A 54,338-nucleotide genomic window follows, 5' to 3' on the forward strand; every position below is an offset into this window, starting at 1 on the left:
AGAGTGTGTACACCGCACAGGAAGACAACCAATCAATGCGTGAGGGGCTCACGGGCCCTCTTAAAGCAGTTGCTCACCAGAAACATACCAAAAGCACAACTGCCGTCGTGAGAGCACCCACGTGCTTCTTCCCCTACTAACACTACTTCGGTTTTGGAAGAGCATCTACATACTCAGAAACTGTTGTCACTTGCGTCTCTCCACTGGACTTACGTCTTGGACTAAAACCGACTTACGTTCACCAAAGATTAAATATCAGTTGGATATAGTAAACTGGTGTTGTGTCCAAGAACTGAAATTTGGATTTCAATTTTGCTGGAAAGATGAGGTGTGCTGGGGTTGTGGAGTTCTCTAACAGGACACTGTGGACTCTGATTGTCATGTTCATATGTTACTGCACTGTTGATGCCAAACGTGCCGAGTACCCCTGTCCAGGAACGGATGCCATACGCTGGGTAAGAGATCCTAACGATTGCTCTATCTACTACATTTGTCACTACGGGCAGCCATTAGGCATGCCTAGATGTCCTATTGGTCAAATTTGGGGTAATACTGCCAAAAACTGCGTTCCGGAGGGTTCTCGATGGGACGACTGCAATGGTCCGAAATACCAACCAGCGCCAAAGAAATCTGATACAATAGTGATACGTACTCGGCCAACTGATGTGACAACCAAGGTATCGAAATCCGTTACAATGCGTGCTAAAACCACAGAAACTTATGTAACTCAGTATAACATTCCTGACATGCCCAAGAAGACCAAGAAACACGTGACACCCGGTTATACCGTGACAGGAGCCGTACAATTTACTGTTACCATGCCGACGATCATTAAGAAACCCGAAAGGGCTACTAAACGCCCCAGAAAAACATCCCCATTTACCCCAAGTCCTATTAGAAGACGCTTCAGACCAACATCAACGCCAAAGCTGTTTACAACGAAATCAAACACAAGAAGACCAAATAAACCAAGAAGCAGAGGATCACCATTCACACCCAGACCAACAACCCCCAGAATGATTCTATATACCACTAACGCTCCATTACCAACAAGGAAAATCGTTCGCCCCAGGGGAAGAACAATGAAACCGCAGCGACCCCGATCGACCCGACGATGGTACAGACCAACGACTGCCCGTTCACTGAGACCCACAACTCCACCTACAACACCAAGGATGACAACGACGAAGAGAACCACCATCACCCACCCTCCTACTAAACGTACCCCATTTACTCCATGGCCGACCAGGAAATCCCCACGTAGACGGTACACTACAATAGCCAGAACTCCAACAACACTACCAACCGTGAAAAACACACGTGCATGGCTCAGAACCACCCAAAAACAAGGAGACAAACACAAAGCAAGCAAACTGGAGAAGCTGTTAAAAGGTAAGAATCATTTTCAAATACTAAATAGATCTATTGACTTCACTGACTCTTACCTGGGATATTCATACGCAAGAGGTGCTTTCTATTAACAACTTTCCTTTGCTATGAGAAGTAAAATATGCTTTTAAATGTTATGCTTATTCAGTGTACCCGCAGGACCTACCTGGTCCCCAATAACCTATCCATGTCATAAATGTCGCTTACAATTGATCGGTGGTTACACTCGCTCACTTGACTGATTGTGTGTATTCAACTGAGTGAGACGTTGCACATAATATCAACCAATTGTTTGTCTTTCCCAGACTATGTACGATTATGTACAGGCTGTCGTGATATACAAAAACAACCAAAAACAAAAAATATAAAACATAAAAAAGTTCATGATATAGATGTTGTCACCAATACCCTTTTCAAAATAGAATCAAGCATATCTTCGAGTTGGGAAATATAACTCCTCCCGTCTTGCAAGTCATCTCCAGTATTGGAAACGTTCTGATTGGCGATCACCTTGAATATACTAGCTGTACGTTAGAAAGAGACTTTATCTGCATTAAACGAGTTCATTCTTAAAACGAAAACTACAAAGACAAACAGACAATCATCGATTAATATTTCCTTGCGATAGATTAATAACAAATAGTACGTTAGTTAAATAATAATGTATAAGTGACAGAGAATCTCTAATGTTAGCACATTTTCGAGGGGCGCATCTGTTTATCTTTTAAATACCGTTGGGGTCGAATTTACAAACTCCGCTGTAAAAAAATGTCAGGTCAGTATGCTGGCGAAATTGACTAAATCTGAGTGAAAAACATTTTAACGTTCAGTATTAGTTTCATAATGTGCGATAAGGTATATATTATGTCAAAGATGAGAGTCAGAGTATCTCTGATATGATGCAATCTACTATTTGTATCCCATTGTTTCACAAAACTTCTCTATATTGATACTGTAAAAAAAAGTTGAAACCTGTAAACTTCGATACATTTATAACTTTCGAACTTAAGTACGCATATTTTTCGAAAGAACTGGCATTTGAAAAGCGGATATATCCGAGACTGCCATGCTCCTACTCCTTAGGGAAACACACATTATGATAGTATGGTAGTTATGTCTATGCCAGTTTTAGGTCAAGTTCTCATTCTTCCCCTTGTTTGCTATTTATTCTTTCTGATTTTAATATTTTGGTTTTGTTTGTTTGCTGTTTAACGCGGCAGTCAGCAATATTAAAGCTATGTTACATCAGTCTGTTAATAATCAAATCTGGAACAGGCAAACCAGAGACTGTCCTCATGAGTTTGGGTAGGACGACATGCAATTCGAAAGGTCACCGAGGTTGACCACCCGATCAAATAGCCGCCTGGTATGACAAGTATGGTTTGCTGGGAACATATTCGAACCTGAATTTCAAACAGTTGACTTGCAGTGTGTCACCTGAACAATATGTTTTCACTGTGTTCACTGTGCCAGTAAAGCTATAGCAGAAACATTACAAGCAGTACTTTTGCTTTTGGCATCAGGATATATAATAGTTTGTGTGCGTTTCTTATTTTACGCCACAGTAAATGTAATCCCTGCTATAACACAGTTGCCTATAAATAATTGAGTCTGGACAAGATAAACCAATGATATTACGAACAACGCCCCACGCCGTAAGGCCAGGAAGATGCACATATTTATTCTGATCACTCGGTCCATTTAGTCGTCTCATACAACAAACATAACCTAATGGGCTCTTATTCTCTTCTGGAATCCCCACGCTTTGAATAGCGAATATGTATTCCGATTGATGGAACGAATTAAGTCATAATACTTAAATATCAGTTGAAGTTAAAATAACTTACAACACAAGAAATCGTACATGTGTACTCATTCGGTGCATGTTTTTAACTTAAATTATGAGCTCTGCATTTCTGAAAATATCATGTTGTTTTTTATCTGAGTAAACCAAAGCACGTCTACTCTGGATTAATGTACCTAACGAGCCATATAGAAAGTTCAACAATGTCAAATTGATGATTCATTTGATAAACATTAATGTGTCTTTCTAAAATATGCATGTTTGTAATTAATTGACATATGTTTATCAACCAAACATAGTAGCTGGCATTATACAAAATCAAACAGAGTTTGCAATCAAAAGGAACCCTCTTTGTTTGCAGACGCAATGCCTGTCAGAGTGTTCATAACGTCAACATGTGTACATTTGAGCAAATGATATGGTCCCTTCTTGTACGTTTATTTCTTATAAACACACGTGATATGATATTTTAGTCACATGGCCTAACGTGTGTGATCGGGACCGAATGCCTGTGTCAATACTTACAGTAAGGTATACTGCAAATGTTGTCGCTCTAATATGTTTACCGTGCGTGACATACGGCGACGAAGAAGAGCAGAAGGAACAAGAATCACTTTTGGGTCTTATTAAGAATGTGAAATTCGGAAAGTAAAATGTTCACAGGAACAGTTGTAGGGACTTAGTAAGAATGTGGAATTCTGACAGTAAAATATAAAATTAAAGAAATTTTTTTCAAAACTTGCAGATGGTAACACAGTCCATTAATGTTTTACTAATGATGATTGTGAGATCAACGTAATGCGTTTACTAGTTATTCATTTACACAAAATCTCCAAAATGTGAAGTAGATAAAGATGAGATTTGCTGATCTGCGAAGCTGAATTATGTGTAAAGTCTGTGGGATTTGTCTAAAAGCGGAGTCTCACAAGGCAGATGTTTTTTTGAAGAACTTGAATCAATACCTAACCACTACCTTCCTTGAAAATCTGCCAAGTGTGAGGGATTTTGTTTCAAGGTCGCATATTCCCTCCAGCCAATGTGGATCCCCCTCGGCAGAGTGGATTAACCCGACAACTTTAACATGAGCAGAGCATCGATATGGCTGATACAGGGCGCCTTTTTATGATCCTTCTTTTCTAGCACAATTTAAAAGCTGTTTGTCTTGTTAAAGTCACCACATCACCCCATATGATTCACGATTAATGTGTCCTTTATATGAGTTCATACATTCTGTTTGGTGCACAAATAAAAATAAACACAAAAATGAATATCATGTCATATTCAATGAAACCTTTTGAAATACTGCTGCAAAACCGCATTTTCCATTGAGTGACATTGAGTTTAACCTTCGTAAGATACGTGACCGACAGTTATGGTTCCACGCAAATGAAATGACCATGTCATTTGTAACTCATTACAGACGTAATTGTACGGTGATTGCTATTATCAACATGATTAAATTATAAGTATACACAGATGAACGGACAAACATGTGTAAATTGTACACACACAGACTGAGAGTGAAATGTCGATAATTTGGAGTATATCACTCTGACTTAAGTTTTCACTCGGAAACATTTCCTTCATACGAAATATAAGAAACGACGTAAACATTGGAGTTTCATTGTAATGGAATACCCAGTTCCTTTTAGCCGTGCATTTACAAACAGCGTTACGAAATTAAGTGGCAACAACCTATTTCGGAAACCAAAGAATATCTTTAAAACTGTAAACCATGTAAGTTTAATGGCAAAAGTTATAATGTAGAATGTTTAAGGTTATTCTTGTTAGTGATTATTTTGTTATAGAATGTCGATTACAGATATCAGGATATCAGGAACGATAGCAATGTTTTTACATATTAAAAGTCTTAACGACACAAAAGTGATACTGTCTTTAAACAAAATAAAAGGAACCAGAATAGATGAAGCAAAAATATATTTAGTAAAACCGAAACCAGAAATTTGTTGTTTTACAGTATATGTGACATGATAATCAATGCACCAAATATACTAAATGAAATGTTAAGTGCTATTTTCACCAATTTAATGTATTTTCCAATGTCTATATTTGAAACGTAGTTGAGTTGGCGATAGAAATGCCATATAAAGTGACACCTGTTTCATAATAAACTACAGGACGCCTAAACAATTTCACCTGTTATTTTCAAGGCCAAAGGATTGAAATTATTGTACAGATCGAGGCATTATGAAAATGTTTATGTTTTCTAATAGCGAGTACTTAATCCAGAATGAATCTATAAAGAATGTATCACGTTACTAGAAATAGTGCTCATGTACGTGCCAACACGCTATCGGGGGCCAGAGTCAACAGCTACTGCTTCAGCTGGGAGCTTCTTTGAAGAGAGAGAAGGTGCCAGCAGTCGCTAAGAAGCAAACAATAAGATACCATCATAGGATGAGGAACTTTGTATCTGATCTTGAAACTTTTCTGATTTTTATAATTTGAATGTTATCATTTCTGCTGAAATATCCGCTGGGCTCAAGCACCAATTGTTTCACATAGGGGTGATGTTCTTGCCAAAACTGTATTTTTGCATCCTAGTAGTGGCTGAATCAAATCTTGTTTTCTTTATGATGAATATTTGTCATCCATGTTTTAATCTCCATATCCGGTAATATAAAAGTGTTTTCATGTGAAATAGTTGTGTAAATACAATATTTATTTTTAGAAGCCGAATTGCATGCGTATGTGTTGAAGGAAACATCATGCAATCGTAGTGATTGTAAACACTTGCAAAAAGGAAGAAAGAAGTTGAGAGATGCATGAAATTTGCAATGTTTATTTGTCTTTACAGGTTAGCGAGAACACCTTTGTAAACGTGTAAAAAAATCCACAATAGTCATCAGTACATAATGATGTAAATGACGATAGTTACACTTCGAAGTTCGGAAAGAAAGACTCCAACCAACCTCGAATTTTCATGTTTATATTGACTACACAGAGAACGTATAACATTTATTATTATACTATTCCTTTCAAGAACGAATACATGACACTATTTTCATCCCTAAATCATGCTTATTAAAAACTCCCCAATACTTACTCAAATAAACAACTAACCTATTCAGTCCATACACAATCGACCCCTTCGATATCGAAAACAACAACATGGATCAATTAATTAATTTTTATATACGTTTCCATCTATCCTTTAAGAGTGTCAGAATCGTTGGTCCGTGTTCCAGATTTGCCCTGACAATGTTTCATTGTATCGGTACCATAGCCGTACACGTTGGTTTCACCAAAGTGGTAAGTGTCTAAGACGTATGTCAATGTGGACGTTTCTCCCACACTGAGCTGACGCAACCGCGATACGACGGAAATATTGTCCAAAGCGGCGTTAAATCCACACACCTATTATTATATCATGAGTTTTATCTGCATTGCCTCGGGCTCCCCTACCCCCCCCCCCCCCCCCCCCCCCCCACACACACACACACACTCACACAAAAACACACAACAAAACTGACACGACTGTTGAAAGCGGCGTTACACCAAACTCACCAGCTAAGAAAACCTTAGACATGTACATTGACGAATATCATGTTCTGATGTTCTGGTTGTAATTGCATTATTGTTTACGGCATACAACACAATCATGAGTAGGTTTGTAAAATCAGTAATGAAGAAAACCTAGTCCCAATGGATGAATGTTTAATGTTTATTAACCATATTTATTATGACACGTCATAATGAATTGCCTAAATATTTAACTGTGGGGTCAACTAGTTTGATTGATTAATGAAAACATCAAATATTTGGATGAGATTTGAACTTCCTGTGCAGCAATGAGATTGATTAAGTTGAACCCGTCTTTCTCTCATTGTCAACATCACCCATTGACCAATCAATCTAGTTGTTGTTGGACTTTACACAACATCTTGGCTCAGTCATTTAGCAGTTTCAGTCCACACATCGCGGGTTAAACACTGACCACGGCTAATGTTTGGGTGCTCGTATTATCATTTACCCCGTGTGATCAATGCCAAACTCACGTGTCTATCTTCAAGCCTGATTCGTTCAGTTTCCCGAGAGTGGGGAATTTCACGACAAACAGCTCATCGCACAGATTTAAGGTATTCCTATGGATTAGGATTTAAGTGAGCAACTAAGAAGATATCAATCTCGTCCTGCTTGTTTGAATAACTTTGATCAAGGTCAAGGGGCATACCTTCGCTCCTAAGCTAGCAGTTTCCTCATGAAAAGATAAATATTCTCAGTATTTGGACGATATCAATACATTGCTTGCGTAGTTTTGTTGCAAAAATAAACCAAACGTTTCAAAGGAGACTTTTAAAAATGGCCAGGCGCTAGATGACGGCTGGTGTCAAATTCTTGAAGAATGTTGAATTTTCCACAATCATATTTGGGGATTGAAAGTTTGATTTAGACGGAGAGACACAAATAGAGAAAGAATCCAACATTTTCTGCTATCAATTCCATTATTAAGCATCACATACATGCATATAACGAAGTGTTATAGAGAGTTATGATATTAGTTATCATATTAATAGAGAGTAGATTATCACGGTTAAAAATACTTCAAGTCTTAATTTAGCACTTGACGATTTCAGTTTCTGGGGCGATTGGGTAGCCTAGTGGTTAAAGCGTTCGATCGTCACGCCGAAGACCCGGGTTCGATTCCCGACATGGGTAAAATAGGTGAAGCCCATTTCTGGTGTCCCCCCTCCGTGATATTGCTGGAATATTGCTTAAACCGGTGTAAAACCATACTCCGTTCCGTTCGTTCGTTTGTTGTTTAACGCCGCACTCAGCAGTATTCGAGTCTGGACCAGACAATCCAGTGATTAATATCATGAGCATCTATCCACGCAATTGGGATCCATGACATGCATCAGCCAAGTCAGCGAGCCTGACCACCCGATCCCGTTAGTCGCCTTTTACGACAAGCAGTCACCTTTTTACGGCAAGCATGGCTTGCTGAAGAGCTATTCTACCCCGGAATCTAAAACCATACTCACTTACTCACTCAATTGTTTCTCCTAAACCATACGTACCTAAGGCACATTTATGATGATTTTAGCCTGCGTTCAACCTCATGTACATAGAAGATAGTTAGCTTTCTTGTCAAATAACATGTTTATCTCATCGAGTCACCTGACAAAATTGATATTTGTGTGAGTGCCCCAGCCACTTGGCAAAAAAATCAGGTTACGAAATGAGAGAAACGTGGTATTTGACAAAAAAGCACAAACGTTATATTCATTATGTATTTTCTGACTGATCTTCACGCTATTAATCAGAAAACCATTGTGTCATAGAAAACAGAATGAAAATAGTTCAAGGATAATATTTTTTTATTTCACTCAACTGTGATATCAATTATATATATTTCCATATAAATACAGTATTATATTACAAAATACATAATAAAAGGTTAATTGGAATATGATAGCTATATTTGAATAATTAAAACATGAAGAAATTGTACGAAGACATAGTGTAGCCATTTGCTTTCTTTGTGAAGCATTTAGTCAAACCAAACACTCTTTATAAGAATATTGTTTAATCCCACAATACCTACCATGATAATACATGTACGTGATTTAATACCTTTCGTGTAAATCATCGTATATCTATCGTAAACTATTTAGTTATGTTTTAAATATACTGATGGAAACGAATAATGGAACAATGAAAAATATAGGGAATTGAGTTCAGTACATTTGAAATAGCGCGCATAGAAATTCAACACGTTGGAATCAAATATTTGTGTGTGCATTGTTTCCAGCGCATTTTTGGTAGACAAGGCTGGGAACCCGTGATAGCATATCATTTTACGAAGTTCCCCGTGTTCATTTCAGTATAGATTCCAGTTATATTTTTGCCACACACGAGTATGCATGTATGTCAAACATGCTATGTACATCCAGTGTATATTATTTAAACATCGTTTACCAGCACGGTAAATACAGGTATATAATTTCTTCATGGCATTCCAATCTGTCTGAGTACCGGATTACACGCCTTCCATGGACGTACATGCTTTAGGCACTGTTGAGCTTGCACGTAACTACCTGATCTAAGCATGGTACATTTGCTGTGCAAGTTGCGGCTTAAGCATGGCATACTTTCCTTGTAAGTTCATGAATTAAGAGTTGCAAGCATTCAACCTGGCATTTTTGGTATAATGGGTAAACAGCGTGGCGTACGGCTTTGTGTCGTACGCCGATGTTGTGGATCATTCCTCGTGAAACAGTTCACTGAATTGTCTGATCCAGACTCGACTGTTTACTGGTAGCCGTCATCAGGAGTATTGCTATTGCGGCGTTTGGGAACAAACCACTTACTTTTCTGGGGAAGTTGTGTGAGTGGCGGATGCTACCGGTAGAGCAGAACATCACTAGGCAGCATCACCAATTTTCAATGATCAATTCTTATAGTTTTTCATCACTATATTGCCTTTTACGCCCAACGTAATCAGTTTCCGACGATGTAAGACTAGCGTGATCTCCTACAGTATACGTTTGCGAAACCAAAGTTAAAATTGTTTGATCTTCGATAAAAAAATGCACTATAACACATGTACAGAACTCAGAAACATTGTTTGGATTTGATAAATATGAAAAAACAAGACCTTTTCATTTGGATTCTATTTGAGACTGACGTGAAGAAATGACATCTGTTCTTGGATGTGACGAGTTACTCAAACATACTAGGATGTGTGTCACAAACAGCAATGGAACGGTTGAAGACAGTCATTGTGCCCATATATGAATTGCGTGTGTGTGCGTGTGTGTGTGTGTGTGTGTGAGAGAGAGAGAGAGAGAGGTGTAGGTGTGTGTGTGTGTGTGTGTGTGTGTGTGCTCTGTTTACGAGGGCTGGTCCAATATTTCTAACACTGACTTTCAATTATGGGCCATAACACAGTGGACTAGGCAACGTAGTACATTGTTTGAGTAGTAAATTGTATTTGTTTTTGAGTAGTGTATTTGGTCTGTTGAGGCCGTTTGGGTTTTAGTGACAAAATTGAAAGGGGTCCAAATGGACACAGAAATGGAAAAGTATGAGTACCGGGCAATCATCAAGTTTTTGACTTTAGAGAAAAGTTACTGCACAAGAAATTCATGACCGCATGTCACAAGTGTATGGGGATAAGTGCCTTAGCTATTCCACTGTTAAACGTTGGGCAGCCTTGATGATGACCTTAAGTCTTGACGTCCCTCAACTGCCACCAATGAAGATTCAAATCAAGGGGATAGAAAGAATTATACTGTCAGATAGACGTTGTACCATTGCCGAACTTGAGGAAAACACAGGTCTAAACCATGAATCCAAGAAATTATTATTCATGAACATTTATAGATGAATACTCTTTGGGTGCCAAAGTTGCTAAATTCTGAACTTGAGATTAAAAAGAACTGACATTTCCAGAGAAAATTTCGAGAATTGAGGAGGATTTCGTCAAATGAAAATAGAGATTAATAACGGATGATGAAACATAGCTCTACCATAATGATCGCGAGTAAAAACCTCTATCCATGGAATGGCACCATTCCACTTCTCCGAACCAAAGAATTTCAAGTCTTCAAGATCATTATGACGACAACGATGACCTCAAAGCTACCGTGAATGGGCTTTTCAGGGTGGCTTCAGAAAACTTGTTCCTGCTTGGAATTGAAAAGCTTCACTATCAATATGAGAAATGTATTGAAAAGCAGAGAAATTATGTTGAACAATAAAATTGAAAACTCTGTTACATTTGCTGGGTTTGCTGTTAGGCTTAGAACCTATTGACCAGCCTTCGTATCTATATTATGAGCCATGTGTCAGTAGATTTGACTTTTAATTCTGATTCATTTGGTAATTTCAGCTTCTTGTAGGTTTCAACTAGCGACACATCCGTTATTAGCAAATGTCAAACAGTGGACTTACTTTAGTATCCACAGTTTGTAAAAAACAGTACACTCCCATTATCAAAGCTACCCAGTTTACAAAAATAAAATTCCATGTGTAACTTACATGGGCGTAGTAATGTTCCGTGGGAGAAAATGCATTGTTCTGATACAGTAAGTGATCCTTAAATTCTATGTTCAACAATGGTCATTGACTCTTTGACTTCAGCCATTAGAACTATATGCGGTTAAGCCTCTAACTGGACTTGTCCAGTGATCACTTGAAACCAGTTTGTTGACCATCCATCAAGGGCTTTACAAAGCGTCACACCTATATTTCCTTAAAGTATTCGGGCCATACAAGATTACACCATTCCACAAAATCCTCAGCGTTATTAGTTATGTACATGAACCATTGTTACAGATATGAATGTAAATAGTTAATCACGAATCATAAGGCGCTATTTCAATACTGGTCTTGCTGTTTACTTACACTACAACAATGTGTTATTATTATATCGTCGCGCTCTCTTAACCCCAATCGAGATGTCAAACCAGAGAAATATTTACACAAACTAGGGCAATGTATTTGACAACCTAATTATATTGTATTTACTGTGATTGAACAATCATGCATTTATTTGAACTTGTATTATTGGTGGAAAGGTAATAATTAAACGCATACGGACCTATTGATTAAGAGATCCCAGTTCCCCACATATCAGCCTGTTATGAATTACTATTTCAACTTTAGAATAGTCTATTTTGAGTATATTTTGCTGTTGTTTCTGATGTGTGGCTCGAAAACAGAATGTGAGCAAGTACTTTAACATTCGAACTAGAATAACCATTAGCATGCACTAAGGTAACGACGTATTATGCAATACCGAACTGAAACAGAATAAGTTTTGAGATAAAACATAGCATAAGTCATGTGGTTGTTTGATAGCTCTAGCCAGGCCTGTTTAACATTAACTGATAATCCTGAAAGCCTTATGTGATCCTATACGGTAACAATCTTCGACAGTAAAGAACGTGTAACCAATTAACATTTCGACAATGTAAATACCTCGGAATCTAAGTTGATCCCTTTGATCCTAATATGTTTACATGCTAATCAGCGTCGTTAAGCACTGAGGATAAACGATGACATTCAAACCTTTGAAGAACAAGTCAGAGAAACTACCTTTGTTTACCATCCAAGTTTATTTGTCACACCAGAAAACTTTGAACCACTTATTAAAATTCGATGATAAAGAATGTTGTATCCCAAGCAGCCATATTGAACCCAGAATACATGTACAGACATGTAGATGGGTCGATTCGTTATTATTAATAACCTCTCAACAATCTACGCCTGTGTACTTGTTTTTACGTTTGCAGTACCACCTTTTATTCGATGACTATCAGTTGGGCTTTGTGCAATTATCTGAGTTGTTACATTAAAATTTAGATTGCCCTGAATCATGTTTGATTGTAAGACACGTTAGGGTTGTCTCCTGAATCAGGAAAAAACGCTATCGTCACACGGTAGTTCAGCTGAAGAACAAACACTTTTTTCGAAACCCGCTCATGACAAAAAGTAATGCAAACACGTCATCGCGGTTATACAAATTCCAGGGCCCATGTCTATGTGTAGACGAAACAACGTGGCACATTTCCTTTACGTCCCACGTGGTGATGAACAACCAGGATTTACGAGCTTTAGCTTTTATGTACGTGATAAATCCTTCGTGAAAATCGTACCATCGATACACCAGCAGGATAAGATTTTCGGTACTTGAAGGTTCGGTAAAACATTTTGATAATTGAGGCAGACTATCTCTATAAAAGCAAGTGATATCACGTATAAAATCACAGGTAGATATTTGGTGGCCTCAATCAGTTTGTATTTGTCACGAAAAATAGCATCACGTAGAGTGTACTATAAAAATTGATTCAATATATATCGTCAACGCAAGAGATTATCCGACTATACTGATTTCAAACTAGCGGAGAAAGTGATATGAGTGGATCACTGAATATCAGTGATGACGTCAGATGTTGGCCCCACCGGTAGCACCCGTTACTCACATAATGAATTTATCTTTGGGACATGGGAATTCGACCAAAGTAATTTGCTTCTCACGTTGTTGTATGAGTTTGTCTCACTGGAAACAAGTATACATTTTAGCTTTTCTGTGATCTTAATTTTGGTGAATTACAACATTACAATATTATATAAGATAAGAGAAATATATCAGAAAAGTAATTTCAACCACAATCGCGACACTATGATTCTAAATCAGCACATTGTTGATACATGAGTAATGGAAAATGTAGTCATTATACTGACAAATGAACTATTTAACAAGTATTTATAGATTATTTCAGTCAGACATTTAATTTATACTGACAGGTTAGTTATTTTAACTGCTATTGGCAGATGATTAGAGTAAAACAAGTCAACTATTAACACCTATTGACAGGTGATTGGTGCAAGACATAAATTATACAGACAAGTGAACTATTTAACAACTATTGGCAGATGATTAGAGTAAGCACTCATATGATGTAATAATGATATTATCACTTCCAACAATTTAAAAAAAATAATATAATTTTTTTCAATCATTAATGTTTTCAACCAAAGTTTTAACCCGAGAGAGGGTCGTGTGTATGCCTTTACACCAAAAACAAATGATTTCTGCAAATTTGTTTGGCAAAAAAGAAGTTATTATTACGTATGTTTAAACATATTCGTAGCTAAATTGTGCTTTTTCCTTTCCTTTATCTACGATAAATCACATATTCATAAGACATTTCTAATCCAGACTGTATCATATATATAACTACATCATAACCACGTGTTTATGAAATACTATCAAACAGTGATGATACCAGGTGTTTGTGAGGTTATGGGCCGGGAACGCCAAATCTGAATTTCAGATAGTCCCGATAGTGCCAAACTCATAAATTGGAGGATTCTGCTGTTGGTACCGGAAGTACCGAATCGACGGATTACCCGTGAGTGCAGTGAACCGCGAAAGCGTACCGTTTAATTATATAAACGAGGCATACCGAAATACATTAGAAGAAATACAGTTTATTATATAAACGAGTTATTGACTGTGTTTTTGCAGTTGTAGCTGGTGAGTCTACTCACGATGTTGTTGTGTTTACATATAAAGCTAAAGAAGATAAAATCTTTTAAAGAGTTTTTGAGTGTTAACAGTTTGCAGTTGCAGATAAAGGGCTTGTTTTAGAAGATCAATGTTAGTGTATCCACTCCTACCAAATAAAACAGAAGCTACATATGTGCGGGAATTCGAATATTTGCGTGAGAAGGCACATGACCTGAACTTTGACTTCACTCCAAAGGTTGTTGAACTTGATTTCGAGTTGTCTGCCCACAATGTCGTCCGGAGAGTGTTTCCACTAACCACAGTAGTCAGAGGGTGTATCTTTCACTCCATCATAATTCGAAAGACCATTTGATCGAACATTGATTGATTATTATGTATATGTACATTTGTAACCCTTTATACATTTTAACTTAAAATGCATTAATTAAACAATTATCAAGACTGAACATTAATATGAACATGTACATTTTAAACAGTCATTGATTTAAATGCATTAATACGGTGATAAAATTGATGAGCGGTACTCCTTTGTTTTCTATTTATTTGCCTAGTACCGTGAGTGCCAAATCCCGTGTCAATGAACCATGTTCGAGTCCTTTCTGGTCCCGGGAACGCAAAGAGAATTTTCCTCCTAAATATCACATTTGCAACTACCGGAACGAAGCATATGTCATGAAATGAGATCCCCTTTGATTCAGCTGACGGGAGAGTATACACCATGGTCTGGTCTAGTCAGTTTAGATGTTACAATTTGTATTTTGCAATTGTATAATCGATGACTGCCAGATTGATATACATGGTTTAAGTACAGTTAACAAACATACACAACATGACAGAAATCAAACTTGCTAGCACTGTGACATTACCCAGGTGTTGTCCACTAATGACATGGTTGTGTCCCCAATGAGCAATATGCCATTCCTCTACTGTAGAGAGTGAGTGAGTGAGTGAGTTGGGTCTTAACGCCGCTTTTAATAGTTTTCCTGTCATATTACGGCGTGTCAGCTTAATGTGGGAGGAAAGCCCCAAGTGATGCAGGTCTTAGACGTTTACCACTTTGGTGAAACCCACGAGCACAGTTATGGTGCTGACAAACCTAGAAACATAATCGGGGCGAACCCACCCACAATCATAGGTTTCTGGCGTGCCCGAGGGACGCGACTCTGCACAGCGAATCACGGCGCCTTAGACGACTGGGCCACCCGTGCCCCCTACTGTAGAGAGACACTGCGACAGGTATCCCTCCACCAGAAGGGGATACGTCACCAACATAATAATCTGTGTTATCTTTCATGTATATACCGATTAAGATAAGAATATATTCAAACAACCATGGTTATGTAATTTTCAAGGAAAGCTAAATTAAATAACACATTATTGGTAAAACATAACACTTACGGAATAATATAACTCAAAATCTATATTTTGATTACATTACCTAATAACTATCTAAACTGTATACATATATATACTGTAGAGTGTGTGTCATAGATGTTCTATTTTGTGAATTTACAGAGTGATTATATTAATTGGAATTGAAACATTATTTGTTATATATTGCCTTAACATTTGACGTGAAAGTTGAATATTGACTTTATTACAGGACTTTGATATCAACTGTTTGAGTGATGCATGTATGCATGTATATTGCAGTCTACGTCACCTTGGATCTATAAATATAAGCAAATATCCATCACCATAGTCCATTTTACGATTACGAATACATATCATAAGCATGTGTTTATGAAGCATTATCAATTCAATTCAATTCAATTTCTTTATTAGCTCAAACCACCAGCCGGTGGTATACGAGCATCATAATAACATACATATATACAATGTGAACAAATGGCAACAGTGGTTTACGTCAGTACAGAGAGTATTATTTTTATAAATTAAGATATTCTTTTAAGATTGTAAGTTCTCATATTTGACATCAAAAGCTTAAAGGAAATAATGTTTGACCTGTTTAAATATCTATTATCAATTAATGTTTTTCTGTGCTGGTAAAAATAATCACATCTAAAGAGGTAATGAAACTCGTCGGCTATGGCTCGGGAGGTACTAAGCTTACATGTGTGATATTCGCGTGAGATGCCCTCCCACCGGCCAGTCTCAATCGGCAAATTGTTATTTAGGGTTCTGAATTTTAAAATTGGAGTAAAGGTTTCTCGTGATAAGAGAAGATATTGTTCAAGTTTGAAATTAGTTTTGTAAATTCTATAGTTGCAAGTATTTGAGCTTGTAGTTAAATCAATATTCCATTTTTGAATAAATTGATCTTTTAAAATGTTTTCAATTTTTGAGGCTAACCAGCCGTGACTTACAGAATCCGGTTGATTAAAAACTACAGAAATACCACCCCTGTTTAATAAGCTCTTAATGGACTGCATCCAGTTGTTTCTATTGTTATTAGTATTATGTATAGAATTTATGTATATCAGTATTAGGGTAGAACAAATTATAACAGGTCGATTATTACTTATATGTTTGTGCCAAAACGAAATCATTCTCTTATATATGATTATGCTTATTTGAAATCTTCCAAATTCACCATACAACATACAATCTGGTGTTCAGTTTCTAGGATTGAAGGCAATGATGATGAAACCAGGTTTTTGAGAAAGGGGGAACGTATCCATCCCCACCGGTGGCACCCGTCAAAAACAAACTAAAGGCATGCTATAACATCATGGTTATATGGGGCGGTTGGGTAGCCTGGTGGTTAAAGCGTTCGCTCGTCATGCCAAAGACCCGGGTTCGATTCCCGACATGGGTACAATGTGTGAAGCCCAATTCTGGTGCCCCCCGCCGTGATATTGCTGGAATATTGCTAAAAGCGGCGTAAAACCATACTCACTCACTCATGGTTATAAAGTTAGGACGTATTGTGTGAGACTTGGGTTAAAGAGCAATTCGAACAATTTTTCAGCGTGTATGCCTTGTAAGTAAGCTACTTCACTTTTTAAATACGAATAACACATCTACATGTATAATATAATTAAAACAATCAATCGAAAACGCCTAACAGGTGCTTCATGAATAAACAGCGTATGCACGTCATGTACATTCAGCAACAGACTATATGCTGAACTTGACGTTCTTCCCCTTCAACATATGAAGGTATTTGATCAAAACAAGCATTAAAATGAATGATATATTCAATCTGAACTTCAGTTAAAAGTATACGTGGCTATTCTAATTTGCTGAACTAATCATACATGTACGTGAACAACACATATCATTCTAATTTTCCTATTATTATAATCGAAAACCTTTCAGAATTTATAGGGGGGTACGGGTGGCCAAGTCGTCTAAGGCGCCGCGATTCGCTGTGCAGAGTCGCGTCCCTCGGGCACGCCAGAAACCTATGTGGGTTCGAATCCCGGTTCGCCCCGATTATGTTTCTAGGTTTGTCAGCACCATACCCGTGGTCGTGGGTTTCACCGAAGTGGTAAACGTCTGAAATCTGCATCACTTCGGGCTTTCCTCCCACATTAAACTGACACGCCGTGATATAACTGGAATACTGTTAAAAGCGGCGTTAAACCCAACTCACTCACTCACTCACTCAGAATTTATAGTGGGTTTGTCATATGTGTGAAATATAATATGTCATTCCTTGAACCTTGTGGTTGGTAATAACTAGTTTCATCCTCAGTCACTGCAATTAAACCAAACGGAGTCAGATAGATAGATAGATAGATAGATAGATAGATAGATGGATAGATTTAGGTTTATTGTATTAATTTGTGTCTGCATATATTTGAAAAGCTATTAAAGGCATTGTTGACAAATGATAAAAAAATGACATATTGCTGACGAGCCATTTCGTTAGCCATTATATGTCTAGGTACGGATAGGTACGGATAGGTAGCCTCAACAGCCAATCCCAAAAGTCCGCTGATTCCGCTATTACTGTTGGGGACGTCAGTGTATACTGTGTTCTAAATATAAAACGACAACGGTGAATATTGGTGAAACTTACTTGAAATCAGTGATGACAACGGGTGTTTGCGAAAAGAATAAGCATATAATAAAACCATTATCCATAGTCATGGTTCGTTTGTCCGTCCACGTCGGCGGTTGACACCTCCTCTATAGATGATGTCACGAAATTAAGAAAAGCACTAATCTACGCTTACCATGTAAGCATCGCACAAAACAATCACGAATAAAATGACAGGGAAGACTTACATAAGAGCATCCACGAGTGTCTGTGTTAATGCCATGTAGTGTGATAGTTATTTGTTTGTTTGTTTTCTTTTTCTCCCATTTGTACACATAAAATATATTGTATATATCCCATATGTACATTTGTTGATCTGGTATATACCCCTTATGTACACCTGTATATATCCAATGTGTGCATCTGTACATCTTGTACATCTGCGGGTGTCGTAGAATCAGTCATACTGATGTTACAACAAATGGATCACTATTGTGAAAGGATTAATTTAAGAATAAATATACAGTTCCTTACATCTTCCGAAATAAGGCAAATTCCGTTCCCATTTTCAGGATGATGAATCCATTTAAGAATGCAGAGACTTTCACGTTCACAAAGGCATTATTATCTTCCAGGACACCCCTGCAGAACAAACCACGGCAAGCTGATTCCCCACCCCAAGAACTGCCACTGGTACTTCAACTGCACGGAGACAGCTCTCATCCCTAAATGGAGGCATGGTGAACCCTTTGTTGCCGAATGTCGTTACCCACAACTCTTTGACGTCAATATCAACAGATGTAGAGAATTCATCAATGTCGAGTGCGGATACAAGTTCGAGCCTGTCGATCCATGTGAGTATCGGTTAAAACGTTTGCCGTCAAAAAATGATACAGCTTTCCCAGCATTGTCCTTAACGAAAAACTGGTGTTATATAAATGCATGTATAACTCCTTTAACTCTAAAATATGTTATGATTTACTCACCAGTTTGTCAATCAGACGTTTGTGTTAAATTTTCCTAAAATAAAACAATCTGTAAATCATAAAACACAACTGAAATTGTAGGAATTTGTTTCTTCTTGTAGAATGATTGATATGTGACTTCATGCATATTTCCTTGCAATAAAGCACAAGGATAGAAAAAACCCAGGGAAACGTTTCACAATTTCTTCTTTTTGGCACATCAAAATCAATCAGCCTGTTTATGTTTTGAGTGTAAACATCCGGTGTGCAAGCCAGCACTCGAGCATTACATCATGCAGAATAAGCGCGTTTCTCGTTTGTGCTAATCACACATTCAATAAGTCTTCGATGCCACTCTGAAGCTCCAGCCTTTTGAAAATACTTTAAAAACACAGAATTTACAGTCGGTCATTTCTATGGTAAACGTATTTGTAAACCTTAGTTCAATATTTACCACCTTCACAATTGAATCCCGGCGGAGATATAATGCAAACTAAATGTAGGTGGTGTGCTGCAATGTTTGGCAACAGAGAAACGTATCGGTGTCTAATTTTCTGAAGGGTTTAAGTAAACGACTATGTTAGTCAGTTTTATAATGATACTTAAAATCACGGCGAAACGGATATTTCTAATCGAGTACATGATTACATACTTATTTGACTTTTCTACATCACTGGAAACGCACTGCAACGCCCCGTGTATATATATATAGATAGGTGGAGGTGGGGCAGCTTGGTGGTTAAAGACCCGGGCTAGATGTCGTGATATTGCTGAAATATTGCTAAAAGCGACGAAAAAAACAACTCACCCACATTTTGTCTCTGTTTGTAATATTCTCAAATGTTATTCGAGATGAATACTAGTAGGTGGTAGTAGCAATGAATGTCAAACTGATAGGAACTGTTGGATGGACCGCTGATGGGAATAGTTAAAGTGAGAAATCGTACAAAGATAATATAAACATTTACTTCATATGAACTAATGAACTCATTACATGTAGAATGCAGTGTACAAAATAATACAACTATATCATGACAAAAATATAAGTTTGATAGCGCAAAACATATATTGGGAAATATATTTTTGGTTCAGATTAAAAACTTTACACTAAACATAAATGACCTATAGTTTATGGTAGGCATTATATTCGGAAAGTGATAGGCAATGTGACGACCAGGTTTTTGTATACTAAGAAATGGTTCTCAGTCAATGGGTTCATTGTTTACAAAACACACTGACATTTCCGAAACTCAATAAGGTTTACTGTATGTGATATGGATATAGATTGAAACCTTCACAAAAGAATACAAATATAACAGTTGGATGTTAATGAAACAGTTTAACATTTAAGTAATAAATATTATGCTACAAACTTTCATTGAAGTCTTTCCAAATATGAACTAATCTTTCGAGGCTTGATACCTAGACGCTCTTTCAACGTAAGTCTACCATTACAGTGAAGATCAGATTAAAGTCAGATATCTAATTCCATTCGATACGTCAACATTATCATGCCCTTTCACACAAAAGCCTTGCGTAGAAAAACATTGATCTATTGTTATCCTAGCCATCGCTGCATATAATAATAATTGTATACGTTCGATATCAGAACAACTTGTTATCAAACAGGATGACGTCTGTTTCAGAACAGACACAAAAGTGAAAGGAACACTGACCACCTCTGTGTGAGGGTCAAACAATAATCGGTTCGACAAATAAGCCGTCTCTCAGTCTCTCTCTACTGCTAGTGGGGTATTATTTCAAGCCAACTGGTACACAAATACAAGTTCAAAATAACTAAAATACTATGATTTAATAGGTTTAACAGCGTTTTTTTCATTAATACAACACGAAAGATGTCGTATTGACTTAAAAACTTTGTTGGGCCCAAGCAATGCAAATATGCATCAAGTTGTGATGAAATTAAATATATATCTATGAAGGTTTATTTCATCAACTCTTCTGAAAAACTTTGTATAGTGTAACCATCATTTTGAACTGGTCAAGCATATAAACAATTAATTTTGATCTTGAGTAATATATTTTTTTATTTGTCACTATATGTCACTACATGCCCATGTGTAAGCGCTCTTGTCGTCGTGGTAGAACGGGGATTAAACCTACTCTTTGAAAAAATTAAAACTTCCTATTTATAATTATGATACATTCCGAATTAAGATATGATGTCTCTAATCTACAGTTAGACACCTCAAATTTGAAAACATGTTAGGCTTATCTCCAAAGTTTATACCAGATCATTTATCAAAATGTGTTCTTTACCAAACATGGAAACAGTTTCCAAGATTAAAAGATTTATTTATATATCTATTTAGGACCTATATACAAGTATCTGCATTCCACTTTCGTTATTAAACCTAGTAAGGGGGGCACCAAATAATTGTATACTGTTACTTTATTGTTTGAATTTGAAACCTTGTACTCACAACTATTCATTAACAATTCACAAAGCATCTGTGACATAATTATTAATAAACCTCTTGACGTGGATGACATGAAACGGGCAAATTTACACGAATGATTCACATTTTAACCCAATTGTGTGAACCAAAATGAACTCTACCACTGGTCAAAATAAGCCAATAAGTCTTCCCGGACTAGAACCTTTCAATCTCAGAAAACAACAATGTCGCAATTTTGAACGGTGTTCTAAGTCAGTGAGGGAAACGGAACTAATCCATATAATGTGCCTTAAAAATAAACTAAATTCGGTCCAAAGTAATGTACATTATGAATTATTAAATGCAAAACCATACAATTGATTGTATAATGCTGATGGTGCTCTCATACCTTAACTATAGTCAGGGAAAATATTACCTGCTACAACTACATACAAGAATACACTTCTGAAAAGTAATATGTCAAAATTGCGGACATTTTAGGCCTATTTTTTCTGCAGATATAGATTAGCATAAAACCCGTTACCTCTTATTGACAATTATGAAACAATTTCTATTTATTGAGACATGTTCAAGAACTGGGGATAAATATCAACTACTTAAGCTAATTTAATCTGTTTATAGTTGTACATGTATTTTCCCAACAAAACTTCCTATTCTTACTGCCACTCATAATGATTTACCCTGCATTATAAGGCATTGACATTTGCTGAGGTGTGAACATGGCATGTAATATCTATTTTGAAATAAAATCAATTGACGTCCAATAAAGTGATTTGGATATCATATCAATCGTTTTATTCATAGCGATAAGATATCTTTAAAGTCGTTATTTATCGGTATGTCAAAAGTGAGTGAGTTTGTTCTACTTTAAGCCTCGTTGAACGTTTTTTCAGTTTTATCACTGTGTGATAGTTTGATGTGGGAAGAGATCTGTGATACAAGTTACACAGGACGAAAACATTAACACTTTGTAAACCAGTGAGCCTGGGTATAGTGTGGACAGACCAGAGGTCATAATCAGTGCGAATCTACGATTTGAACCCACGATCACAGAATCCTGTCAAATTGCGAACAACTCTGTCTCTCATATCCCCTTATGCCAAAACACAGTTTGTCATGATAATGAACTTTCAAACGTAAGTGATTCCTTGATGTAGTTCTAAAGGAAATAAAAGTCCATTGTACGAGTACGATCATATCATGTGTGTTTATGAATTCCTATCATTTAATGATAAGTTCACGAAAAGGTGTGCGTATCCTTCACTATCGATGACATACGCCCCAAACACATGCAAAGGCATGTATAGTACAACATACATGTATAACACAGCACAATACTATGTAAGATTGTGAAATGTAAACTCGTAAACCAATAAACATCCAATACGGGACATATTTGTATAACTTGTCTTGAAGATTATTATATCATATCCGATTTTGAAATAAAGAAGTGATGTTTTTCAAGCACAGCATGGTGTCTATTTTAAATACTGTAACCGCATGTAACCAGATTCTTGCAGATTGGTAAAATGATTCCGACATTCCTTGGTGGAAATGTGTGATGTGATGATGACATCAGTTGAAGGTTAATCCGGGCGCACATATAGCTGCACATACTGCATGTGTCGTGAGGGAGGGGGGGACTTTGGTAAAGGGCCGCTTTGAACAGTATTTCAGTTACAATATGCGTGTCAGCTTGGTGAGTGTGGAAAGACCAAAGTGATGTAAGTCTTAGAATTGGGCCCTAACCATGCACAGCGACCTGTGGTGCCTGAAACGACAGGACCGCACGTGCCCTCTGTCATTACATAACGTCAGAAGACTAACGTCAGTTCCCGGAAAGTGCATAGTTTATATCAATAGTTAAAAAGAGTGACGGGAAGATTGCGTACAAAGAAATCTATAACCTATAACATACACGTACATCTGTAAATATATAAATCACGGAGCTCATGCTAAAAAAGGATCGAAATCCGCATGGATTGCCTAAATAAAAAATAAGCAAGCATCTATACAAACCTACAGGGAAATTATAATTGTTCTTTATTCAAAAACATGTTATTCGAAAATACATACACGTATCATTTGACCGAAAATGATGTCACAATAAACAGTACTTACCATTGAGTAGATACTGCATGGTTGATAGGTGATGGGGTGACAAAGATGGTTTTATAAATGATTGAATCAAAATTACTTTTACAGGTTAACATGTGTCGACATGTACAAGTTACAGGCAACTTTTTCACATACGTTTTTTCAGAACGTTTGTAATATTATGAAATATGTAGAATGTATAATTATTACATATTCATCTTGTTTGAAGCACTCCATATGTCTGATGCTTAATTGTTGACCTCAGCGTTTTTATAGTCCATATGTGATCTCAGGCTGCAATGTTGATGTAATATGAACTCAACTCATCTGAATCAGATATAATCTACATCTGACATAATCTTAGAAAATCCCTTTTTGATTATCACTACACGTACATGATTGCAGTTTCGTTTTCTTATGTATACAATATGCAGGTCAATCACTAGGCCTACAGTTGCCGTGCCACAACTAAGAATGATATTTATTTCTAAAATTTAAGTCATCAATGCTGAAGTATTACATGATCAACAAAAAGGAGCAGTTCAAAAAGCTTCAAACAAATGTTTTATTTAAGTTGTGCATACATTATGTGCATCAGTAAACGTCATCTTTTATAGATTTCGAGTGAGTACAATTTGTATACCACTGTATTGTTTACTTTTATAGATCCATGGAACTTTTTGGTTGGGATTGAGGGTTGCCGGGGTCGGGCAAGTGAAAACCGAGGAGGGATTATTTAATTACCTCAGACAAATAACAATAAAATAAAAAGAGACAGCACGTCAAATTTATCTAGCAAAATGAAATATTGGACCTAGTCAATTTTGCATGTTTCTCGGTCTTTCAAAATATGAAAGACAATTTACTTTTTATGACATCATCTTGATGCGAACAGGCGTTTTAGTTTGTAGTCAACTTACAAGAACAAAAACCAAACATATTGTTTTGTATACTCCAAATAATACTTTCTAACATTTACAAAGCCTGACTTCGAAACGTTTCCTCCATGCCCCAGCGGCCGAACCGTGAGCGAGTTCGGATTTGAAAACGAAATGCCCTGCCATTTCAGCGAATATCAGGTCATTGTGACCTCTGTAAAGACCTACTTCAGCGGAGGTATCGCTTATTATTAAGTTTGTGAAATACCCATGAGAGGCGACGAGCATTGTTGAACTCCAAATCAGTATAATTATACGTCATAAGGTAACCGTTGTAAGCAATATACGACCCCGCAGGTTCTGTACTAGTATCAGTGTCATAATGTACACTTGTATACTATTGCAGCATTAACCATAGTTGAATGACATCGTTGTATACTGCTACATATCTTAAATGGCTTTACAAGTTCAATTCTGTCAAAACATGTGGTTTTACGTTTTAAACATTTTTTTAGGTGTATTTAGCCTGTTAGAATGAGTCGTTTCTCTGGTGTACGGGACGACATTTTACAGGCGCCGAATCAACTTCGCAAGTGTAATACAACTTTCATACAATGCCAAAACTTATCTTAATAACAGTCTCTAAATAATCAAATCTGGACCAGACAGTTCAGTCATTGACATTATGAGGATCGATCTTTACAACTGGGATACGGTGACATACATAAAAATAATCAGCGAGCTTGACCATTCGATTCCGTTAGATGCCTCTTATAACAGGCAAGGGATGCTGCAAACCAATTCTAACTCGGCTGTTTAATGTTTATATATTGATTGCTTTCGCAGAGGAAAGCACATTATTTATTCAAATATCCTGTTTAGACAGGTGTTGTTGTTTCAAATTTAGGACCTTAGAGAACTGGACCTTTTGGAACTAATTGGAACTTTCATTTATAGACTTTCTTTGAGAAGGTTGAACAAAGGACTTACAGAATGTCGTTCGATATAGTACACAGGGAGATAATGTTCTCTAAGACCTCTAATACAGGACAAATCATAAGAAACTGAAGCTGATCCTTCAGCAAATGTAAATGACATACGATACAAGTGCTGCGTCCTTGTTCCACAGCTAACTTGGACATACCTGTACGTAATCTTGTCAACTCGTGACGATACAAAACAAAACACCAATACAAGTCGACAGAGGTTTTAAATTTTCAATATATTTGATATCAAAAGACAGTGTGAGATTTTATTGACCATCCAAAATCATTCTTCCAACTTTTTGAGCTTGGAAACAGTAAGAACCAGTGTCTTGGGTGTACAAAGTGACAAAGAAATGAATAATGGCATTTGATTGTGATGTCATGGTAACCTATGAAGTCACGTTTGTCTGTACAGGAATGTGATGAAGGAGATATCGCTTGATCTCAACCAAGCCAGTTTGAAAGGTAAATTTACCATTTTTCTAGCAATTGATGTTTCTCTTTTGTACATTCCCTTGAGGCATTAAAATGCATTTAAAGTGGCCATTCTAAATTAACATATAGTATTCTATTTAAATGGGTAGTTGGCAATAATTATCGTTAGTGCGTTAGTTAAATCAGGTATATCAAGGCGTGTCAAACCGTTGAGTTTAGTGCTGTTGAACCTAGAAGTGTTTCCTGCCAAAACCAGCAACAGTGAACACTGTATATATTGAAAGTGATATTACAGAATTCAAATATTTTGATTGATGTTTAAAAAAACGATATTAGAAATATAAAAGAAAGCATAAAGTTGGAGTATAATAACTAGATTATTCATTGTTAAGGAAAATCTAATCTTTGAATTAAGAATTAAACACAGACACGTGAAGCAGCCGAAGGAACGAGAAAGGAGGTGGTAATACAAGAGGAAGACAAATACGACGACAGAATCGGAATAAACAATTATATCGTTTTGTCAGTAGCTCATAGAGTGGCAATCAGGAAGCCCCTAAACCCATTTAACATATGGTAACACATTTATTACTATTTGATCTTGAAGCAGAACACAAAGAACGAAAAGCACGGCTCTGAGTTGATAAGCAAACTATACAAAGGAAGCACTGTACAGTGTAATCTAAATAGCCATCTAATCTAGCAGCCAAAAGAGTTCGTATTAATCGACTGCATATTGTCACACCCTTAGGTAACTCGAGAAATATAGTCGACAATCGTCCTATTTATGATTATAGAAATCTTTCATAAACTGTAGGTTTAATCTATAAAACTAACATGCAGAAAAAACCATTATCGTTGCAAATTGAAGTTACATTTCATGATAATTTTTAATATTTGAAATGGTTGCTGCGGTTCATGGTCACAGTGTCATAGTAACATTTACTATTATAACATTTTACTCATCTTATATTTATCTCCCAGGTGACAAGACCCGGTGAGGTGTGTATTTCGTCATCCATTTGATCCATATTACTTCAATTGGTAACATGTGTTGACGAAACACGTCGTGGAAATCTCGTTTAACAATGGCATTTTTCAAACTTTAAAATATATTCAAAGACATAAATGACTGTACGGACCATACATTAAGCATATTTATACATTTACGTAAACAATTATGAGATCTCATTGTGTTCACTTACCCCAATACACAAACACGTTTTATTATGAAGTTGTGAAGAGTAAACACTACTACGTCTCTCAAATAACATGTATAAGATGCAAAGTTACCCTAGGAGATCACCTAGACAAGGTCAATACAAGATGCACTGGGCATAAACCGCCTCCGTGGTCTAGTGGTAGAGCGTCCACCTGGTGAGCGGAAGGTCCGGAGTCCGATCCCCTGCTGCGTCATACCAAAAGACGTTAAAAGATGGTACTTGTTGTTACTCGGAATCAAGGGGCTAAATGAAGGACAGGTCGGCTCGGAGTCAGTATACTGGGGTATTCATGTTAAACTGCGGCATGGTATCTCAGTAGGCTTCAGTCCGGACTAGGACAAGCAAGCACGCGCACACACACACACACACACACACACACACACACACACACACACACACACACACACACACACACACACACACACACACACACACACACACACACACACACACAATAAATATACACACACACACAGAATATAGGCGTCAAATACATTAGAATTTCAGGTGATGACACTGGACAAATAGTTAAATAGTTAAACTGCGGCATGGTATCTCAGTAGGCTTGCACTATAAATAGGCTTCAGTCCGGACTAGTACAAGCAAGCACGCACACACACACACACACACACACACACACACACACACACACACACACACACACACACATTATTCTCTGGCGCTGACGTCTGTTTATTTTACAAACAAGAAACTCTGATATTTAAAATTTAAGGAAAGCGAGATTCTATTAAGTCATGGAGAATAGCTTTGCATTTGCAAAATATTTAATTTTCTTCCCCCCAAACGGTACATATCTTTGTTCTTTCGAACATCTTATCAATATTTTCCAGTTTGGAAGATGGAACAATACGGTCTCAGCGGAAAGGGAATGCATTTTATGTAATAGTCGGGACATCTAAATGTACATAATTTAATTCCATTAGATACATACCCTTATGTTTATCAATGTATAAACTTATCCAGCTATAAAATCATACCTTGATGACGAAACTTGCAAAATATTGTAAAAAAGTAATTATTTATTAACTAAGTTGCCATTATACCTCTGATCTATAACCCCTCAGCATAGTTTGCCCATGGGGGTAATATAGTTTTGTTCAGACGATCAATTGTGATGGACTATGCCCAATAATAATTATGCCATCTGAGATGAACTTCGAGTTAATTTTTGCATCCTATTGAAAAGGGAGTGATCGCCTCATGTTGGTATTTGTTTGACTGATATGTGTGTTTATGTGCTGACAAACCGAAGATAATGAATGGGTGTGGGGGAGGGGAGGAGAGGGGAATCAAATAATCGACCATCGAAACGAGGCAGCTAAGGGACACAACGCTACACAATGAATCATAGTAACTTTGGGCGCAAATAGGCCTAATAGTGGTCCAAGCTCGCTTTCAAATCTAACGCTACTACGTGTAGGTACGCATACCAGTGTAAACAATAATGACCTTTAAATTAAAATTTTAATACAAATATCTAACAGAAGTTTGTACAAATATCTTCTTTTTTAACATGTTTTGGGGACATTGCTTTTGATCAGTGCATGTTAAGTTGTACTTAGCGAGTATAACATTTTGAATATGTTGTATAAATGCAATGATAAACAGCATAATATACCATAGTTTGATTCCGGATGTAAAACATTGCCAATTCAAGCCCCCCAAATACGGTATAAATCGAGTCATGAAATGCATATTATAACTAGCGAATCCAGGTTGCGAAGGGATACAAATCTTCAGAAGGAGTTAAAGCACCATATATTCTAAAGCCACCAAAGTCGAGGATTTTAGAACTTAACAAAACGTCTTTAAAGGCCTATTTTGAAATATAAGTTAATAAGCGTCGTTCCCCCAAACATAGACCTAAGTAAGGAGCAAGATCTTGCAATTATATACAAAATGGTACGAAGGTTCTTTAAAACCGACATTGCTCACTCGCTGAAGTATTTCCTTGTTAATTGGTTTCCTTGAACTAGCATCGAAATGTGTAGAAAGAATTCAGTCCGTGACATGCGAAGTCCCCCATTAACTACCAATTTCTAATGCCTTTCTGAGACCTGCATTTTAAACTCACAACAGAAAAACATCGTTGAATGTCTATCTGCACTCGTATATCAGGTATATCAATAGCGGCTGGCTCTGAAAAACACCAACAACCAATGCGCGTGAAAGATATTATGAACATGACATGAGCCACATTGATGTGACCAAATATTAACATGGATATCCATGTATATCTCGCATACTGATTAAGTCTAAGATGAACAATAAATATATTCATGTATTCCTGTCTCAGGAAAAACACACTTTATACACAGAATAGATGCGTCAAATGCATTAGAATTTCAGGTGATGACACTGGACAAATAGTTAAATAGTTAATCAAGCACCTCTGAGAAAAGAACAAGTTCAATTCTGTCAAAACATGCGATTTTCTCAACTCTGCAGATCACTATCCCACACGACTAACAAGAAAATTTTCTTTCCTTGATTAAGAGGGAACTTGTCACTAAACGTGGTGACCATAGTTATAGTTACATCTCCATCTTCAAAGTTTCAGGACAATGTTTCAAAGATGAAAGCTAATGTCATCTGAAGTTTGCTGAGAGAAAACATGTTTGACTTCCTTATAGATAACATTCATGTGGAATTAGGGGACAGGACATTGAGGCTAGAAGAAGGCATCCCCATGAGCATCAATTGTACTCCCCTTCTTGCTCATCTGTTCATTATACAAATAAATAGGGCACTATGCTAGGGTCGGCAAATCACGGGGATGTTTAATTCAAGCTTCAGCTGTATTGATAATATGACACCGTTTAATAATGACCAAATAGCAAATTCCCTTCCACTGATGTACCCACGGTTACAAAACATGTAAGACCAGTGAACCCCCTCACCTGTTTTATATTCAGATCTATCTAAAATATTCAGACTGACAGAGAAGTATCCACAAGACCAAAACTTTCCAATGGTCAACTTCCCCTTTGTGTCGTATAATATTTCAGCAGGTTCAGCATTTGGTGTCCACATTTCACAACTTTGAAGGATCCAATGCCTTATATAAGGAAAGGCTTATAAAGGTACACACGTACGTATGTGGCATTTCAACATTGGAAGCATCAACAACCAGTGTCCGATGCAATTTCCTGTTTTGGTTTGTATCATATATACCCGTGTTTGTTCGGGTGTAAACTTGTGTTAGTGACGGGTGCCACCGATGGGACAGGGTACGCAAACTTTTTCGCGAACACTTTTCGATAGTTATTCATAAAAAACAAAACACATGCGTATGATATAGTCGGAATCCTACAATGGACGTTCTTATGATAATGCAAACGGCATTGTCACTTTTATTTACCGATATCAACCAGGCAATGATGACAAAGTGACTACTGTTGAGTTTGCCCTACCAAGTCAAGAGAATAATAATAGTATTCTTTTGCGGAATAGGTCATTTATGACAAGCTGTTCTCAAACTCAGACTTGTATTCAGAAATATACGGGCTCTTAGAATATTCGTAATCAGAAACGTAGTGCCAGACGCAATTAGTCAAAAGAATTCCCCCAAAGGGATAAGTCCAACACTTACACACTTCCAAATGGTATTGCACATATTGTGGTATTTTGTTAATGACATTTCAGAAGTTGTGGTGTTAATGCCAATGGACGTTTGGATTCAACATTCATTCTTTCAATGAGACGTTTCAATATGCCCGTACATTATATGCAGGTAGGCTTGTTTGGTAAAGGTTCTAGCACATGTACTAGTTTGTTTCTCATGGTACTAGAAACAGTTCCGAAACATCACTTTGAAAGAATATAGACGTTGACATCCATTAGGACTGACATTACATGACCATCTCAGTTCTTAATCCTCTTCAATAAGTCATCTAATATGCTTTTGCGATACCAAGTTACGCAACAACAACGACATATAGCAAAACACGTTTGGTCATGGTCATTGGACCTGGTTGACGAAAGAGAGTATGACATACTACTCAAAAGAATTAGTAACAGATAACTCGACTTTTTCATTTGACTCTAGTTAATCTGTCAAGTCAAGACAAGTCTGTCAAGTCAAGTGTTGTTTAGCTTCATTTGAGTAGTATATGTAAATCTAAGGAGGGAATTCATCGCACGATGGGCTGTAGTTCAGGGCAAGCCGTCTTGTCTGATAAGTACCTCTATATTGTATTATATCGTGGACTGGTACACGGTGTTGGCGAATTAGACCGCGCTTGAACTTTTAGAAGCATGAGAATAGACGATATAGAAACTGTCGTCACCATTCGCGATCCCGTGCACAACCGTGTATTAAATAAATAACCCCTGATTTGGTAGTGAGTCTGACTTTATGCAATACTCCAGGCACAACAATGATATTTGAAGTATATGACTCATGTTTTATGACGTTTTATGCGTTTGTTACTTCTCCTTTTGGAATCACTTAAGACCGGATAATCTTTGTGAAGATATCACAGCAAAAATATCTCTACATGTATAACAAATAACCGTCAGTATCTGTTGATAAGATGCCAATATGATTTACTTTCGAGTACGGAGTTGTGTCCCTTAGGCGAGCCAGAATCCCCCAATAGAGGCTTCGAAAAAGAGATCCGCCCTCATTCTGAGCCTTGGTTTGTCAGGACCATTCCTTTGTTCGTGGGTTTCACCAAATCCGTTAACGTTAACGACCGGAATAACTTTTTTCCCCGACATAAAAATTCACACGAAGTAAACTGAAATAATGTTCAAAGCGGAGCAAATCCAAAGCACTCATTATGAAAATTGGAAATCCCATATGACCGTATTGCTTAAATTCATGGTCTATGGAAATGATAATATTCATAATAATATAATGATTTGTTATAGATAGCGCCAGATTGCACACAGTATTGTTCAAGGAGGGGTTAAATGCTCTGAGAACGTATCATGCGAATTAAGACCATATGAAAGAACAGTATTTTGGTTGCAGTTAAAGCTTCTTGTCTCTGTGTGTTTTGATTTACATGTTACCATTATACATACAAATACATTTATAACCACATTTGCATGTATAGAAGGTTTTAAAGCAGTTTATAATATATTTTCAATAGAAATGATAGTGACAGCTTTGCCTTGATACACATGACATGAAAACCGGTGGTAATGAAACCATTTCTCCAGATATATCACTACGGCCAGTAAAGAATTGTCAAAACTATGCAAACAAGTGGTTGATAGCCTAAGCAACGATCCACGCCATTGGGGTACGATGACATACAATCTGGTACACACTTGGTAACCAGCGATCCTCACATCAGTCGGCTCTTACAACCAGTAACTATTCTGACCCAGAAGTCACACGGGGTATCTTATTTATTACAACCAGTAACTATTCTGACCCAGACATCACACGGGGTATTTTATTTATTACAATCAGGCACGATTTTGACCCGGAAATCGCACGGGGTATTTTGATAATTACAACCAGTACCTGTTTTGAACAGGAAATCGTAAGGGGTAATTTGGTTATGACGAGTGTATGCGAGGTTTATACGTATAACGTTTTACCTATTTTCCATATTAACCCATCATCTGTGTGAGATATTTTGTTTACTCGACTAAAGACATACTTTGTATGAAGAGTACAGGTTTAGCAAAAACTGTAAAATATGTAAGTCTGAAAATGTAACCAGGAAAATGAAGTCAATGGATACGACACATTGATTGCTTGTCGCGAGTGTTTGCCAAATATACATGTGATGGGAACATCACGAAAGGATATTTATTATTTGACACCCCATATCATGGGTTTTCGCCATCCTAACCTGCCAGAGGTCTCACGGATATCTCACAGTGGCTCACAGAGGCCTATCAACTATTACTTATTACAATGATGTGGAACTAAATCTGGTCATTACGAGGTCAACATGAGGTCTTCAAAATAGACCTCACATATTTCGTTTGATAACCACGTGTAACGTTTTGTCATTATATGTTGTTGTGCTTGTATACGCTGTAAGTAATCCTTCTAAGTATTAATAAGTTCAATTGTGATCCGATAATCTGAGCTATAAATGACGCAAATCTTTCTGACTTTGTATTGACATATATCAGACTTTGCATATAATGTCTGTAAGATTGTACTTATCTGTGTACATGTTTTTGTGACCGCCTCCGTGGTCTAGTAGTAGAGTGTCCGCCCGAAGAGCGGAAGGTCCGGCGTTACCAAAATATTTTAAAAGATGGTACTTGTTGTTACTGTCTGAGTGAGGTATTCATGTTAAACTGCGGCATGGTATCTCAGTGGGTTAGAACTACAAATCGGTATCATTTCGGACTAGTACAAGCAGCCACACACACAAGACTCACACGTGCATGCACGTTGCTATATAAGCGCAATAATCTTGGCCGTTAAACCCCATTTCACCTCACCTCACATGTTTTTCGAAAACCTGTTTTAAGGTTAACTGACCCGAGTGCTTAGAGCTGATCGATAATCACATTACAATTGCAACAGGGGTGTTTAAAAGTTTAAAAGTTGCTAATCAATTGATGATTGGCCAAACAAGCCTTCTTATTCCATTTTTCGAAGAAATGGTTGATATATATGAATCAAATGTTAAAGGACACACTCAGCAGTAAGTGTATCAAAAGTTTTTCGGAACTCTTGGAGATATATTTTGTTACCTCAAGCCCTGTCACTCTTCAGTAAAAGGAAATGCAGAATATAGTGGAATTCGCATTGTTATATTCACAGATACTATCGTCCTGAAATTAACTGAATATTTTCAGATGTGTATGTGCTTGTGCACTTGTCTAATATACATATAATCCATTTCTATTGTCGAAACAAGTACTTTGCAGAAGTTGTTGCAAACTCGCATCATACTAATAAATGTTTAAAATTGTGGTTGACATGTCAGGTTTCAAATATGAGATATAGAATATAGCATGGTCTTAATGACCTGATGATGTTATTTTCCTTCACAATCAATGTATCAAATGTCGAATGATCTTGGAAAGAGATCATTCCACATAGTTCAAACATTACTTGAAAACTACTGTTAACCGTACATTGATAAATTAACCTTATCCAGTAAACCTGTTATGTCCAAGTAGGTGCAACTCTTATAACGATGAAGAACTTTCACGTACTGGAAAGAAATTTTTTTCTCAGCCTGAAATGAAGAATGAAATTGATTATTTGTTAACAGCACCATGTCGTTCTTAACCCGCATCATGTCGTCTTGGGTATTCCATTGGTGTTATACGGCGTATTTGTGAAACAACATGAATCAGCAGCATAACGTCATGTTTACAGATTATTGGGGCATTACGAAGAGAAATCAGTGCTAATCTACATAGACATTTTACTTTTCTTGTGTGAACTCTTGCAAAATTTGATCGATCATTGCAAGGAGATTTATGCAAGGAGATTCTATGAAAGAAATACACACAAAGTTGATGAGCAGCCTATGGTGTAAACATTTTCATATATTGAAACCTAGACTTGATGTCGTCAGTACAATAAAAATAAATTACCATTGCATTAGAGGCAATTTAGACAAACACTACATTACAAATGAAATTTTGGTAACGAAGCAATACGAAGAAAGCATATGGTTCAAAAGGATTTGGGCTGAATAAAATTGTGTTTGGTATGGCCCCTCACAAATGTAATATTGGGTGAATAATTAAATGGTATTTCTCGTTAGGATGTTTAAATATAGTATGCTACTATTTTATTAGATAATAGATTTATGTTGAAATCAGAAATATATTCACTTGAGAAGATTTAACGTCTATGGTTACTCAAATAAGAAAAAAAAATCGATTTTAGTTGTTTTTAAACTTAAAAAAACAAGAAAGTATTCTTGTTTAGCTTCGAAATCTCCGATAAATGATTTTTAAAATTAATTTAAGAGAAACTTTTTATGGGAATATGCATGAATGAAATTGTTTGCTCAGGGCACCAAAATCAAAATGCGAAGTTAGTGGTATGGAAATGACATTATAATTTTCATTAAAATACTTGATACATTTATATCTCTGAGTTAACTGTAATCAATATAAAGAACATTTATATCAATTTAACTCACTGGTAGGGGTTCTTCGAACAACTGAAATACTTTTAAAAGCTGTAGTAAATTCAAACTCATTCCAGTTCAGCTAGAGAACTTCTTGTTCTTTTTTCAAAATTTGAAGCTGTCGTGCATTCCTTTATAACGACCCTTCATTAACTGCAATACTGCTGGTCGGGATATTTGAACTGAAATGATCAGTTTAAATAAATGAATACATAAATAAATACTGCTTTGGTATTTTAACACATTCATTAACCTCGGAGTTTTTTTTTATCGACTTTTTTTATTCTATTAAGACTTCATTTTGAACTATTGATTGCAGAAGACACTTGGTGATATTCGCTATTTATGGCGATCACAGTACACTGAAGAAAACGTCAGCGCAGAAATACGTCTGTTTTTATACATATATGGAATGAAAAACTCGATTTCCAATTTTATAAAATAGAAAATAGATTGACTGACACAAACAAGGCCCATGTTCAATTAAATTTCTGGAAATATTTTCTCACACTCACCTGTTAAACATATTAATAATTTTTCATTATGCTAATAACTTTACTTAATGTTAACATATCTTACCATTTTCGGATCTGGGTTTACAATAGTTTCTTAGCAACACATGCTTGTCCTACGAGGCGACAACATGAGATCTGGTGGTCAGGCTTGGAGAATTGTGTAATTGCTTGCCATTTTACCCCACCGATGTGGGACGTACCTCATAATATCAACCAGTCTGGCCTAGACTCGATTATTTACAGGCCGCCGTAAAATAACTGAAATATTGAGAGCTGTGGCAAACAAGCAAACAAGTCAAACAACCATAGAAAACATTTCACTTATAAAATACAAAATTACATTCTTTAACATGTTTGTCAGCCTTTGCATTTAAACAATATGAGACAGCGACCACTTAATTTTGAAAATCATTATTCCGAAATATGGCGTCTTCAAAAGTGATGAGGTTAGTATTGTATGATCTGTTTTAAATAGGTGCATAAACTTTGTCACTTTGTGTAACCTCCGGGTAAAAAAAATCCCTAGGTTACGTTTGTTGTAAAAGCTGAATAGAGTGATGATCGGGTGGCCATGTTGTGTGCGATCGTACCCCGACAACCTGTTTCCTTGCTCATGCTTTCAGCCATTGTGTGTATTCCGTACTTGATTATATACAGACTGATGTGTACTCGAATAGTCCTGATTGTGACGTTAAACAACATTGACTACCTCACTCACATAGAATAAGCCAATAAAATTAATATTCCTTTTAAATTAGATCTGAAATAACTGACCATTCAGTTTGTATATATTGTGTTCCCCTCAAAAACATAATCCCATTTTTGAGTATGCTGTATGACTTGAAACACAAAGTACCGAATGAGACTCTTTATGAGTACTTACAGTTGGATATACATATGACAAGAAATAATATGGATAGCTTTATTAAACATACACATCGTTTCAGGGCTACGTTTTGCTCCTTCACCTGATGGAGGTGAAAGGAGTAGCCATGAAACTTTGTGCATGTATGATAAAGAAGTTGTTAACCATAATGTTCCTTGTCATACGCTGTTCTGAATGTTTGTCGTTCACAACATTACAAAATATTTGCAATTATCGAGTGAAAGAGTTGAATGTTGTTTCCGTATTTCGGCGCCCCTTTTCTATTTGGTCTCTGTTGGACGTATTGCCTTTAGTTGTAGACAGTACGTGTAAACTAGCTTTGAAATTGTTTCTCTGTCGACGGCTCTATCTTGTTCTCGGTGGCACTTAATCAAGAACGACAGGTATTGTCCTGCAAGCCACTGTCTTCACGTATATTTGGACGCCTTCTTTGTTGCTTATTGTACTCGTGTGTGTCTGTGTCGTACCTTGGTAGGTAGCTCGTTTCAGCAAACATGACTCGCGAGAGTCTTTCCGTGCCACATCGTCTACAGACAGTGCTTTAAACTTCTTTAACCGGATTGACTCCTGCCATCACAAAGGATGTGAGATAATGTACTCCTCTATACAGTTCACGCTATCATTGAAGTGTTACTGTCAAGGTGCATTGATTGGATATATATGTTAACAAAAGAAATAAAAGTTCTGAATTGTTGAGAAGACCCTATATTTGGACTAACTCATTTGACCTACAACACGCACGAGGGTACAGTATCTGGTTAGACAGATATCAACATATTCTCCTGACATCCGGTTGTAAGATGTTGTGGAGCAGAAATGCACCACTGTGCAATAATGCTTCACAAAAGAGGTTCTCATATTAACCTGTAGTTAGGACGTTTCATTTGCCACGAAGGAATGAATTCTTTTGTCGAATCAAGATGAATTTTCACACTGTGACAGAGGGCTTCGTTTAGGAGAAGAAATAGAATATTCATACCATGCATGGCATCCAGTAGATGTATGTACACATATGCATAGCTTTAAAGTTTGTTCACTTGATTAAAATTATGAACCTTGCAAAAACATGTTCTTCGAGGTATTTGTAATTTGCACAATCAGTTAAATTACAGGACAATATGGTGTCATTGGACTTGACTCTATCGATGGGCTTGATGGCCAATCAGCATGCATAACAACAGCGAACAACATAACAAGTGGTTTATAGCAAAATGTCAACATTGTTAATTCAATTTTTCCTACCATTGCAATATTACGTATTGAGTCAAAACCTGATTTATCCTTTAATGTTAGATATATCTGTACAGATTTTCTTACCCTTTGTGGTAGGAATCAGACGTTCTGTCTCTTCCGGCTAGCAATATATCCGGCAAACTCGCAAGTATCTTGTTTTATTTCAAAATTAAGTAATTGCGAATGACGTCTCCATGCAGCTTACAATTCCGACAACTAACCGAGTCTTTCAAACCTTACATATTCACTGGGTCCTCTAAAGACAATGCATTGTTTGTTTGTATGACTGCAAGTTTCCCGCTATTTCAATTTCCTGATTGTAAATATCTTTGACATAGAACATTTGGATATGTAGTACGTGTCCCCAAACGGGAAGCAAACTGTGTCCATTCCCCAGTAAATAAGTTTCTCTAATGTGTGACTACTTTAGTTAAATAACAGAAATGGCACGATGCTCAAAGGTTCAAGTTCAGTTTTAGATATACAGATGAACTCTTCTCTTTTCTTCAAAAATGCCCAGAAAAACTATCTTCACCTGATCTATCCACCAGAGTTGTAAATCAAAGAGACAACTAAAACAAAAATCTTCCGTCATCGGTGCATAGAAAATAAAAAAAAGCCAGACAAAGATGGATGATTTCGATTTTCCAATCTTATTTTGCAACTTCATGTCGAACAAAATACTATCAGCTCTAGCTTATGGAGTCTACATTTTTCAGTTGAGAATTAGGTACTGTAGAGAATGTGCATTTTATTCAAATTTCACGGAAAGACTCATTTCGCGTACAACTAACCTTTTCAGTCAAGCCTGGTTAAGACATTTGATGGTAGATATTCAGAGGAATTTATTGAGTATGACATATCGCTTGATGCGCGATACTACCCCATGCTCTGACCTTTACATTAGGTTTTCACACTTCATTACTAACATCGAAATACAGTTTGTGAGTGGTAGATGTTTCAGGTAGAGCAGTACGTGCTTTCCCCTGTCATCAATGATTTTAAGTGTTCCATCTACATAATTTACAGTACTAGTTTGCCCTTTACGCTCCGGCAGGTATACGAGACGTTTTGAATATCATGTAAATGACCGATTTCAAACCAGACAAACAAATAATTGAAAGTATGAGCAACGTTCCACTCCGGGGTAGGATGGACAAGTCACTTGACCTAGCGATCTAATCCAATTTAGTCTTACGACAAACAATAGAATACTATTCTAACCCTGGTCCTCAAGAGGTCAATATACACTAAATGTTCATGTTGTTGCAACCGTCTCTCATTCTTAGGCAAATTCAAATGACGCTAGATTAATAGGAACATATCAGCAAAAATGCAGATTTTTTTTAATACATTGTCCATGTAAACCTGATAATTCAATTAAAGGTGAACTCATTTTTACCATTTTCTTAAATGAATGCAACAAATATAAAAGTATATGCAATTTACAAGGTAGAGCTGTACTTGAAACTGCTTAAGTATATTGGATGCTGATCTCAAGCACTTCAAATATGACAATAGCCGTGAATAGATTATAGCGCAATATCTATAACAGTAGGCAAAATATGCGAGGTCCAACGTGTTCAAACAATAAAAACAGAAGGCTGTGGATTAAAATACACATTATTATCATAAATATTTTGTTATAATTTCTTTATCGCTTTGAAACCAGTATGCACTAAACACACATGTTGTGTTGGCATAATGTGCTGTATCGTCTGTATGTTTATACGCATTGTCCAATGTTTTCTGCATCAAATAGTTTCAACAGGTCGTCAAGACGTTCCTAACATACACCAGATAATATATTAATGACTTGTCGTTTCGTAGCATGATATCAACACTTAACAACATTCTGAGGCACACAGTGTTTCATGCCTCAAGACCGTATTGTATTATGAGTAACATATCCATCCTCAGAATGTCTACATTAGCTTTCATTCCATAATAAGCATATTCAGCAGTAATATTAATAATAACCGCCAATCACCAGCCTGTAAGAAATATTCAGTGCACTTCGCGACTCTAAACAGTGAGCGTCTGTATTTTTCTCAAAGGTCAAGGAGTACAGCCATGCGCCGCTTGTTGCATACGGAATATTGGGAGAGTGAATTAATGGCTCAAACAGGGGTGCAAATGTTTAATGATTCCACAGATCTTTAGCACTGCGACACGAAATGTAAACTTCATTTGTATCACCGTGCTGGATTCTTTTTACCACCTCTCACAAATCTGTTCAATAATTGTTTCTTTTGATAACGCCAAATGAAGACTGACTCGGAGTAGTTTACCATTTCTTGTTTTTCTAATCTTCGTGTTTAACAATGAGCAATGCAAATCGACAGTTGTGTCACGTGTTCTAAGCTAATTTAACGTTTGAAGCACGTTGAAAAGAAAAGAAGTTAACATCGCGTTATGTTTCTTCACGCAACAATTCATGTTGACCTTTTTCTGCAGAAACGCTGCAAATACATCGTTCTTTAATTTCAGATAACGTAACAACAGTAACTTGTCCGCTTCACCATCTTTTCTTCATACTTAATTAACTGAATAATAACACTCAACAACAGATTATAGACCAACACGTTTTATAAAGTACGTAAAGATCTGAATGGGGAATTGTGTGAAATTTAAGGGAATTGTAAGATATTCAAGATACATACTTCTGTGCGTACACAAATAAGACAGAAAGTTAGTTAGGATTTTATTGAAATGAAATTGGTGTGTTAGTTGATGGAAATATATGAAAAGCATCGTGTATTGAGAGAAACTATACGTGTTGGGGATATATTTGTCAGTTTTACTCCCATTGATGATTTAACATAATCCATGCCAGGACATGTTTTATACCCTTTACGCCAAATGGAATCTGTTTCGGCGAAAATCTACTGGTTATTCTCCTACGTTGACAATTCCTATTTATGTATAACCTATGAAAAGGGTTATGCTGTAACCAGGTCAAATACATGTGACCATGCAGAAATTAGCTCTTAAAATATGTCTCCTGTTCACTATACAGTTACATAAACCAAATCAGACACCCAGCATCCATATTTATTGCTTGTAACCGTTGAGTCTCACAACACACTAATTGCTTTTATTGTTCATACAATATCGAGTCTCAAAATGAGAGCAGCCACAAAATATAATTCACAACCTGCTGAAACTACTAAACAGCATTCATATACGTGATCAAAAAAAGACCCGAATCTCTTAAGAAGTGTCAACATGTAACAGGGAAACATAAGGGGATCTTCCCCGAATGGGCACAGCCAGCAAGAGAACAACAGTTCCAAATATATAACATCAACGCCAGCAAACAATCAGTCTTAATTATCTTCCGAAACAGATTCCATTAGGTGTTCAGGGCAAAATAGCGGTGACCATCATGTGAATGGATCACTGAAAGTTAGTGATAACACAAGGTGTTTGCTAAAAGGATCTTTGTGAAACTAATCTAAATCGGGAAAGGACACGTGGTATATGGGACTTCTGTAAGAGGCAGGATATTTTATCCGTCACTGCCTCAAAACACTCATTTATCCCTGTTAAAGTAAGAGTGACACAATTAAATTGTTACTAGATATCACGCACGGGCAGTAACAAATACACTGATATACTGATAATATATAACTATAACTGATAATGAGGACAGTGCCATACGTAGCGGAAAGCAAAAGTTAACAACACATGATACAAAGATAATTTTGAAAAAGTAAAATATGTCCATGTGTAGGACTTTTTCCAAATACTTCAAGGGGTACAATCAATTTCAGCAGGTTGAACATGTGTGTACTTGCATGTAAAACGCTGGCAACGTGATCTCATGTTTACCTAATGGCGCACCGTGGGGGATCGACCATCACTAAGTAAATATTCCAGAAAGAGACACTTTGTGTACCAACTTTGACGTCAGATGTAGAAAAAGGAACAATTTGCTCTTGAATGTCGTTTCTGGTTTGAGATCGATTTGATCAGTTTTCAACCGTGTTCAAAACACTACAGCATTTTCGAAGCAGCCAATGCGACAACATTACTTACAACAATGACAATTTAATGTTATTAGTCTGTGTCGGACTGACGGTGCTGTGTCGGTTCATGTTCAACCACGGGCTTGTATATAAATATACGACATTCGAAGTATGAATGACGGCTTTCTAAATAAGCGATGTCTCCTGAGGGGCCTGCCGGTGATAGTCTCATCAGGCCATAATTGTAGCGATATCTCCAAAGAAAAAAGGCTCCTAGGAGATATTGCTTGATCTCAAACAACCGATGTCTCCAGTCGAAGACAGTTTTGGATGATAAACACACGCATATGAGACATGAAAGGTGACTGAATTTAGTAAAAATTATTTTATTTATAATGGTCTACAACAAGCTAATAGTTATAGTGGGTGAGTACCGTCATGGTTATGTCCTGATGAGACTAATACGTGGTACGTGGAAAGCGCAAAGCCAATTGAAACTGTGCTCAAACTTACTCCACTTTTTAAATTATCACAATATTTACTGAGAGTTACTGCAGTCTCTCTCTCTCTCTCTCTCTCTCTCTCTCTCTCTCTCTCTCTTTCTTTCTCTCTCCCTCTCTCTCATATACGCATATGAGACATAAAAAGGTGACTTAATTTAGTAATATTACTTACAATGCTCTACAAAAAGCTAATAGTCTTTTAGTGGCTTACTACACCAATTTTCGTTCATGGTATGGAAAATTTCAATGTGTAAGACGGTATTTGACCTTCTTTGGCCTTATTTTTACGTAATCAAATACCCCAAAAGTATATTTTGAAACAACAAATAAATGTTCAATATTGGACATGTATTCGTTCACAATTATGTATTTTTTTCTCTCCATCTCGCCACGGAATTATACATTAAAAGTTGCGAAGTAAGCTCCTTTGGTATAGAATTATCAGGAAAATCGGATTAGGTTCGACCAACGGGCTACATGGTACGTTTATATTTTCTATACTTTTTACAATTCTAAAGTAAAGAGTTCAATATCCTGTGATCATAGTATTTAAGAAAAGGGTGAACTCATTGATTATATAATACAAAAGGAGCAGAATAATTGGAAAGTCGGTTGTGACTGGCGGATCGTTAGACATCACCGTTCTGTCTATCAAACGACATCAAAAACAATTACAAGACCAAGACAATTCTTCTAAAAATAAGTGCAAATATTTTAACAAAACTATTATCCATTAATAGTAACACATTCAGTTTTTTTCAAATAACATGAAACGGCTATTAACCTGTTGATATGAAATTACAAAATTAACTATTGCACTCCAAATAAAAACGTACACGCTGTAGTCACACTTACATTTCATCTTCTAATACTTGTTGTGTAAACAATGTTCAAACAGGAGATTATCAAAGGTTCGCACATTTTGTGGCCCATATCTACGTAGGATATCACATTGAACATTGATAAATATCCATAGTGAAATTAAGTGTGTGAAAAAAAGTACAAAGACATGCAAAATTTGCCTCATAATTGAAACTGTAAACAGCAGGATACAATGATCGTGTTTACTTTTATTATAGGACTTACACGTTATAGAAATTACCAAATATGTACAACAATGTTGAATATGACATCACTACCGGTGACCGACTTTTACAAAATGGCGTGTTCACTGAAACTGTAAGCGAGATTTTACGAGGGGACTTTCGTTGATTCAGGGATCGTATATACATATATGTGACATGTAAGTACTAAGAAACAATCGGACACACTTGTGTACTGTTATTTGAAACCCTGAGAAATAGCCAGAAATTCCGTTAAATACCGTTGTCGTTGTGCGTCATGTTGCGTCAAGGCGTTACACAACACAGGACGGAAATTTTGACAATTTCTGTCGAATTTGCCAGATCATTGCAAATCATTGTATCTACAGTTTAGAACGTTTATAACGAGCACGCTAATAAGGAACAGGTGGATATAACGAACTGTTTTTTTTTGCCCCGGCCATTTGTTGTATACATACTGTGTATAACGAACTACGGTTATAACGTTACAATTTCTGTTGACTTTACCAAATCATTGCAATGTATCTACAATGTATATGACTATGGTTCTCTCCCCATGCATCTTTTGAAAATGTTGAGCCAATGTATTCATCAATTAGACGAATGGATCTCTCAAAATAGGAGAAAATGCTACACAGTGTAAAATTGCTTTGTCTGCAGTTCAATCAAGTGCAGTTTTCCGAGAACACCGTCCATTTTCACACCTACTTTATTTTGCTGGATTTCTGGACACTTTGTATTGGTGACAAAGACTATTTGTCATTTGAATATAATATGTATGAGGAATTCAAGGATGTATGTATCGAAGCTAGGTTTGAAATATACGTAATTTTATAGGCGTCTCATAACCGACAAACGTGAATTTCTTCAACACTATCCAATATGGCGGAATGTTCACTTCGGCGTTCATGGTTTGCGTATTTTCCAAAACATTCTAAATGATTCCAGGGTTATCGGCAACGTTTTGGAATGATCATTGGTGATTTTCGAAAAGACAGATGACCGTGATCACTAAAGTGTTATTTTTAAAATGCATTTCTCCGAGTAGATATCCGAAATTTAAATGTCACAACACGTTGTAAATAACGTCATGAATTGTGATTTAGTAATGTGTAAAATGACATTACGATTACCTAATTTTCAGAGATCATGTTCAGTAATTTTGCTTTGTTTAAAGTGACAGTTGAAATCACAGAACAGGGAATTTCCCAAAGAGTTTTAAACTGTGAAGTGTATTTGTGTTGGTGTTGTATGTTGAGTTTTATTCGTCTACAAAGTGAGGGTTAAAAGAGGAGGGGCATATTTGTCCCTCTGGCATTCAGGGGGTTAATCACAATGTCTATGTATGTGACATGTTCAGCTTTTAAAGCAAAGAAAATGTGTTATTTGCTATGGAACAAATAGATACTCATAAAGACACTCAAACATCATCACATATCTAAACGGTATATGTTTTATGCTGAAATGGGCACAATATTTATAGTTTAGTTTGTCTATTTCTAAATCAGCTAGTTGTACTGCCGAAGTAAGAGTCAGAAAGGGAAAGTTTACGTACGTAGGTTTAAATCAGCAGATATTGTAAATTAAGCAAAAAATTAAGAAAAGAATCGGTCGGAGAGATAGAAAGATCAATTGTCTAAAGATGTACCATGCTTGCTCTTTATATAATCATATGATGGATCACGATTTCTTAATCGTTGCTTTTGGGAACCTATAGTTATAGTATTTACAACAACACTTTGGCAGTATGCACCTAATTTGAACGAATTAAGCGATTGTGTGTTTCAACAAGAAAACAATAACAACAAAGGAAACATTTCACAGGAGTTCCCTTATCTGAAAGCATCATGTCTTGTTGAATATGAACCTTTATAAGCTTTACCCCGTATTCGTCAAGTTCTAAACGATATTTATTTGCTATTCTTGAGCGCATTACAGGATTGGTAATAATAGCGATACTTCAGCCAATGCGATGTATAGATTTGAAAATGAGTGGCTCGAACATATGAAGATCATTTCAAGTTACGTATATTTATACCTATCTCCGGGACCCGTGACGATCCGGGGTAGAATAGGTCTTCAGCAACCCATGCTTGCCGTAAAAGGCGACTATGCTTGTCGTTAAAGGCGACTAACGGGATCGGGTGGTCAGGCTGGCTGACTTGGTTGATGCATGTCATCGATCCTAGTGCGTGGATCGATGGTCATGATGTCAATGACTGGATTGTCTGGTCCAGACACGATTATTTACAGACCGCCGTCATATGGCTGGAATATTGCTGAGTGCGGCGTTAAACAAAAAAACAAACAAACAAACCTATCTCCAGGCAGATCTTACACGTACCGACGTTTTGGTGTATGATTTAAATATTGTATATCGGAAGAGGCACTTTGAGTTGATTAGTGAGTGAGTTAATGCGAGTATTTCAGTTAAAGACGTGTGATGGGAACTCCCAAGACGCTGCAGGACTTAAAATATACACTACTTTGGTGAAACGCACCAAGATTAATAATCATTTTGAATCTGGAATATGAACCAACGATCATGGCTTTCTGACATGTGTGTTGTACGCAACTCTTCACAATACAAAAGACGACATCCCTTTTGATTTTGATTTACAACATACTGTGGAAATAAAGCATGGTTATCAACGCATTGTGTTAATGACATACCTATTAGTAGCCTTTTAAGTGAAACGGAGTACATATAAGTTTAATTTGTATCCTGAATTTAACCGAATCTTTATTGACCATCGGAGAACAAGCTATGGATGTATATGAAATATTCATAATTAGGTATGCTTATTAATGTTTATGCTGATAATTCTCAAGAAAGTGTAACTTTAAATTTACAGCAAGTATAATATGCAACGCAATGCCTATTTGTTATTTCAAACCTTTTTATTGGACATGTAAACAATCTTTAATTTGCCACATCTGGTAACTTGTTAACGACCGATTACTAGTAAAATGGGGTAAACATGGGTATACAAAGAGAAATGTCCATATGTTTCTCTTCTTTTAAGTTGTAATGTTATTTTCCTATTCACACATTAAATACTTTTCTGTTATGGTATGTCACTGCTTGGTGTGGGAAAACAGGCATAAGACCTCTGTTATAAATCCGGTGATCACACGTATTGCCCAGAGTGTAAGAATTGTGGCTAATTTTATAAATTGGGTCCCGGAAAAATCGTTGGATCCATGCAAGATTTAGTTTAATGGCAATTTTGACATTTGATGACACCGTTGACCACGACTGGTCACAGGGAGGAGAGTTTCTGGATAAATCAGTTTGACTATGAACACGTTTTACATGTTACGTGTTACATACAAATGTATCATACATTGTAGAATAATATCCTATGTATACGATCGAACGGGTGTATCGGTCAAACTGTATAAAGTATAGACCTAATTCGACTTAACTGACGCTTTTATAGTGAGATAATGAGTTTGTGAGTTGGTGAGATTTGAAGAGTATTTAAGATATAACGCGGTGTCTCAGCGAGATGTGAGAAGGAAGTGATTCACTTCTTAGAAGTTTATTATATAATGGGTACGTTTGTCGACAGGATAAAGTCAGCGGATAAAATGGTATCCGTTTGAGCCATATACGGATGAAACTGCTAATGCATGAACGGTACTACTTTCAGTGTTTACAAACAAACATGGCGTCGCGGTAGGCGATCGAGACAGAATTAAACATCGGAATCTGGAAACTATTCGAATAATCTTATTCATTATCAAAACAATAATCAAAGATACTGAAAATCAGTGTCTAACTGGAACGAAGCGGAGATATAGACTGCGAACATTTTAGCGAGGACAATAGGCCCACTACCCTGGCGAGATCAGTTTCCATGTTTGTTAGCCTCTGCAGCTTGGGGACTTTTCCCAAATATAATAAATTTTGGTTTGACCCAAATATGCCCGAATTGTTTAATTGTTTTGTCGCTGTGTGTAAATCTGACTCTGCACTTAACGAATGGATTGACGCGAAAGGGAAGTAGAAACAATATGTGTAGGTAATTGTTATTTTGACTGTATGTAGTTACGCCACTGTCTAAGAAACAGGTTTCAGTCGAACTATATTGACTGTTGGCACTATTCGATAAATCACTGCCTTTTTGCGTAATGCGCACATTCCAGGAAAAATTGCAATGTTTGCACTCTTGTGTGTTTTGGGAAGGTATGACACGTCAAGACTCGCTAAATACAATGTTTATTCCTATTACAGGATATATGCCATCCCAAAACACACTCGCGTGATAACCTCTATTTACCAATATTGTGAAACCCACAAACACTGGTATGGTGCTGACAAGCCTAGTAACAAAAGTAAGGCGGACCTGGATTCGAACCAAAGATCACAGGTTGCTGGCATACCTAAGGGACGCAACTCTGCTGAGCAAATTGGGGCGCCTTAGACCACTAGGTCCTTTTAATGAAGATGCAGCAACACAAAGTTCTTGCATGAAACGCAAAAAGTTCCCAAGTTGTATATTACCAATGTTTCCTTGACGTTTTGCAGAAGATCCTATATCCTAGCTTGGCTCCAGAACGTTATGTGGAACGTTATGTTTTAAGAAATACAAACATCCTGAAAATCATATTTGCAAATGAGTGTAGCCTCAATTTGTCTAATTGGAGTAATGCAACCATATATCGTTCAGGTTGGGTTCGTCACTGAGTAGTGTTATGAGAAAGGTAATTACAACAATATTTCAAAATCTTTAAAACTATCTGAAAGTCCAATAATCCATCATCGCCTCGATTTTTAAAGTCTAATGCATCAAAGCAAATATTTTTATTTGTTATGAATGTTATTCTGTGTGAGGTTCCATACGTCTTGTTGATCTAATGTTGATCTGATTATTAAATGTTTGCTTATCTCGCTATGTGACATAACAGTACATTGAACACACTGGGCGAAACATTCCTGCAGGAATACTTTCTATAGTGTAAAGAAAACAAAAACAAGCAGAGCGCTCTGCAGAGGTGTACCCTATCCTTCCAGAATACGATTGTCGTGGATCTGAATCTAAAATTTACCTACACTATGATCCATAGTCTGCCTGGACCTCCCGGTGCCTTTTGTCTTCATCAAACTGAGTAACGTCTACGTCACTTTGAGCTTTCCTACGACGTCAACTTGAAACTCGGCGTTAAACAAATGACGTGTTGCGTTACTATCTAGATATAACCTAAATTACTTTTATGCCACGTGGATGCGGGTGTTAGCAATGACATGAGAACAAAAGCAACAAAACCCTTTCCATAATCAAGCAAAAATAAGAACGAATAAGAAATATCTGCTAAAAGCAGAGGCTATTGTACAATACCGACTATATGCATTTATTAATCACCATAAAATAGTGATGATACCAGGTGTTCGCGAAAAAAGGTGATCTTCTCATTCTCAAAAGATGGCACCTGTTATAAATACAAGCAAAAGCAAGTCAATTGTTCACCTGACAAAGGGCACGGCAACATATCGTACACGTCAAAATAGGGAAACCTTTACGAGAGGTTTACTTGAATGTTGTAACCCTGATCATAGAGCGTTTCAGTAAAAGTCATTTGACACTCTTTGAATTCGTCTTAGAAAGAACATGCTCGGTTGTACCTCGAAGGTTTTGATATGTAGACACCAAAGGCTGGAGCTGCAGGAATATAGTTCGACATAAAGGGGAAGTTGACAACAGGAATGTTTTTGTCTTGTAGATACTTTTCTGCCACTTTGTCGCCTCTCTTGATGAGTCTTGTGGATAGTTTTTGTCACCCTGAGTAATGATGTATATACTCCGTATTTAAATATAGAGGCGGTGTCTCTAGTATCTCTATTACAAGCTCATGTATACGTGTGTGTGTGTGTGTGTTTGTTTGTTGTTGAACGCCGCACTAAGCAATATTCCAGCCAGTGATTGACAACATGAGCATTTGATCCACGCAAATGAGATCGATGACATGCATCAACCAAGTCAGTGAGCCTGACCACCCGGTCCCATTAGCCGACTCTTACGACAAGCATGGTCGCCTTTTACGGCAAGCATTGGTTGCTGAAGACCTATTCTAACCCGGGCCGTGTGTGTCTGTGTGTATAAACATGCATTCTGATGTATTTTGGATTAATACAAACAAACATATAAACGTAATGAGAAGTGTCAGCCGGTACATTTCCGAGCGAATCTCAGAATGATACAAGGTTGATGAAAATAGATTCCGTTTAGGGTGTATACACATAAACTATATCAATTTATAATCTCATAATAAGAGGTAAATACAGGTACCTTGGAGATAGTATCAAAACCATTTGATTAAGTTTAAAAACGTGAGGCAAAAACACACACAGAACGCTTAAGAATAATTCACTGATATCTTGAAGTTGTTTAAAATGGTTTAAAGCGGCATGAAGTGGATACACCTGAAATCTGCTTGCTAATAATACGTATAGAACGTGAAGAATTAGACGAAAGCAATTTGAAGTTTCAGTGTGTGTCAGAGTGAATATAGCACATGTAATCCTTAACACAATACGCAATATCCGGAAAGGTCACAAACCAAATTCAGGTGTGTTAATATCTCTCTATTTATTCTTCTGGCAACATCTCACAAAGATCTTCTTTAAAGACATAATATAGTCAAAGATTACATCTATCGGAGGGTACGCATTTTTATCATCTGGGATATGTCGACTCCGAATCAGTCTGTGTTTAATAAAAAGTGACCAATTCTCAATGGGTTATGTATTTGCTATTGATAAAGATTTGCAAAGGCGATAGCTTCGAGGTCCAACAATGTGTACTATGATTAGATTTCAATGAAAGAGAACTTAGTGCACAAACATGATCTGTTCAAACATGTTTATATTTGACACCACCACATTCCAGAAACTCTGGCGAATTAAATATCACAGTTTTATTATAAGCCTTGATGACACCATATAATTTATAATACAATTGTTGTTATTACATTTTCAGACTAATGAATACATAATTGTTTCACTTCAATTGAATTATGTGTATTTCAATAATTCCAATATGTTAAATGAAGTTCTTTCATATTATTTAGGTCTTTAGAATTAGTTAAGTTGCATGGCAGAAAATAGTATGATATTGTTCAAGAAGTTACTTGAACGTGAATGAAATGGAATGCCACCCATTTGAAATGATAATTTACACTCATTCCTTCTGTATGTAATTACTAGTATTCGGAGGTAATGTTTCGATTCAATCTCTAAGTTTCATTCAAAAGTGAAAAATATGTACACCTTATTATTTGACATATTAAGATTTTTAGATGTATGTCACATATGGCCTTGAAACAACGTGTGACTGTCTATAATGATATATCTACATTCATTATTTGATGTGATTGTCTATTTGTTATTATCTGCAGGCGAGTACCGCTCCAACCAATGTGACCGAGTCAACTGTATACCCTGTGATCAGCGGTATGGAAAGTGCAGAGGGAGGCCAAGTGGTATCTACCCTTTCCACACTAAACGTTGGACCCCCACTTTTGTCACATGTTACGACCAAAGAAACATTGCTCAGGACGACTGTCAAGTGCCTACTCCGATCTTCTCCCCAGAGGTACACGACTGTGTGTCCCTCTTTGAAGTACCCAAAGGCAACGGTGGACTTCGTCCAGACTGCAGCTTCAGAGATGATGGTTATTATCCAGATGAGCAAGGCAGATGTGGAATCTTCTTTGAATGTAGAGACGGAGAATTTGAAGGCTACGATGAATGTCCTGCTGGGAAGGTCTTCGATCCAGTGAGTCTAAAATGCCAATCGTTGGAAATTGCTGCACCTCCTTGTGGAACAGGTCAACAACCACAATGTTATGACCGAGATGATGGCTTTCATGCTGACCCCTTTGGTAGATGTACGTACTACTTTGAATGCAGAAGGAAGAAATTCATCAGATACAGAACATGTGATTTTGGTTCCTTTGACCCCATCCGACAGGAGTGCATCATTCCAAATGAGCTTGTACCCAGACCATGTGGACTCCTTCCTAATCCTTGCGAGACAAAGTCGTCAGGGTTCCACCCTGATGCCAACACAGGTTGCAAGAGCTATATTGAATGCAGCAGGGGAATTCTTATCAGGAATGGCACCTGTCCTGCCGATCAAGTGTTCAGTAGCGTAAGTGGTAAATGTGATAGGCAGGAAAACGCAGCAGAGCCTTGTGGACTCACACCATCCTGTACAAACAAAAAAGATGGGAAATATTCTGCATTGCTGAAAGGATGCAGTTTCTACTATGAGTGTTCCAATAGGAAATTCATGGGATTCAAGCAGTGCTCCTATTCTCAAGGAGGGTTCTTCTTCAATGAGAAGACGGGCAAATGTGACTTCCCGCAGAATATCTGTCCACCATGTGGTTATAAGTGGTGGGGCTGGTAAGTTTTAATATCCTGGAGATACATTGAAATTCCATCAAAAATATTATACATTTAACTAGACGGAAACACGATAACGTCTAATGATCTGGTAGACTCTTTTCTAAATTACGGATTGGTTGATAAACTCTCATAATAATCCTGATAACTTTCCATAAAATCATATTACTGTGACCAATTGCATGACATGTTTTTTTTAATTTTGACGACGTTTTGAGTGATTAATATATACACATTTTATGTGTTTGCAGCTAATATTTATTTTCAGCTATGAAGATTATCCTCAAAAATAATCTTTAGTTTCGCCTGAATAAAAACCTTTGTCACCAGGGAACGAAACAGATGGAAACCTATCCTTAACAAGTTTGACATCTAGTTACTAGTCTAGTTTAGCGACCAAATTAGCCCTGTAAATAATGCATGATAGATTAATCAAACACGGATGAAATCTGGAAAGCAGGTATGATAAAATGGAAGGACAATGTTTTGCTAAATTACTTTTACAAATTGCATGCAAGACATGATTGTTAACCCCTTTAAAGCAGATAACGTATCTCTGTAAAAACACAAAGTTTGTAAATGTTATTCATTAACATTCTGAACGATCTAGATATACCATTGTCATGTCCTCATTAATACATAATTGACGATAATGTCAATGTTATTATTGTTTGTACTTGTATGTTTATTGTTGAGTGTATGTTTCATGTTGATTGACTATTACCTGAAGAAAAACATAGTTTCGGACTGTGAATAAATGGTACACGTAGAAAACATAGATGAAACAAATTGTCAAAACAAGTATAATGACCATGAGGTTCTGGGATGATTTTGTTGTTCAAGAAAAAAGGTTTAATAATTCAAATATTCAAAAGGAAAATAGAAGGATTTACAAATACGTTGTTTTATACATGAATTGTTCAGTTTGAAGACCTGTCGGATACACTTTCAATCGATAATGTTCATAACTACAATAAATAATCTGCTATCAAACTTTTCTTTACTTCATAGGCAATCATATAAGACACGTTTTAGTTATTTTATAGAACGACATTGTCATCATAATTATCTTCCAAGCTACAAAGGGAACTGTTTGATCTGCTTGGAAAATCGGTTTGGAAAGTAACAACGAGAAAGGATGCTTACGGACCAAACCATTTAATCAGTTCAAACATTGTCTAATCAGGTAGCAGGTTATCAGTTCAGGTCTCATATCATATCTCAATCTCGTTTCAGTTCCCGGGCAAACTCTTTCCGGTAACAGTGCCGCCATCTTGGATGTCATCCCTGTGAGAATGTGATAAGTGCGACTGCGTGAACGTGATCGTCTCCTCTATATAAATGCTAGAATATATGGACGATAAAACATATACATATATTCTGCCTTAATAATCAATAAGGCCTTCCCTCTCAGAATGATCAATATGTAAATGGTCGATTGCATTGTTTTGTGTTTCAAGAAATACTATTTTATGAGCTATTAATTAAATAGGAACTACTTAAAATACGTTGCCTTACTTACATTTGAGTACTTGATCAGTCACCGAGGTGTAGGTACTAAAGTGGAAGGTGTACAAAATATGATTATTTAGAGTAAAATATAAAATATTCAAACCTGTACAATGCTACCAAAGAGACATATTACAGAGAGCAGGGAAGGTCCTTATGTGTATCATATGATTAACTTAATGTGCTGTATATATGACATATGTACATATGTAAAAATCAGTTGTATGATCTATATTTTTCCAGTCCAATCCTACGATCTCCAATGAAATGGATTGAAGTGTACAAAGTATACATATATATATATATATTCCAACACGTAATCAAAATAAATTTTATAATATACTGAATCCGTGGTTTGTTCCTATGTGAAACATTTTATGATTGAAACATTTTTTACTTGATGAGTTTGGCTTTAGGGTCGTTTTGACCCGAGTCAGGTATATTATTAGGTTTAAATTTAATGTTGGAGGAATGCTCAAAGTAGTGCAGGGTATAAACCTTTCACACATTGGTGAAGCCTTCGAATAAAAGTATAGTACCCACACACCAAGAATCATAATCGGGGCGATTTTGATCCGAACAGAGAACCAACGAATACTGAAAGTCTGCATATCACACACCGCATCGTTGATCACTAACGTAAAAGAATGATAACAGTGAATGAGTGAGTTTGTTTAAATACAGCTTTGAACAGTTATATCAGGAAGTGCCCGCTTTTGGTGGGGGAAAGCCCGAAGTGATACAAGTTTGAGACGGTTATAAATACCACTTACATGCATTCAACGTCCACTGGTTTGGTGCTTACATACCTATGAACACAGGCGAATTTCGGATTCGAACCCACGATCACAGGTTTCCGGCATGCATAAGTGACGCAACTCTGTGCAATAAATTGTGGAACTATATACGACTAGGAAACACATGACCCCCACATGATTATGGAGTAAGTAAATTCTAAGTACTTTCTGATGTTGTGTTCCCAACTAATGAATTTACA

General features: G+C 36.7%; 1 protein-coding gene across 1 annotated transcript; it reads left to right on the forward strand.

Annotated features, from left to right (window-relative positions):
• The first annotated feature begins 323 nt into the window (after nucleotides 1–323).
• Nucleotides 324–53,093, forward strand: LOC139464940 (uncharacterized). The gene is made up of 4 exons (XM_071246559.1): nucleotides 324–1,392; nucleotides 18,783–19,001; nucleotides 50,821–51,832; nucleotides 53,069–53,093. The coding sequence occupies exons 1-4, from the start codon at nucleotides 324–326 to the stop codon at nucleotides 53,091–53,093; spliced, it is 2,325 nt and encodes a 774-aa protein (XP_071102660.1).
• Nucleotides 53,094–54,338: the final 1,245 nt, after the last annotated feature.

This window comes from Haliotis cracherodii, unplaced genomic scaffold (assembly GCF_022045235.1).
Source record: "Haliotis cracherodii isolate W230 unplaced genomic scaffold, xgHalCrac1.p SCAF_1, whole genome shotgun sequence".
Classification (NCBI taxonomy): Eukaryota; Metazoa; Mollusca; class Gastropoda; order Lepetellida; family Haliotidae; genus Haliotis; species Haliotis cracherodii.

Coding starts and splice junctions, on each gene's coding strand:
- LOC139464940 (XM_071246559.1), top strand. CDS start 324: ATGAGGTGTGCTGGGGTTGTGGAGTTCTCTAACAGGACACTGTGGACT. Junction 1,393..18,782: donor ACTGGAGAAGCTGTTAAAAG/GTAAGAATCATT, acceptor ATTATCTTCCAG/GACACCCCTGCAGAACAAAC. Junction 51,833..53,068: donor GGTTATAAGTGGTGGGGCTG/GTAAGTTTTAAT, acceptor ATCTCGTTTCAG/TTCCCGGGCAAACTCTTTCC.